We start from the raw sequence: 72,089 nt of genomic DNA on the forward strand, positions 1-72,089 counted from the left end.
GTAGTGACTTGGTAGAATAAATTAGAAAATAATTATAATAGTTAAATTTTTAATTATTATTGGAAATAAGATAAGAAAAATTGGTGAAATAGGAGTTTTGGGACATTAATGTGAATTGAGGAAAATACAGGCAAGAGGAGAGAAAGTAGTAATAAGTTGGGCAAAAACTGTAATTTTAGGAAATACGAAGAGCCATGTAAATTCTAAAATTTGGGGGAAAACCAGGTTTTAGAGAATTTGACAATACGTAAAAACAAGAGACAAGAAGAACAAGGCTTTTAGGAATGGGATATAGGTTTGAGAAGAGGAATCCATAGAAGTTGTTCAATTCATCATTGTTGCAAGAAACCTAAGATAAAAGGGGAGAAAAGACTTTCAATATGGGTGTTTAGTATGAAAGAATAGAGGATATATACTCTTACTCTTATTAGGGATTGTGTAAATTTTGTTTTGTTGTATTGTTGTTGTATGACTTTTTTGTGCTATATTGAGTGATATGTGTGCATTCTTGTATTTTGATTCAATACATATGTTAATGTCTTTAATAAAGCAAGGTTAGTGTGATAACCTTGTTGATACCGTGATTTTGAATACCTTGTGTAAGGTTAGGAATAACTATTTATTTTTGGATTTTTACCTTACTTTGTAATTGTGTGATGATTCGTGTTTGTGTCGTTTGGGAAAGTGTTGAAATGTGTTCAATAGGGAGGAAACGCATAAAATCGCAGGTAGACATAGGAGTGAATTAATCGCCTTATTTCAGGCATAACTTTAGTTTCAAGACTCAGATTTAGGTACAGTTTGAAGTGTTTGAATGCTAACATGATAATCTTTCTTTTGAAGTAGATAAATCTGGTATAAGGACTCTACAACACCAATCGTTTTCTTGTTTTTATACCAGAGGCATAAATAATTCCAGTATTGTGTTGGTCATCATATTTCATATATAACTTGAGTTTTATAAGTTCTTTTGGGATTTCACTAGACGTGTTAGAAATAGGGTTTAATGACCTTTCAAATTTGATAGTTTCATAATTTTATCATTAGTATATAATTTTTCGTGCTATTTTGAAGTCTGACATCTTATTTTAGAGTTTATGCAAAAATTATTATGATATGACTGAACTGAAACAAATAGAACTGCATTTTTGCAACTCTGTTGGAGGTACGATTAAGTGCATTTAAAATATGGTTTAAATATATTTTATATTGGATATTTTCATAATTTTATCTTAAGTCTTTAACTTTTTGTGCTATTTTGAAGTTAGACAATTTTAGAGTTAAGTCCAACATTTTGAGCAATTTTGAGTGTGGTGATTTGTCATTACCTTTTTAAAGAGTTTAAGAGTCCTATTTTATTTGGTTAAATTGTTATAGAATTGTCAGGGTTGCTTTTGAGTTATTTAGAGTTGGAGATCAAAATATAGGATACTATTGACATTATAAGGTTACCTTTTGAGTAATATTTTTATGTGTTTAAGGCTGTTAAAGAAAAAAAGTTAAAAATATATTTGTTACGTAATTAATAATAATAATTTGATATTATAAATTATAATATTTTAGAGTTTAGTTTGAGATATTTACTATTTAGAGTTATCAATAGAGTTGTTAGAATAAACAATTAAGTTCATAAGAGTTATCTTTATAGATAAGAGTTGACGGTAGAATATTTTTGAGCACCTTAGAGTTATTTGAGAGTTACATAAATTGTTGTAGAGTATTTTAGAGTTCTATGGGAACTATGTTGAGTAATAATACAACTTTACTCACTTATTGATAATTTTTTAGTTATAATATAATTATTGAATTTAATTATATGACGATGTTGTGTTAATTTATGTGAATTGTGATGATGATATGCTACTTTGTGAGTATGGTTTATGTTGTTGAACTATGAGTATGTTATTATGAGATGATAGTTTGGGATGGGAACCATTATCATTGAGTCAATGCATGTTTTGTTTATTGTCGGGAGATGACTTTAAACATTATATTATTGTTGCATTGACATGTTGTGACATGCATTCATTGTGTTGTTGTTGTTAATGAAAAAGACAAGTTGCAATCCGAGCAGGGTGGATTGATGACTTGTCCCGAATTCGAGCAGGATGGATTCAGGGTTCGAGTAGGGTGAACCTGGTTCCTAAGTGAACCAATTGATGATGATACGGTACCACATACACATGAGTCTAGTTGAGATTATGAGTCTCATTGCATAATGTAAATGACGAATATGTGATTGTTGTGCATGTTGATGAATTGTGTGTAAGAATGTCATTGGTTGGTTGTGAATATGTACATGTTGTTATGAATGGGTGTGAGACCATGTTGTTGTTTGTGTAATGAATATGTGCTTGTTGTATTTTCTCTACCTTATCATTATTTACATTGTTTATATTGAACGTTGTTTCTCACCTTATTTACTTCATGTTGACCACCATGGACATCTTGCAGATAGCCAGGTGTGAACATTGTTGTTGTGTATGAAATGTGGCTTGTTGGAGCTATTCTTTATTTCCTTTATTTATCCCTTTATTATACATTAGTGGTTTTTAGTGCTCTTATAGTGTAACATCGAGGACAAGAGTTTGTTATGTTTTGTTGATTTTGTTATTCTAGAGTTTAATACTTTAATCATGAAGTTGCTATGAAATGTTTTTTCGTTGCGTAGTTTCAAATGATTTGATATTTTCGAAGGTTCGTCATTGGTGACACCATAAATTATCGAGTAATGTTTTTTATATGAGTTTCAGGGTTTAGGATGTTACATATTTGTATCAAGACAGGTCGGTCGGTCAGACCGGGTTATTGTAATGTTGTTTACTCCCTAGTACACGACATGTGTGTGAAACACTATCAATGCTCGTTTATTTTTCTTACCGCTTGTAAGTGAGGGAAACACTTCTGCTTCTCTGAGATATTTCAGGTGTGGAGAGTTGGTTCATCGTCCCGCTCTTTGCAAGAACGCATATTGTTGGATACATCAGTATTGTTTCCTGAGTTTGATGAGAATGCAGATTTGAAGTTCATATCAAGTGTTTCGGCAAGTCAATGTCATTTCTAGAGTTTAATGCAAGTGATTAGTTGTTTGTGTATGCTAAGCAAGTATATGAGTGCATGGAAAATGATGTTGAAGTGTTTATGGTATTAACTTCTATGAAGATTGGGAGCAAATTTATGATCAATGAGTTACCAATGGTGTGTTGAAGTGTTTCCACATGATATAAGTGATTTGTCACTGAAGCGCGGGGTTGAGTTTGTCATAGACTTAGTACATGGTACTAGTGTTGCATCGATGGTGCCATATAAAATGTCTGCTTCATAGTTAAGTGGACTGAAGAAACAATTGGAAGAGCTGCTTGAGAAGAAGGTTGCTTGGTCGAGTGTTTCACTGTGTGGTACGCCAGTGTTGCTAATCAAGAAGAATGATGGTAGTACGAGATTGTGTGTTGACTATGTAAAACTGGATAATGTGAGTATCAAGAACAAGTATCCATTTTCGGGGATTGATGATTTGATGGACCAGAGAGCCAGTTGAGAGAGTCGTATCCCACTCTATTTCCTTCAGGTAATTTTTGAGGGTGAAAATATTTTAAGTAGGGGAGAGTTGTAACACCCTAAATTCGATTAAATTGTTTAATTGAATTATTTTACTTTTTATTTAATTATTTGGTGTTTGATGTGTCTTTAAATAAAATTATATAATTATATGTTGTTAGGGTATAATGGAAATGGTAGAGTGTGAAGATAATAGAGTAACTTGGTATAATAAATTAGAAAATAATTATAATAGTTAGAGTTTTAATTATTATTGGAAATAAAATAAGAACAATTGGTGAAATAGTATTTTTTTGACCATTTATGAGAATTGGGGGAAATATATGACAAGAGAAGAGAAACTAGTAATAAGTTGGGCGGAAATCATAATTTTAGGAAATATAGAGAACCATATAAATTCTAAAAGTTGTGGGAAAACTATGTTTTAGAGAATCTGACGATACCTAAAAATAAGAGGCAAGAAGAACAAGGCTTTTAGGAATGAGAGTTAGGTTTGAGAAGAGGAATCCATATAAGTTGTTCAATTCATCATTGTTGCATGAACCCTAATGTAAGAGGGGGGAAAAGACTTATAATATGTGTGTTACGCATGAAAGGGTAGATAAGAGTAACCCTTACTCTCATTAGGGACTGTGTAAATTCTGTTTTCTTGTGTTGTTGTTGTATGATTTTTTTATGCTTTATTGAGTGAGATGTGTGAATTCTTGTATTTTGATTCAATATATTTGTTGATGTCTTTGATAAAGTAAGGTTAATGTGATAACCCCGTTGGTGCCATGTTTTTGAATATCTTGTATAAGATTATGAATAACTATTTATTTTTGGATTCCTGCCCTGCCTTGTAATTGTGTGATGATTCGTGTTTGTGCCATTTTGGACGATTTTTCCTAATAATAATTGAATCATGGTATATACATGTTTGGAGTATAGAAGGTGTGTGTTTTAGGGCGTTTATACCTCAAATAGGCGAAATAAGTGAGTTTTAAAATATGTCCAATAGGGAGGAAATTGCATAAAATCGTAGGTAGATATATGAGGGATTTGACCATCTTATTTCATGTATAACTTGAGTTTCGGGACTCAAATTTAGATACAAATTGAAGTTTTAGAAAGATAATGCAATATTATTTATTTTTAAGTAGATAAATCAGGTACAGGGGTTCTACAACAGTAGCAGTTTACTGGTTTTTATACTAGAAGCGTAGACAATTTCATTCATGTGTTGATCATCATGTTTCATGCATAACTTGAGTTTCGTAAGTTCTTTGGGGATACCGTCAGTTGATTTTAGAAATATGGTTTAATTATATTTTAAATTGAATAATTTCATAATTTTATCATGAGTATATGAATTTTCGTGCTATTTTGAAGTCAAATGTCCTGTTTTAGAGGTTATATAGAAATTATTGCGATATGACCAAACTGAAACAAATAGAACTGGAGTTTCGTAACTCTGTTAGATGTACGGTCAAGTGAGTTTGAAAGAGAGCTTAAATACCTTTTAGACCACATATTTTCACAATTTCATCATAAATCTTTTATTCTTTTATACTATTTTAAAGTTAGACAATTTCAGAGTTAATTACAGAGTTTTGAGCAATTTTGAGTATGGTGACCTTTCGTTACCTTTTTAAAGAGTTTAAGAGTCCTATTTTATTTGGTTAGAGTTGTTATAAAGTTATGAGAGTTGATTTTGAGTTGTTTAGAGTTGGAGATAAGAATATAGTATACACTTGTGTAAAAATCTGAGCATTGTTGACATTATATGTGAGATATTGAATTAAACTCTAGTATGGTCGAAAGATAGTTTCTTGGTTCGACAATTCAACAGGACCTTAGTATGTCGTAAAAGTATGTTCACATGCTATAATCGAAGTATGCTAAGATTGTTTGCATGTCGAATTAGGCCTGTTTGTTTTGCTCAATTGTTTAAATTATCTTGTTCTCTAAGTTAGCTTGTGTAATGAGTCTGTGTGTAAAACTCATTAGTTTAGTATATTAGTTTTCCTTATAAATAACATACCAATCTCTCATCATTACATAATGCAAATCTTAATTAGGGCGAGAGAAGTTATTTGATATTCTATGACACTTGTAATCTTGTTTCAAAGAAAAAGTAAAGAATAGAAGTTTATAGCCAATTTCATTGTGTTCTTATTGTTTTCTTCTTTTTTACCCTCGTGGGTTTCTTACAGATCAAGAAACCAATTATACTTTGTAATTTCGACATCGTTTTCACAATAATAAGGTTATCTTTTGAGTAATATTTTTATGTGTTTAAGGTTGTTAATGCAAAAGAGTTAAAATAGAATTGTTGAGTAATTAATAATGATAATTTAATATAAATTATAATGTTTTAGAGTTAAGTTTGAGTTTTTTATTATTTAGAGTTGTCAATAGAGTTGTCAGAACAACCAATTGAGTCTATAAGAGTTATCTTTACAGACAATAGTTGGCAATAGAGCATTTTGAGCACCTTATAGTTATTTTAGAGTTGCATGAATTATTGTAAAGTTGTTTAGAGTTCATTGGGAACTATGTTGAGTAATAATACAACTTCACTCAGTTATTGATAATTTTTGAGTTATAATATAATTATTAAATTTTATTATATAATGATTTTGTGTTAATTCCCGTGAACTGTGATGATGATATGATGTTGTGTGAGCATGAATTATGTTGTTGAACTATGAGTATGTTGTTGCGGGATGATAGTTCGGGAGGAGAACTATTATCATTGGGTCAATGCATGTTTTGTTTTTTTTATCGGGAGGAGACTTTAAACATTGTGTTATTATTGAATTGATGTGTGGTGACATTATTCACTATGTCGTTGTTGTTAATGAAAGAGACAAGTTACAATCCAAGTATGATGGATTGATAACTTGTCGTGAATCTGAGCAAAGTGGATTCAAGGTTCGAGTAGGGTTAACCATGTTCCTGAGTGAATAAATTCATGATGATACAGTACCATATGCATACGAGTCTAGTTGAGATTATGAGTCTCATTGCATAATGTAAATGAAGAATATGTAATTGTTGTGTCTGTTGATGAATTGGGTGTAAGAATGTTGTTGATTAGTTGTGAATATGTACATGTTGTTATGAATGAGTGTTAGACTATATTGTTGTTGATTGTGTAATGAATGCATGTTTGTTGTATATTCTCTATGTTAGCATTCTTTACACTATTTATATTGAACATTGTTTCTCACCCCTTTATTTCATGCTGTCCATCATGGACACCTCAAAGATAGCAAAGAGTGAGCATTGTTGTTGTGTATGGAATGTGGCTTGTTGGAGCTACTATTCGTTTCCTTTATTTATCACTTTATTATACATTAGTGGTTTTTAGTGCCCTTATAGTGTAACATCGGAGACAAGAGTTTGTTATGTTTTATGTTATGTTGATTTTGTTGTTATAGAGTTTTATACTTTAATCATGAAGTTGTTATGGAATGTTTTTCTGCTGTGAAGTTTCAAATGATTTGATATGTTTTCGAGCATTCGTCATTGGTGACACCTTAAATTGGTGAATAATGATTTTTATATAAGTTTCAGGATTTATGGTGTTGTAAATGAAGCAATAACATGATGTATAACTAACAACAAACAAGGACTAACCCTAAAGCACAATTTTAACACACAAGCTCAATCGTCTTCAAGGCGTGAAATAAACACTATATATAGCAATCCATAACTGAGCTTTTCTCCTTGGATTTTGACAATTATCTCCTATAAATGTTGTAGAGATTCAGTTAGAATTTATTTCTCCAAATCAACTCCATAAAAGATTTGAATTCAAATTTAAATCTCCATAACTTAAAATTAAATAATCAAACAAATCATGATTTTTTGGACCAAAATGCCCTTATATAAACAAGTTATAATTATGAAATTTCCATTTTTACTTCACTCTCGCTTCAAGTCTTCCGGAAACACACATTTCATCGCTGCAAACCGGAACTCATTTTTGCAAGACTTTCGATTCACATTTCAATATACCAAAACACATTTAGTAAGTGTTCCGGTTTTCTCTAGTTCACCAAAAATCATTGCAAAAGTCTTTCGGTTTTCAAATTGCACACCATAACTCTTTACAAAAGTCTTTCAATTTTCATTATTTTCAACCGGAAGTCTTTTAAAAAATGTTTCGGATGTTTGAATTTTTTCCACACCAAAACTCTTTTAAAAAGTGTTATGTTTTTTAAAACTTTTTAATAGTGGCTCGAACACGAGGCAAGGACGGTAAGATTTCAGGTAATGGTTTAGGATGGAGCGCTCTATTGTTGTTGGCTGGTGAGGAATGACATATTGGTGCATCTGCATCCGTAACACAGTCAGTTAGCTTTCAAGGAGGATCGTACGATACGTCTATTTTGGTAAAGTACGAGCATCATGTTGCTCGACATTTATGATTCTGTGAGGTAAGTAAACGACATATATTTGATATTGAATAATATTTGAATTTTTTATGTTGTATTTTATAATATGTGTTTTAATTATTTTCAGGAGATAGGTCCGAAGAAAGAGTTGAAGGTTATTGGACATGGGCTGAAGTTAACATTGAGGGTTCCATAAGCTCTTCCACAACAAATGGAAAGTTAGGTTTTTAGATCTGAATTATCTTCACTTTAGAGAACCAGTTTGACGAAGATAGACATAAACCTGAAATCCGCATTTATAGAGAGATGACATCTAGAGACATCTTCGTTTAACATGTCATTTGGTAAGATGAACATTATAGGAAAGAAAGTCATGCACGAATTGCCTAAACAGACAAGTACAATATTATAACGATTCGCTATAAAGTAACCCATGTTTGGTAGAGTCAACCATTTATGTGGTGGTTGTGGATCAAAGGATTATATCATCAAAGATTCTCTCACTTCTGCTAACCGATTGCAAAATAACCTGTCATACAAACTTGATATTTTCTTGTCTATTATTTCCAACTCCAAGTCTCGGCGAACCATTAACCAACCAACCTCACCATATCCATGCAATGATGCAATGACCATAAATCCACAATTACCATTTGATACAACATTAACTACATCTTCAATATATGATCTAATATGATTAGGAAATTGAAGAGTGAAATATTTCTTTGATTGTGACTGCTTCTTTGATAATTTCAACTTCTTCGAAGTTTGTGATGGTTGGGATTGATTCTGTGAAGATTGAGATGCTTGATCAACATACTCATGATACAAAGGTCTCTATAAACATCATACCCTACTGATTTTTTTTCCTTTTCTTTTTCACTCCTCATTTGGTTTTTAATTTCTCAGGTGATGGACATAATGAAGCATTATGGGGTAGGCAAGTTCACAAACCCTACTTTTTAATGGAATTTTCTCAATAACATCTAATGACCTAAACCTTTTCCATAATTCATCTACTGCACAACTCATATCCACCTCTGATCCATCATTTACATCTACCTCCAACTCAACTTCCATACTTAGTTTCCTCCATTGAATACGAACAACATCTATTGGTATCAGTATACCACATAATATGTATCTTCATAACTCACGAGCACAAAGTAACCCATAAGATGTTCTAAGAGTACAACAACACTTTTGCATGTTAGTTCCAACATAATCAACTTTCAATAAGTCTTCAGCAATACGTCTCAAAGCAGCTCGAGACACTGAACCACGCAGATTACCATAAAATGGACTTATGTGCGTGTGCTCAATTTCATAAAAACTTTTTTGAAAAGAAGCTCTAATGTTGCCCAGTTGTAACCTCAAGTTGTTATACATAGCTTCCCAACATTTGACCATGTCACCTATACTGTTCCCCAACATCTGCTTTAACTTCCAATGAGCAGATTCAACCCTAAAAATAATGCATATTAAAAATATTAAAAATAATACATATTAAAAAAATACATAGTAAGAAATATTTAAAAAAAACATACTGATTAGTCATCGTGTTACCCAAATGTAGCACGCGATTAATCCATGTTCGAACAAATCTTTATCTATTTGGAGTCAACCATGTGTCTTTCACATAATCAATAAATCCACTAAAATTAACACATGTCTGCTCAAGTTGTTGCAACAATTGATCATACACAACCTCGTCACTAGCCCAACCAACTTCCATCCATATATTACTTGCATTTTGCACCAACATTTTTGTTAGCGTGAAATCTACATAGCAAATTAATCGATCTAGAAAACATAATTTCAATTGCTTTCATCAAAGCAAGATCTCTATCTGTCAAAATCACTTATGGATACAAATCTTTCTTCACAAACAATTATTTAAGCTTATCCAACACCCAACAAAAATTCTCTGTCTGTTTAGACTCCATGTACGCAAATGCGACAATAAAAGTCAACTCGGTTGATGTCATGCCAACAATTTCAAACAGATGTTGTCTAAATTTGTTTATCTTATATGTGTTGTCCATAACTAACACAATAGGAAACATATTCAACAACTTAACTGAATCTGGATGGACCCAAAATATATCGCTCACAACTCCCGAGTAATATCTTTTTCTACTCCAATAAACATAACTTGCGTCCTCAATAAGCTTAAACAAATATTGTATCTCACTTATAGTACCTCGTATCTCTTTTTCTATCACATTCTTATGCTTGTATATTTGCGTGAACCAAGTGACATTCTCTGGATCTCGGTCTTGTAAGGAAAGCAATATGTGTTTAGGTAGAATATGTCTCTTTGTCAAATCAACAACATGCAACTTTTCATCCGTGGTCAACCGACCAACAAAAGGAATGACCTTTTAATCTCTCAGGTAAACCATCGTTATGAACTCCACATTTTACATCAACCTTCCAGCCAGAGCCAACTTTCGTCGGAGTCGACCTGATTTTAAATGGACATCCACATTTTTTGTCGCACTTTGGATTCCACTATCAGTATACTTATATTTTCTACCTTTATCACAATAAAATATTAATTTGCTACTTCTCCCTCTCTTGCCTGTTTCAGTATCTGAACGAGTGATAATAATAGTGACTTGATTTCAGATTCCAACCTCTTTAATCCACCTTATCACCTCTTCTTGTGTACCAAATTTTTGAGTAGTTGAAGAAACATCAGAAGTATCTCCACATATTTGAGGAAGAATTTCCATACATGCATCAATAAAAAATTATCAAAAATAAATAAAAATAACAACACAAATCGGAAGTATTTATAAAAGAGTTTTGGTACACAAAATTAACAAACCGAAGATCTTTACGAAAGAGTTCCAGTACATATGAATGTGTTAACCAAAACATATTTATTAAGTGTTCTGGAACGGTACACTTTTTACACTAAATCAGAACTCTTCTAGACAGTGTTCCGAAACACATTTTACAATAAATCAGATGTTTTTAACAAAGTGTTCCGGTAAAGAAAAAAATACATATCGAAAATCTTCTTCAAAATATTTCACGCGAGTCTGAAGGGATGCAATTTTGAAAAATCTCAAATAAATGATTAAAAATAAAATGATAAATTGGTTAAAAATAAAAAATTGTAAAATTAACATTTTAAACAAAATGTAAGGATTAAAATTTTCTATTTGCAGTGGGGTGGCAGGTCCAAATATAAATTTGAGCCAAATTATTTTTTAGCGCTAGATGATAAATATTTTGAACCAAATTATAAAAATATCTTTGGTTGAAATTGAAACCAGAATACGAATATTATTCAAACATATTTGATGACATCAAAATTTAACCTTGTATGTATTGTTTACTCTATCTATATGATATGGTTTGGTCAAGACAATATTTTCTTCTATTTTAATGAAAAAAATGTAAAAGATAATAGAGAATATTTCCTAATGCGAATATTTATTTATGTAATTGATTATTTCAAGCAATGCTATTTAGAGGAAATCAAATTTCTAAGGTCTAAGAGGAGTATCACAAGTATAAAACTCCAAAAAGTGTTTGTAATGTTTTATCCATTTATTTTAAAAATTGAAATAAATTATTTATTTTGAGAGGGGAAACGGAAAAAGGAAGATGCATTTATGGCTGTTTTTCTGTTAGGCCACGTAGACCGCAACATGTAAAGTGTTGTAACGTTTTGGATTTTCATTCATGTGGTTGTCCTTTCCCTCCCACCCTCACCCTCACACTTTTCTTACATTCTAATTTCCGTATTTAAATCAAAAGCGAATTCTCCAAAGTGATTAATTACGAAGTTTTCAACTTATTTGCTCTCACAAACTTCAACTTCAGCTTCAAAATGCTCCAAATCCATTCTTCAATCTAGGGTTCCACACCCAATCCAATCTCAATTCTCCTATCGTTCACTCCATGGAGTCCTTCTGTGTCAACTCTTTGTACGCTGTTTCTCCTCAATTGACTCTTTCACCGCGAACCAAACAGAAGAAGGCATGGCGAGTGCGAATTTCGAGTATGGCTGCCACAACTGGAAATTCTGTAAAAAACGCCGCCGTTTCGAAGCCGCTGCAGAGTAATTCCAAGTCCAATAACAGTGCTCTGGAGCAACTTGATATCGAGCGTGGCGTCTGCATCCCTTTCCGCAAGTACTCTCCTGAGATTGTATGGTTTTTAGCATTTCTCGCAGCGTTTAATTCTATCTCTTTTGTGTTTTACCTTTCTAATTTGCCTATATTAAAATAAACGCCCACAGTAGTTTATTGTTAAATTTAGCAATTTCCATTTTTTTTAATGATTACCATAACTCAACTAGTTTGTTACTATTTCTAGTTGTTTTTAAATTTTTATTTTTTATTCTTTTTAAATATTTGGTGCTAATAGTCACAGTTAACTTATTTGGTACTTGGGTTGGGTTGGGCAACTAGTTTACTGAGTTGGTTTGTTAAGAGACGCCAGTCTCATGTAGGTAGCTTCATTGGTGAAAGGAGGGAGTTGAAGGAGTTCTAACAACTAGGATCAATTCAAATTCAAACTTAAGAATTTTTAAAATTTTGGTATATATTTGAGATTTTAAATGAATAACATTATAAATGAATAACACCTATAGTTGAAAAGATGGTGGAAAATAGACTTATATGGTTTGGACATGTAGAGAGAAGACATGTAGATTTTGTGGTAGGGAGAGTAGATTAGATGGAGAGAAGACAAATAACTAGCGGTAGAGGAAGATCTAGAAAGAAGAGAAGTAATTAAGAACGATATTGAGATTAACGATTTGGATAGAAGCATGGTTCTAGATAGAACATTATGGCGAATGTTGATCCATGTAGTCGACCCTACTTAGTGGAATAAGACTTGGTTGTTGTTGATATAACATTTCAACCTAATCCCTCCCCTTTAAATTCCTCTATCCAAACACACCCCTTAGTTAACATGTTGGGAGGGGTTCGGGCCCCTTAACAATGTGATCCTCACTTGATGTGTATGGGAAAAGCCTTGTTGAGAGTGGGTCTGTTTGGATGTTGTGTTGGTTCGTTATTTTCATTTTCTATTTTTGCTTTTCATGACAAAATTAACACCTTATTATCATTTTAGTAAATATGATTAGACTATACTTTATTTATCTCTAACTCACAAAGCTTCACATTATTCTGTATTATAAATATTTCAAACATTCTAGTATAAGAGGGATATATTGTCATTGTACATATTCATTATACCTGTTTTTTTGATATTTGTTTTTATTCTGAAAATGACAATTTTAGTAACATTAGTATTGTTAGTATTATGCTGGAAGTGTGGTTTGAACCCTCAACCTCCTTATACTCTTCTCCTCAACTCTTCCACTCCAGCCACCAAACCATCTTTATATCCTCATCGTTCATTATACTTGTTAGTAGAAAGGAAATTTGATTGATCCCATCATGGAAGGGTGGTGATCTAAACAAATTTATTTCAATATACTGAATGTTTGCTTATTAATTGAAGGCAGTTTTGTTTGATTATTTTTTTCCATGTTGGCTGTTAGGTGAGGAATAAGGTATTAGAATCAAGAGGAGCTATTTTGTCTCTAATTTCGCGGGGAGTGGAGATAGTCTTAAGTCTGGGCTTGTATTGGTCTGCGTTGGTGTATGATTTCCTAGTTGGAAGGGATGAAGAAGTTGTTCCATTTCGTGCTCGACAGCTTAGGAACCTCTTGTGTGACCTGGGCCCTTCCTTTATTAAAGCTGGTCAGGTGTGTTGCTGTTCAATTCTGTCAAGCATTTGTTTCGTGTTTACCAATTGATGATAAAATTTTCTTTCATTTGACAGGTCCTTGCAAACAGGCCAGATATCATTAGAGAAGACTATATGAATGAACTTTGCATTCTTCAAGATGATGTCCCTTCATTTCCAAATCAAGTAATCTAACTACCAAGCCTCCACATATTTTTTTTAATCTATTAATGCTAAGTGGTTGACATACAATCTTTCATCTGATGTATGGCATAAAAATGTCTTAGACTGCCTTCAATATCATAGAGGAAGAACTGGGTCAGCCCCTTGAAGCTGTTTTCAGCAGAATCTCATCAGAGACAATAGCAGCTGCAAGTTTAGGTCAAGTTTACCGGGCTACTTTACGTGCCACTGGCGAGGATGTTGCTATAAAGGTTTCATTGACCTCACCTTGTATTATAATCCTGTTATTATTTTCTAATGTAGCCCTTATTACATGGTTTTTAGAAGTTCTAACATGACATCACATTATATTGCAGTCTTTGTAGCTTGATCAACTAATAGTTTTTAAAATCATCTGCTTAGCTTTTCACTTTAGTAATTGTAGCACTTGAGCCATCAGCTTTAGACATTCATAAAGATTTTATTTCTTGCTGTTGCCTGAATTACATGCACTTTATTATGTTTTTGCATCACTTTTATTGGATGATTCATTAGAAGTTTAGTTGCTTTCTTGCTTTCTTTGGTTGTTTATCTTTGTGGGTATACAAATTTTGAGAATTTCCTGCTTTCTAGATATATTCGTTTTGCTGTCTCCTAATTATGATTGGAAAATATGACTTGGTTTAAGTATGTGATTAAAGTGATTCATATGTCTTGCTAAAATATAAACAAAGGGGAGAATCCATTTCTAAAGACACAATTGGATGGCGCAGGTTCAAAGGCCCGGGATAGAGCCCATAATTTATCGAGATCTCTTCCTGTTTCGCACTTTAGCTTCATTCTTAAATGGCTTCAGTATACAGAAGCTGGGGTGTAATGCTGAGCTGATTGTTGATGAATTTGGTGAAAAGCTTTTGGAAGAGCTTGACTATACACTGGTAACTTGTAGAACTTTTTGTGTTTGTTATAGTAGTTTATTGTCCGCTTTGAACTTCTTTAAACATCAAATATGAGGGTTGCTTTACATATTCAGTGTGTTCTTTTCAGTATATATATTTCCAAGCAATTGTACTAATTCCCCTATCTTTATTTCAGGAAGCCCGCAATATTGAAGATTTTCTAGAAAATTTTAAAAATGACCCCACTGTCAAAATTCCTCTGGTTTACAAACAACTTTCTGGGCCACGTGTATTAGTGATGGAATGGATTGATGGTATTAGATGCACCAATCCACAGGTTTGTTAATTTGGAATGTATTGTATCTGTTGTCAGTAAAAATGGTTTGTTATATTTCATAGATTAATAGGTTTTCATCTTGTGACTCAGGCCATTAAAGAAGGTGGAATTGATCTAGATGGATTTCTAACAATTGGTGTGAGTGCTGCCCTTAGACAACTGTTGGAATTTGGATTATTTCATGGAGACCCTCACCCTGGAAATATTTTCGCCATGCGCGACGGACGGATTGCATATGTGGACTTTGGCAATGTTGCTGTTCTTAGTGAGGTAATTATTCATATACTAAGCATGGAGGGAAACAATTTTGTTTCTCCTTCTCTGGCTATCAGTAATTGTGTTTCTTTGCTGTGAAGGTGATGTAGTGAAATGTTTAGTTGTGTTTATCCAGCAGACAACTGTGGAGTTAAGTTTAATATAGATAGATGGAGCACATCCAATAATATTCAGTTTTGTGTAGGTTATAGTGAATCTGCTCTAATTAAAGAATTACACGAGAATAGTATCTAACGAAGGACAGGAAACTACAGAAAGATATCTATACAATAATAGAGTTAAATCCTTATAATTGTTGTAATTGTACGCATAGCACCCTTTAGGTTTAGAGTTGAATTATATTTATATCTGTTATTCCTAAATTGCAAATAAGTTCGTGAAGTTTCTCTTTGCAAAGTCCTTTGGTGAATACTTTTACCAATTGAAACCTTGTAGCAATGTATGCTATAGCTATGAGACCACCTTCAAATTTCTCCTTTATGAAGTGCCTGTTTACTTTAGATTAAGATTAATAAAGTTGTTGGATCAGGTTGGGTTTTTGCCATATCTGATACTGGTACAGATTTACTTTCGAATCTGGTTTTGTTCAATATTGATACTAATATTGAAACTAATACTGCTTGAGGGTCTTGGATTATGAGTAATATTGTCCTCGGAAGTAGGGGTGTTCAAATCTAAATCGATCCAAATTAAAATCATAAACCGATTCAAAAAAATCAAAAACCACATAAAACTGAATATTATTGGACGTGCTTGAATGTTATTTTGTGAAAACCGCTTGGATTGGATTTTCGATTGAATTTTCAAAACCAAACCAAACTGAATACATATATTTAATACTTTATAGGTGAACGCTTTGGTACCCCTAGAGTTTAGTTGGGTACCTATCCATCACTCATTCATGGAATGACATGTTATTTTTTAGTAATAATTTATTTTAAAATAAATAAAAATTTTAAATACATTTTACTTAAAGGTATACTCAACTAAAATTCATGGGTACCTAAGAATTTAACTACTTTTTATTTTTATATTAGTATGGTGTATTATATTAAAAGATAATAGGAGATGCACTTAAATAATTTTAGACTGACCTCCAATATGAACAAAATTGTGTTCTGCCAAATTATTGAGATATATTAAGGTGAGTTGGATGACATGGAAGATTGGTGTTGGACGACATTGTAAAACTATTTTACATGCAACTAACATCCTTAGTGCATGTCATTAAACTTTGACATTAATCTATTATTAGTTGGTTTTTATTTATTAATGCAACTTACCATTTTTATTTAATCTTTTATTACTATTTTATATGCTTCAAAACGGATGAATTCAATCCGCCATATTAAATTTTAGGATTAATATTCTTTTTAGTCCCGTATCTTAACATCAAGGTTTATTTTGGTCTCTTAACTTAAAAAAGGTTCGTATTGGTCCATTAGCTCTTCAAAAAGTATCATTTTAGTGCTTTTTGTCCAATTAGTGACGGAAAAATTCAAAATCGATCGCTATATTCATCGCTAATTTGATGAAAATGACTAACATGGTAGGTTAAGGGGGGACTAATATGAACTTTTTTTAAGTTAAGGGACCAAAATAATCCTCGAGATTAAAATACGGAACTAAAAAGGACCTAAATTTTAATATACTATTTGTTATATTTTATATCAAACTTAATATTTTATCGCGTCTATACAATATTATTACTTTTTAAAAATTATAATATTTAAATTTGGATATTCAAAACATACCACATTAAATTGAATTGATCAGATTTTTTTAAGTTGTCATCCAAAATCAAACCAAACCACATTTTTATCTTTGGATAAGATGAGTTTTTGTCACAAAATCGATCCAAACCACATTGCAAACTCCCCTACTCGGAAGTAGTGCCAAGAAGATGGAAGTTATACACAAGGGAAAAAGGTTATGACTCGAGAGTCAACTTCTAGACTGTTCTCCTCCTAAAGTTGAGAACTAGTGTAAAGTGTAAAAATCTTTTCTTGAGAATGGCATCAATGGAGATAAGACATAGTGGTTTGCTGATGGTAGCTCGATAGTTGTCAATTTAACTGTCCGAGGACCCATTTCCTATGATATGAACCCTGCAATATGAAGAGGTCATTGTGGTTCAATAGTACAGGGGATGATTTCTTGTTAGATGGGGTGCGGCCTTCCAACAAACAAGTCTAACATAAAAGGAATAATCTAGGGATTTTAAATAGTAGTTAAATGATTTAGAGATGTAACCAATCGATCCTGAAACAGAATCAAAGGATGCTGACAACCTGCCTTATGCTAGGGGTGTCACAAATGAGGAAAAAGAAGGTTGCGCTTTTAGCACGCCAATGACGAAAGGCACAACTGGAGGTGCATGAAATGTTTTCCCAAGCAACTTCTGGCAGTTGTCAGTGATGACCGAGCATGGTGAAGTTGTAAAGAAAGCGGAGCTGCAATGACGGCACCTAAAGGCTGGCCGAAATGGAGGCTTCTAGGGTTCTAGTGTGGAAGCAAAATCTCCCAAATCAAGAGATTAGATAGTAACTTGAAAAGAGAGGAAAAGGGTCTAAATGTAATTTTCTGGTTACAAAATTTACTGGGTGTTAACAATGCATATATGGATTATATCTAATTTAACCTAACTAAGGAATTACAAGGAAATAATGTCTTATGAAATCTGTACAAATCAAATTTATCCTCCTAATTATGTGAAGCTGCGGAAAAAAGTTTGTGCAATGATAGAGTCAAATGGTAAGCAATAAGCATGCCACACAGTATCATATGGCTCCGAATACATCGCTAGTATGAAAATCATGTTCATATTTTTTCTCATGCTACCCTGCCCTGTAAATGACCACCAAACACGAACATATAATAATAATGATAATAATAATAATTTGTCTTACATGCTATATATTATCTGGCCTTGCAGAGTGAAATTTTTTTATTGACATGTTTGTCTGCTTCCATTTCTTCAGCAAAATAAACAGATTCTAACTGATGCTGTTGTACACGCCGTGAATGAGGACTATGCTGAGATGGCTAATGATTTCACCAGATTAGGCTTCCTGGCAGCAGGGACTGATGTCTCTCCAATAGTTCCTGCTTTAGAAGCAATTTGGCAGGACTCTTCTGGAAAAGGATTGGCAGATTTTAATTTTCGTAGTGTCACTGGTAGGCATTTCCACTTCATCACTTAATAAAAACAGCTATTGCAATGTGATCATCTAAGTTATAGGGTTTTAGATGAATGTGGTTTGATATGATTGGTTGATTATTATTATTATTATTATTATTATTATTATTGTTATTACTATTATTATTATTATTATTACTATTATTATTATTATTAGATACAAGAGACTAAACATGAACTCTTATTATATTAATATTAGACTCCGAATCTTAATGAAATAAGGAAACAAATCATAATAAATTGATAATAACAAAGAAATATGAAAACTTATCTTCAGAAATATTGTATGATACTCTAAGATAAAAAAAAAAAACTAGTTCTAGATAATCTAAATACTCATTGATTCTAACAGTGACCATTTTATCCAAACTCCAATGTTTTTTGTGATAAATTTTCTCAATTTGGATTGAATTCTTGTCTATATTGTCAAATGGGTTATTTAAAATAACAAGACATTACGTATACTGCCTGAATCTTAAAGGAAGGGATCCAATTAAGTTAAGGACCCTAGTTACATTACAGGTAATGTGACTCTGCTGATGCACTTGCATATTACCTCTTAGCTTTCTAAAATGATAACGTGCCGAGGCCCGGAGATTGCAAAGGGACAAATCTGTTGCCTTATGCAGGAATAAATATGTAATTTACCTTATGTTTTTGAACCGAAGATAGTATATCTGTACTGTAGTTCAGTTTAATTTGGTGTTAAGAATTCATCTTAATCTAGGATTTAGTAGTTAACTGTTGTAATTAGATGTTGTTTTTGCACCATAACCAATGTGTCAATGAAGCATCATTCACGGAGTCATGGTTTTTCAAATTATTTCCGTCTAATGATCCAATGTTTGTTTTCTGGACTTTTATTGGGAATACAGGAAGGAGAAGCTTTTTATCATGTACAATTTCATAAGTTCTTAACTGATATATTAATGAATGTACTGCAGGAAAGTTTAACCAGTTGGTTTACAATTATCCCATTCGAATCCCTGAAAGGTTTTCACTCGTAATTCGTTCTTTATTGACTCAAGAGGGCATCTGTTTTACTCTGAAGCCTGACTTCAAATTTCTTGAGGTAAAATTTCCCATTTCTGACCTGTCCAGATTTCAAGTTGATTTAAAGGCTGTTTGCTGTTTATTTTAAGAATTGCAATTGTTTTCTTTTATAAATAATGTTGCATTGAAGACTGAAGTCCGTTTCATAATTCATATTTGTTTATGCCTGTTTGTTTTAGCTTTAAAAAAATAGATCTTTTTTTATATTTTAAAAAATGGACTCTATAAAACCGTTTTTCAAAATATTATAAGTTTTTTTATATTCTATTTTTCTAAATTGAATGACTAATTTTGACGTTCTATAACATAAACATACATTATTGAAAATCAAAACATAGTCGAAATCACAATTTTTTCAAAAAGTTGTATTTCAAAAATGATTTTTATGAAAAGTTATTTGAAATAGCTTCAAAATTAAGTGATTTTTTGAAAATTTGATATCCAAAAAAAGTTTCAAATAAAATGATGAAATATCTAAAATAACATTTTAAGAATAATTATTCAAATTAAATTTTCATTTGAAGCTTTTATGAAAAGTTTCTTTGTAAATTTTTTTTACACAATTATATTATTACACTATAAAAATTATTCTAAAAAATGCAAAACAAACGGGCATTTGTAATTGTCAATAAAAAACTATGTGCCAACTGTCATAACTGTCGCTTTTCTATCATGCCTTATTTGTCAATACAACATTAACCTCAGTGTGCCAAATAGGTTGCCTATCCATATGTGGCTAAGCGATTACTAACAGATCCAAATCCAGCTCTACGCGAACGACTCATACAGGTCAGTAATGCTGTTCAAAGTGCATAGACTTACTTTTATGCATAAAATATATAACTACTATCTGTCTAATCTACAATCATCAACTAAAAGATGCTCATTCTTGGTAGTCTATATTTAATTTTTGAATCTATATCAACAATCATCTGTTTTGTTTGGAAGGGGGTGGGGAAGGTTGGGACAAAAGGTCGACCTAGGCATTCCATGGTTTTGTACTGGCATGAATTGATGCGAGTTTATCCATTATATTCAAATTCATTTGCCAAGGGTACTTTGTCATCATGTTCATTCTTGACACATTCTAGATAAAGTTAGTTAGAAGTCATGGGTTTAATTTTGAAGCATGTGTACTATGCCATTTATGTCTTTTGGTGTGGCTAAATCTACTTGGTATCTTACTTCACTTGTATTATAGACTTATAGTAGTGGCAGATTATTTTGTTGAATTATGCTAGCAATACACTCTTTTCAACAGACACTTTTATTGGTTAAAGTTCATGTGTATCCACTAAATTTATGTAGAGCCAACATGAATTATTAACGGTATCCATTTGAATTTCAACAAATAGAAGAGTTTGTGTTGGGAAGAGTGTCTTGCTAGCACATCTCTTATTATGTTATACTGAGATTTGGGAACAATAAAGACATTTTTCAAGCTCCTTTCTTAAACATGTAAAATATGTGGGCACACAATTCAGTTAAATGAGCCAGGAACTTGATTTGCTAGTATGTCCTTTTTTTTCTCTTCCTTGCCACCTGTCGAAGTACAAGTGGTCCATTGATCCTTTACCTATGTGGAATTTTCATTACACTTCCTGTGAAATTTCTTAATGATCAATATCTCTCACTGTTTTCCTTTAAGAATTGAAATCCCAACTTAGTCACATTATATAAACAAATATATATTGCTTGTCTTTTGATATCCTTAACTTCATGTTTCAGGTTCTATTCAAAGATGGTCTTTTCCAATGGAAGCGACTTGAAAACCTTATTGTTCTTGCAAAGGAAAACGTGGCCAAAATGAGCAGCAATCCAGCATTGCAAGTGAGAAACACGTATGTATTTTATTATAGCATAATTGCAGAACAAAATCTGCATTTCGTGTTTAGCTACTTCCTTGCATCATCCAATGATACTCACTAGACCACATCCGTCCAGGCAAACCCAGAGAAACTGGAAAGTTGCAAAAAAACTGGACCTTACAGACACAATCAAAGACGGAGCTCGCCTTTTCTTTGTTGACGAAGGAATCCGCCGGCAGCTTCTACTTGCTTTGACTGAGGACTCAAAGCTTCATATAGAAGAGGTTTGTCCCAATGACATCTGACATTTTCCTAAATCCCATAATCATAATATTTGATTCACTGTAGTCATGCAATTAGAGTCATTGGATGAAATATCGGACAACTCATATTCAATATCACCAAAATGATTTATTTTGCTAAACCGTTGTAATTAGGGCATTTGGTGACCTAATAGGTGCCTCGGGGTATCACCACAAGCTTAGGTCCTTTGGACCTGCTATGGTACTAATATCTGAACTGGCAGTGCGACATCCAGTTTATACACAGAGTTAGGTTGCCATGTTACCAAGTACACTTGCCAACACCGTGTTGGGTAAATCAAATTTAATAGAGTCAAAATGTGAGCATCCAATGGTCCTAATCACATGACTGAAGTGGTTGGGTCTTAATATGATTGCGTCGAATCCAAATCATATCGTAGAGAATCTGACTTGTGTTCTATACAGCTTGTCGATGTGTATAGGTTGGTTGAAGATCAAATAGATATACCCTCAGTGGCTGTAGAAGTAGCTCGAGGTAAAGTTCTTATGCATCCTGTAATTGTCACAGTTCAGTTGTTATATGCAATGCATGAAGCAAGCTTAATATAAATATCTTTCTGGTGTAGACTTCCCAACTGTTGTCAGGGATATCCTACTTTCATGGAGCGCGTCCGTCTTATCGGATAGATAGTTGAATTTTTGGATGGCCCATAACAAATACAAATATTGTTTCAGTCAGATGAGTATACTTCATACATGTCTTATATTTTTTTTTCTTTTTGTTGTAAAAGGTTTATTATATGAAGTCATAAATGAATGCCAACATTTGTTGGTAAAGGAAATAACTAGTAGATTTGTATAGGAAACGATATATTGCTTGGTAAATATCAAGTTGAAATTTCAAAGAAAGAAATAAAAAATCCATGTAAATAATTCTCCAGCTTCCTTCAACATATGTTTCTCTTTCAGTTCTTCCTATCACCCCTTGTATAATTTTGTTGTATATTAGACAGTTATTGTTGTCAATATTTTTTCCAATTTTATTCAAGTTGAGAACTTGAGCTTGTTTATCATTTGTGTCCTGCGGTTTCAGCATATAGCTTATTTATTTCAAGGTTGAAGAAGCTTCACAAAATTCAGTGTCAAACACCGTTGGAACCCGAAAGAGAATGTAGAACGCAAAACCAAACTAGCACAGTGTGAAAAAGCAAAGTCAAGTTAGACTCATTGAGTTTTAAGCATTATCATGCAATTATATGTGATGTCAATTTAGTTGACTATCTGATTATAATAATTTTCATAAAAACAGTATATGGTATTGGCAACTTTAATTAAGACAATAAAAGGTTATGACTGTTGTAACCTCGTATGATGGAGTGTTACTTTATTTGGTTTGCGGTTGTTGTTTAATCGTGTGATAACCTACAGTATTTTTATTTTTTAGATGAGTCTAGCTTTACTCTCTATTTATCTTTCAGTGTTTTTTTTAATAGAGAGAATCTTCTCCTAGGATCTCAATGTTTTAAATTTCAGATCCTAGATTAATTCGGTCAAAGTACTATACTATTGGCAAGGTATTTTGATTATTGAAGAGACTGCATGACTGTTAATCAAATTTATACATTAAAAAAAAATATTTAAGACATAAAATTTCTAATATAAATATTATAATTATAAAATTTTATAAAAAACTTCTAAAAATATCTAAATAAATGTTAAATATACACCATCAAAAAATCGAAGAGCACAAAGCTCAATGATCAAATTTATACAATGTGGGAAGAAATTCATTTTTTAAATAGGTGTCAATATGAAATTGTTATAGTTACCGAAAAGATTCTATATATGGGGTGGCGTTCGACCCATCTGTTAGAAAATAAGGCCGTGTTGGACAACAATGTTGAGGATATGTGTTTAAAATTTTGATTTATCTTGAAAAAAGAGGAAGGAAGGATGGAGTGGATGACATTGCACTTTTTTAATTTAAAAATTATAAATATGTTAGAAAGTTGCTTCTCCCACCCTAAGCAATGAATAAATATCTTAAGAAAATTAAAAAATGTCAATATGAATTTGAAAGTGCATTTTTGAATACACATTTCACAAACATGCCTTGAATCACACTTCTCTTTTTGTTTGAAAATAGACCATGCACTTTCGTATTCACCCTATACGTACCCCATGTATTTCTAATTGAGATACCCTCATTTTGACATCAATGGATCAGAGATGCATCTTCGTAGCAGGTTAGGGATATACACTTCTGTATTCATACTAAATAATGGATTTTGATTTTTTTTAAAAATACACTAATGTAGTAGACATGTATTATAACTATACTATCATAATATTTTTTTATAAATTAAATCATACACTTATCAAATAAGATGATAATGTCATATATAAATGAATCTAATTAAGTTAATATAAACTACAAACGATAATAATATCCTTAATATAAATGCTATATTATCGCGTAAACTGGACCCCTTTATTCCTATGTTGTCTCCTGTATTACAATGTCGTCAGGCTTCAATAAGAATGACATCTATAATGTCCCTTCCAGGAGAGCCTTCCAGAAAGACTCCTTTGTCTATATCCCGCTTACGCAAGATCCATAGTAGGACGACATGTAGGCAACACATCAACAATATGATTTGTCCTAACTTGCTCTTCCTTTAATATCTCCCGATGAGCTGACCTAGGTGGATAACCGGAGCACCCAACATCTTATAAATATGTAACACTCTGAGATACCACCGGACATAGCCGAATGCACAACTCCAGTCTCTAGGAGTTATGGTACCTTGTGCTTCAGTCGGTACCTAATGATTAAGGAAATTATAATACACGAAAGGATCCAAAAACATGGGCTTCAGTGGCCAAAGCCCAATGCTGAACAAGTTCTTTTCAGCCGGGGGTGCAGTAAATTAATTGGAGTGAGATAGTATTGCACCTTGGGCTTGGATGAATCAAGCCCACACAGAATTAAGCCCAAAGATTGGGACCTGACTTGGAACAATCAGCAAAAAACTTGAACATGCTCACGTGCCTTCTTCATGGCACCACCGGCACTGGAGCTCCACCGCGCCGGAAATCGCTTCCGGCGGCGGTGGCTACCGGAAATGAACAGCAAAAACACCTCCATCTTCGTCTCCATCTCCTGAACAAGGATCCAATCTCCAAATTCTCTAATTTTTGTCCTAAACCCATAACTGAAACCAAACCCTCAAGAACCCCTAAAAACCAGATCTAAAATGCACCTCCATGAACAAAGTTTAAGGTTCCTCATGATGGGGTTTTACAACAGCATGGTGTAATGTTCAGCATAGCAACCAAAATGCAATGAAATGATGAAAAATGGACCTACCTCCGAAGCTGAGACTTGCTTCGGCGAGTGTTGATCCGAGAAGATGAAGACGAAAAATCACTTGTACAAACAGGTAAGGTATTGCCTTTATCTTCTTCTGACTTGCTTGTTTTCCAATTCTTCTTCTTTAAAATTTTGTAGTGTGATGAGGTTGAGCTCACTCTTCTTGAAGCTTCGATGTGAAGCTTCAATGGAGTTTTAGAAATTGAGCTTTGAGTGTGTGTGAGAGAGAGAGGATTCAGAGAGAATGATTGCAATGAATTAAAGGTGATGATTGCAAAAAGGTGAGGTCACTAAAATGATGATGAAGATGTAGATTCATAGTGATTAGGCTTGAGATTAATGTGGCTTGGAACTCAGGTTTGGAGTTAGTTGGTTTGAACTCAGTGAGTTACTCACTGAGTCAGTTTGTTATGGCCTTGAAAGTTGTTATGACAGTTGGTTGGTTAACTTAGTGGAATGTGTTCAAGTGATTGCTTATGACTGGCTATTGCAGGTTAAAACTTGAATGATGACTTGTGGTTTAATTGGTTTAGGTGCAAGATATAACCAGTGGACTTAATCATGACTTGCAACTGTAGGTTAACAATTGTGTGGTTATGTTGTGCAAACTGTGATTTTGGTTTAAGTGTGACTTACAGTTGTGAATCATTGTGATTGTTTTGGCATGACAGGAATTTGTATTTTGTAGTTCTGCACTAGGTGGGTTGTGGTATGCATTCTGTAGGTATAGGGTCGTGTGTTTCACCGACGAGATTTGACGACATTGTCTCATGGCTGTAATGCTCATGGTTTTTTCGGTGTTCATGCAGGTGTGCATTTGTCTTGAATTGCAAGCCTTGGTTATCTTCGATGATGGGAGTTCATGTTTCAATCCAGAGGTTCAATTCTCACAGCAGTGCAAAAATTCCTGTAAAACAAGCTATGAGTCAACTCAAACATGGAATGAGTCGACTCAAACAAAGTTCATTCCAGGGTTGAGTCGATCTGGGAGTCGACCTGTTCGGACCCGCGGCGAAATGGTTCAAAGAAAATGGGACTTGAGTCGACGAAAGAGAGCGAATGAGTCAACTCAAACGAAATTTCCCATAATTGAGTCGACCTGGGAGTCAACCTGTTCGGACCCGAAGGAACATGGTTCAAAGAAAAAAGGGGAATGAGTCGACGCAAGGAGTGAATGAGTCGACTCAACCAGATTTTTCAAAAGGCAAGAAGGAAATCAATGTAAATTGGGTATACAAGATGAAGTTAAATCCCAAAGGAGAAGTAACTCAACACAAGACAAGACTTGTGGCAAAAGGATTTCTTCAGAAAGAAGGAATCGACTTCAATAAAGTTTTTGCGCATGTTGTTAGGATCGAAACAATCAGGTTGATTGTTGGTCTACCAAACATGAACAACTGACACATATGTCATATGTATGTGAAATGTGCATTCCTGAATGGTCCCTTAGATGAAGAAGTTTATGTTTCACAACCAGTTGGGTTTGTGAAACAAGGCCAAGAAAGAAAAGTATACAGGCTACATAAAGCCCTATATAGACTCAAACAAGCTCCAAGAGCTTGGAATAAGAAGATATATAGGCCTAAGGGAGAATGAATTTGTGAAGTGCACAACTGAGCACAGGGTACATGTAAGAAGAAGCAAGAGCGAATTGCATATATTGTGTCTCTATGTCGATGAGTTATTAATAATAGGTGGTTGCAAGAAAAAGATCAAAGACTTTAAAGGCAATCTTAGCAAGGAGTTCGAAATGTATGATCTGGAAAACATTTCATACTTCACTGGTATTGAATTCTACAAAAGTATTAGAGGCATGATGATGCATCAAAGAAGATATGCAAATAAAATACTCAAAGTATTTGAGATGGAAGTCTGCAATGCGACTTCAAAACCTGTTGAACCAAGACTGCAATTGTCAAAAAACTCAGATGAAAATGATGCCGACCCAACACAGTACAAAAGACTTATTGGCTCATTAAGGTACCTTTGTCACATAAGGCATGATCTAGCATACAATGTAGGTATGGTGAGTAGATTCATGCAGAAGTCAAATGTATCACATCTAGTAGCGACGAATAGGATACTAAGGTATCTCAAAGGAACTCTCAACTATGGCATTCTGTTTCATGCATCTGATGAAGGAAAAGAATACAAGCTAGTGGATTACACCGACTCAAGTGGGTGTAGTGATGTCGAGGATAGAAAATTCACAGTTTGTTATGTATTTATGCTAGGTGGTGCACTAGTTGCTTGGAGCTCAAGAAAAGAACCAGTAGTAGCAATGCCGTCGTGTGAAGTAGAGTTCATAGTTGTTTCTCTCTATGCATGTCAAGCAACATGGATGGTGAATTTGGTCGAAGAAATTACAAGGAAGGATCATGGAGCAAACCACGAATATCGACAACATGTCTGCTATCAATCTGGCGAAGAATTTGATAGCACACGGAAGAAACAAACACGTCGAAATGAGGTTCCATTAACTTCGAGAGCAAGTAGCAAATGAGAAGTTGAACTTGGAACACTGTAGAACTGAGAATCAGATTGCAGATATCATGACGAAAGATGTGCAGGTCGAAGTGTTCAAAAAACTAAGAACAATGAATGCAGATAATTTAGACACAATGAATTAGGTGGTGTGTTGAGAATATAATTATGTGTCAAATCACCATTTTTGACAGAGTCTGTTGTTGTCGAAATGTTATGCGTGCAGAAATTTGTAAAGGTATCGAAATGTAGACGAAGGGCATCTTTGGCAGATTTAATACTTAGCTTTATTTTGTGTTTTAGACGAGTTGGTTAGTTAGTTAGAGTTTGCTTGGTTAACAAGCAAACTCAACTATAAATAGGGAGGTACCATCTTAAGTTTGAAGACACTGAGAAACTCTGTAAAAAATTTCCCTTTTTTCTTTTTCTTTAAAACCTTAATTTTTCTTTTCTTCTCAAATTCATCTTTTCTCTTTCTTCTTTAATATTCGTTGTATAATGAAATTATCTTACAATTAATGTGTGGTTGATCCACTCAAGTGAAAAACATGATACATAATCAATTAAAAGAATTGATTATTGTTCATCAAGACTTATTCGGAATTCTCAAAGATCTAGATGAAATTCCAATAAGGAAATGAGCATTCCCTTTTTATGAATGGTTATTTTGTTAAGATTTTTTTTTATATTGTGAACAATTTTCACTTTTAAGCACGTTCCGTGTTTGATTAATCATTATTCATTCGGTTGGTTTATTAAAATAAATAAATTTATAATGCAATTTTGTCTGTTTTTTTTTTTGGTCAAGTTTGCAATTTTGTCCTTAACCATTAAAAGATGCTCCATGGTCCTATTTCTCAGTATTTCATGTAAAACATACAGTTTTTATTAAATTTTTTGTTTGGTTACATGAAAAAAGCGGAAAAAAGAAAAGAAAGAAGAACTGAAAAAAAAAACTCTATAATATAAATAAAACTTTAATTTGCATTAAAAAATATGAGACTTAATTTGTAAAATGAAAATACAAGACTTTAATTTGTACCAAAAAAATATAAGGCTTTATTCTAAGCAAAATATAATACTTTATTAGCTAAATAACAAAAATTAAATAATTTTTATAAAAAAAGTTAATAAATTTTATAATTTTAAGTTTTACATTTTTTTCTTTAAATAAAGTCTTTAGTACAGATACTAATTATATTTTGTTTAAAATAAAGTCATAGTCGTATATTTTGCTTAAAATAAATTCAATAGTATTATATTTTACTTAAAATAAAGTCGTACTATTAGTTGTTTAAAAAAAATAATCAGAAAAGTTGAAACAATTAATGTAAAAGATATTAATTATATAATATATACTTTTATTTGATTACATGAGAAAAGAAAAGAAAAGAAAAACTCTATAATTTGATTAAAACATGGAACTTTAATTTGCATTAAAAAATATAAGACTTTAGTTTGTACCAAAAAAATTACAAGGCTTTATTCTAAGCAAAATAAAAGACTTTATTAACTAAATAACAAAAATTAAATTATTTTTATAAAAAAAGTTAATAAACTTTATAATATTAAAGTCTTATATTTTTCTTAAAATACAGTCTTTAATACAGATAATAACTATATTTTGCTTAAAATAAAGTCATAGTCTTATAGTTTGCTTAAAATTTAGTCATGGTATCATATTTTACCTAAAATAAAGTCATACTATTAATTGTTTTAAAATGAAATAATCAGAAAATTTAAAATAATTAATGTATTCGTAAAAAAAATCATATAACTTTAATTTTTATAAAAATAGAATAATATTTTAATGGAAAACTATATTTTAGGTATACAAATAACACTTTATTTCTATTATTTTAAAAAATGTCTTAAGTAGTTTTAAGTAGTTTAACCCGTTTTAAAATGATTATTGGTCGAATTGTGTAACTATATTCAATTAAACTAGATAATTAGGTTGAGTAGTCTTTATAAGATATTATATAGTTATTAAACCAATTGAATCAACCGATTCAATCTTTAAAGAAATCACAATACCTATAAAATTTTAAAATCTTAAAATATCATAGTTTTTTCCGTATATTTTTTAAATTTTAATTCTAAATAGAGTCATCACACATAATAAAATACAAATTCAAATAAATTTTAAATAAAACCTAATATCTAATAAATTTAATTACAATCATAAAAAGTTGTTCTAAATAAATTTTTAATAAAATTTATTTATATTTTAATTTTAGTTTTCTAAAATATTATAAAAATCGACATTGTTTTGTCTAAAAAAACAAGTATTTAATTTATTGACTTTTTAAAATCGCCGATTTTGATTGATTTGGATTGATTTCCATTGTTTCAATAATTTACCTGTTTCAATAATAAGATTCTTTATAAATTCATTAATAATTTGGTTCAATTCGTTAGATATATCTCACTAGTTTCACAAATTTTAAAATATTTTTATATATTTAAAATTATAAATTAATATATACTTTTTAATATTGAAATAAAATAAATGATATCAACTTTACTATGGAAATGGATAAAATCAGTTAAAATTTAAAATAAATCTTTAGACTTACTCTGAAAAATAATATATAATTGAATTGATTAATGAACTTTAGAAGATAAACGATGTATAATTCAAATTTAATTTATTTAATTAATAAATCTAATTCAACTATTTATTTGTCGAATTCAATTTCAAAATATTTTCAATTTAATTGGATTCATGGTCAACCAAATATTAATATTAATATAATTCATTTAAAAAAATATTAAAATTATATGAAAAATGAAAAATAACTATAAAGTGCATATCTCATTTTCTCCTTTATTCTAATTTTTTAATTATATATTAGAGAAGTTTAATTTGAATTTGAATAGAATTAAAGAAAAACTGAAAATGAGTATCACGGAATTGACCACAACTATCCTGTGACTATGAAAGAGTAACGTATATAGATTGAATAGAGCTTTTACTAAGAGAAAGTCATACAAAAGGGTATTAATGTCTTCATCACTCTTTTTTTTTTATTAATATTTTTAATTTAAAAATAAATAAAAATAAAAATAATAATAGAACAATTGCACTCTGCAAAAGGGAAAGAAGAAAAAAGAGAGAACCACCCACTTTCACTGATCCTCACAAACCGGCATAATCCATTTCCACCCAAATCGCCACTAGCAGCAATTCATCATCGGTACGAGGTTTATGTTTTTCTCTTCTCTCATCAACTCTTCTCATCTTTGCTTTCACTTGTAACTGTTTTTCATTTTCAATGTTGTTTGTTTTTTTCTCTCTTTTATGTTTTTTTTTCTTGGTTAGGTTCAATTCATACCTAGGGTAACTGTTTTTGCTATTAAATTGTCATCTCGTTATTTGCTTTTCTGTGTCTGGAGAATAATCTTTATTTTGGATTGGTCAACTTGATCATTTTTACTCAATACTCAATTTTAGGTTGTTTTATTTATTTTTTAAAGAATAAAATTGGATGTTGGAGGAAGGATTCTTAAGGTTTGTTAAGTTGTTCTTTGTGTTGTAAACTCAATTTTTTGATTCATGATTGTTTAATTTGAATTTCTCCTAGTCTAGAGAGTGTTTGAACTATGAAGCACGGACACCAGAAACACTAGAGTGATACGAGGTAATGATTTGAAAAATAAATAAATTGAACGTGATCACAAGTATTGATGTCGGTTTGGTGTTGAAAAGTGGGGAATTGCGGTTTCATATCCGTGCCCTAGCATATCCAATGCCTTGCAGCTACCATATGAATTGTAATTACGAGACAAACTACTTATATTGTTGTTAGTGAACATTTTGTTTTAGTATTAACATGTGATTATTATTATTATGGTGTGTTTTGTGCTATACTAGATGTAGATAAGTGCTCTCGGCGTTTTGCTAAAATTTCATATTTGGGCGATATGTTTCACGGTAGAATTGATCTGATTAGATATGTTAGATGCTGTTATATGGCCTAGTTGTGGTTATGTATCCGTTTATTAGTTAATCGATTCGAATTGGGGATGTTGTTGACCTCTGATAACTTTGAACTCTTAATATATACTCCCTTTGGTCCTAGTGCTATTTATACGAGAAAATTTACTTTAGATTCAGTAGTTAGTTTATTTGGTATATATAATAGACCAAATACATTGATTATTCAATGAATCTAAAAGTAAAATTTCTCGTATAAATATGACCATAGGGGGTATTATGGTATAGGAATCTCGTATACATATACTAGTGTCTATCTTTTCAGATATAATAGTTTCATGTTTTTGACACTAACATCTTTTCTTGGTAATTTATATTCCTCACAGTCCATAAGAACAGTTGAATGATTTTCTGATTATGTATGAGAATAACATTGTAAATGGATTTTATTTGTTGCTTGTACTTGCTTAAATGTTCTAAAGTTATTTGAATTCTCAAGTACTAATTTATCTTTTTATTTCTCATTCTTTCAGGTTTGTTCCAAAACATAGTAAAGGGTTTGATTCATACATTTCCAAGTTTTCATTGACGTTCTGATATTTGAATAATAAAGGATCATGCTGTCGACATAGTTCAACTACGAGTTTTGCTATAAGGGGCGTCTTAACGGTTTCATGTCTTGTAATAGTAATATTCTGGTAAATGTAAACAAGATGGAGGATATTCAATTGAATATCGATTGGGATGATGTTGTTTGTCCGATATGCTTGGATATTCCTCATAATAGTGTGCTCCTTCAGTGTTCATCGTATGATAAAGGGTGCCGTGCTTTAGTATGTGACACAAATCAGTTGCATTCTAATTGTTTGGATCGTTTTAAAACTGCATGTGGTGCGCCGTCATCTTCGGTGTCTGATGTGAGTTTGGTTGAAAATAGCGAGCCTGTGGTACCGGATGGTCAATGCAATCTAACTTGCCCTTTGTGTAGAGGTCAGGTATCTGGGTGGATTGTCGTCGATAAAGCTCGCATGCATCTTGACGAGAAGAAGCGTTGTTGCGATGAGGTGAAATGTAAATTCATGGGAAGTTACTTGGAGATACAAAAGCATGCTCAACTTGAACACCCTCACGCGTGCCCATCAAAAATCGATCCCGCTCGTTTGCTCGACTGGGAGAATTTTCAGCAGTCCTCTGAGATCATCGATGTTTTGAGCACTATCCATTCGGAAACCCCACGGGGGATGGTTTTGGGAGATTACGTGATTGAATACGGAGATGATGATGGTAGAGATGAGTACGACGACTTCCCTGGAGATGACGGAAACTGGTGGACCTCTTGTATTTTATATCAGGTCTTCGACAACTTCAGAAGTTCTAGAAATAGAAGAAGAACAAGAAACAGTGATGCACAAAGGGCTAATCGTCGTTTAAGTTACGACACTTCAAATTCTGATGAAGGTTCTATAGCATCCGGGGATTACGGTGATGTTATCGTAGACGAGATTCAGTTCGAAGTTGTCGACACAAGTGGCTCCTCTAGGCGTAACAGTAATTATCGCAGGTGCATAGATTTTTTCTTCTCTATTCACTTTTCCTGTATCGCAAAATTACGCATTTTTACATCTCACAGACTTTACTTTTTGAGTTAAGGTCCGACAATTTAAGAATTCTTATGCAGAACATTTTCATTGTTTATCTATTCATACTGTGAAAAAAAGTCTAAAAACTAAAGTTGATTCATTTTTTTGATATTTTATTTGCAGATCACGGAGACGTCAGTCCCGCTTTCAAGACATTTAGGTATGCGTCTGCCCAATAATTGCCTTCGTTGTTATTGTTCAAAGAAAAATGATATCTTGACACAAAATTTTGACATCAATTTGGATGGTTAGCACAGTTCAAGTTTCAACCCATTAACTATCAACCGATTACAATTAATCTCAAATTTGAATTTCGTTAACCACGACTTCTAAGTTACATATGAATTATCTAGGTTTGGTGGCAACATGAATGAATGCAAGAGCAGAATGAGAGGACAAGCTTTGACAACCTCATCCATGCAAAATTTACATGTTGATCAACAACTATTGCACTTCTAATGAGATGTGTTGATTAGAAGATTTTATGAACTAGACATTTCCATTTGGTCACATACTCTTTTTTTTCTTTTATTTATGGATTAGTTTCTAAATCGCATTCACTTGTCAAAACCAAGTGAAGAAAGTATGCTAGCATTTAGTCTGCCCTTTTATTTACTCGTGGGCAACCGATTTCGCCGCAAGCATTGCTCTGCATACTTATGCAATAATGGTTACTTTAAATCTTATTTGTTAATTGATTGTGGTATGAATAGGTCTAAATCTAATGCATGTTTTTAGTTCATGAGTTCGTATGTGAGAATTTACATGATTCTTTGTATAGCTTGAAGAGTTAAGCATTTTTGCTCCTTATTGCTGTGGAATAAGGCTGAACAAAATTTGAGGATGACTATTATTATGCGAAGTATTGCAATTGATAAGGCAAATTCGGTTAATCTAATACGTTAGTTATTCAGTTAATCTAAAAAGTAAAAAAAAGTAAAGGGTGTTTTATTAAAAGAATCGGCATCATTCTTGGGGGAGGTTTCTCTAAATTTAACAATTCATTTTAACAAGTCATGCTCACAATGTTAACCATTAACAAATAAATTGTTTTTGTTGGTTGTTACAGGATCACTTTGTTTTGTTTTCCTACGTGTTTTCAACACACTGATTTTTTTCATGACTAAATCTTTTCAACGCTCCCTCTAATTTAATTGAGTTACTCTTTTTAATACTATTTTAGTATTTGAGCTCTTTGTTATTACAAGTTATTTGCATCGTGAATTTTTACATAATTGGAGCCGGAAATATGAAATGACAGAACGGTTAAGAATCGAATAAAATAAATGTAGTATAGATGAATATCTCTCGTTTGATGTGGTCAAATTAGCATACGAAGAGAAGACTGTAAATTATGTGGTAAGGAGAATGAATCGAACGAAGAATAGTTAAACAACTAAGAGTATCGTAAGTTCTATACAAATTATAAGAGAATTTATTAAAAAAAATATCAGGATTAATGATTTAAATATAATAGAATATTATGACAAAATTTGATTGGTGTAGTTGTTATTATACTATATTGAAATTTTAGTAGACTCTTATGATTGAGTTTAAAGAAGTGTGATTATACTGTTGCAAAAGGTCAATACATTTTGTTACACAATTTGAGAGATTAGTTATTGTACATTCTAGATATTGCATCCTTAGATATTATTGGGATTAGGACGACATTATTATTAAACACTTTGCCCTTTCATGCCTCATATTTGGAATTCTGAAAATTGATGATTAGGGCAACATTATTGTTAAGCACTCCGCACCTTCGGGCCTTATGTTTGGGAAACTGCATACATCCTGAATATTGACGGTAATGAACATCCTGTTAAGCATTTATCCCCCTTAGACCTCATGTTTGGGACCGTATACATCTCAAATATTATATCTCAGATATTGGCAGCTATGACAATATTACTGTTAAGTATTTCATCCTTTCTTACCTCATGTCTGGGAGGACAGTGTACATCTCATATATTGCATTCGAATATTGACAAGAAATACAATAATATCGGTCTGAATCTAAGCGTAAAACAAATTCATATTCTTGTATTGGCGCATTTTAGGTCTGGGTCCGATACGCCATGAGAAGTTTTATAAGTCGACTAGGGTCGAGATATCTCAGACATGTCTTTATAGACATTTATCATCGTGATGTTACCATGTTCAAACATGTCTCTTAAATCTCATAATGAATGAATATCCATCGTTATGACTATTAAATAATATTCAAAACGTCTTTGCCTCCTTTGTCCTACATAAAGGAATCACTATAAAAGGGGAACCATTTCAAATTATTAAATTATAAGAATATACTAAATTTTAAACGGACAAGTCATTCACTATAACACTCTTATGATCTCTTTAAAAGAATTATCCTCTTAGTGTTTTTAGTTACACTTTAGTAGTATAAAATAGTGATCTTAATGAATTATGTCTATTATCTTAGAACGTACTATTATGATTAGATAGAACAATTAACTTATCTCTTTCAATAAGTTTTGTTTTGGGGTAGATTGACATTTTTTTCTTTCTTCGTTATCTTTTTCATCGAATGAATATTTTTCATTGTGATGGTATTTTTTTTTCAACGGATACAATTTTTATTAACATTTCTATTCCCATTTGATATGATAATGTTGGGATGTGAGAAGTTGATGATAAATATGTAACAAATGTACAAAATTTATAGATAGTTCACCATAGATTATTGCCAAAAAGATATTTAAAATTTTAATGAAGGTCATTGTCTTTTGAAAATTAACCATAGTTATCAATGTCATCAATGTTTATGACTAGAAATACACATCAAAACTAAACAAAACTTAGGAGAAATCAATTGTGAAGGAGGAGAAAGATGAAAAAATAGATGAATAGGGGAAGAACGGTCATAATTTTGGAAGAACGATGGATAACTTCCTGAAATGCAAAGATGAATGTCAGAAATTGTGCAAGGAAGTTTAGCAAAGAAGACTTTCTAAAATGCAAACATGCGAGTGAGGGAAACGACACAAGATCATATGAAATGACCTAAAACAAACACATGTACTTTTATATCAGGTCAAATAAAAGGGTCGAAATACCAATTTGCCTTTAGAAAATTCGAATTTACAAATTAATTTTATTTTCACAATATCGGTCTGCAAACGGTTAAAGAAACGTGATTGCACCGCAAAAGCCTCACCATGACTCCACAAATAACAACATAGCATTTTGCAGCCCAAAAGCGCCGCAGTGAGGTCTGGTTCCACTACCTAGTTGTGTATTACATTGAATCAATTTCAATCAGATCAACACTTTGCATAAAGAAAATGATACGCCATGCCACTACCTAGTTATTTTTTAAGAATATCATCGATTTTTATTAGAATTTCTAATAATTATAAGTATTGGCAATGTGTAATTAATATAACAGTCGATTAGGCAACCTCATACAAAAATGTGTATGGTAAGTAGATACCAATGAATCCCTTAGTCTAGAATCAAATTTTTCAAGAGTGTTTTCTTTTACTCTTAAGACTAACCATAGCAGGATCACTTCGTAAAGAAATTTTTTCTTACAATTAGTTCTCAAGGGGTTAACAAACAGATATTTAAAAGTAAAAGTGTACACCCTTCCTTGTTCAACAAGTTTTCATAGACAAAAGAGAGGCCCTTTTCTTTTCTAACACTGAGTGATGAAAAAGCAGTCCAATTCAATAATTTCCCTGAAGAATATTGAAAAGAGAAGTAGAATTAAGTGAAACTAGAGGGAAAGGATTGATTGTCACAATGATTTCATACAATACATGCATCTAACTCTTACAACTAGTTTTGCCTCATGATAGCTCGACAATAGCGGGTCGTTTTTTGGAACGACGGTTTCCATTCTGTTTATCAGGAATATCATCTTTAACAGAAACAGGTTTTTGATCCAGGGATGATGAAGACTTTTTACCATCGTTTCCACAATCAAAGCCATCAAGATTTCTATCAGTTTTACCATCATCGTCATCATCACTGCTTTCTTCTTCTGAATCTATTTCGCTACCATCACCAGGCAAAGAAATCACGGGCTGACAACTCGAAATAGCTGACTCTGCAGCAGCCACAGCCTCAGGCGTATGAAGATCAGCAACACCAAGCATCAAATCCTACCATAAATCGAAACAACAAAAATCAATAGTCAACTTTATATGACTACAGATACACATGTAGAAGGGCTATTGATATACAAAGGGAGATAAAACATCGACCAACCATTTCAATAACTTCAGATTCATTTCCAGCTAGTTCTTCGATATCATATTTCTCCGGATGGTCCTACATTTTTATTAGGAATTCGATACGTAAGAAAATAGGGGGAAATGCACAAAAACAAAAAATGGTTACAAATCAGTAAAAACTATATCTTCAATTACACTGCTGTCAATAACAAATCGCAGAAAATAGCATTTGTTCAAATCTTCTATGCTACAATGCTATAGTGCCACTATATCCCCGATTCGACAACACTTTATACAACATAACATAACGCGGAGCAATAGCAATCTGCTCAAATACCGCAACACTATAGCCACTATTCGACAAGACTGATTAGAAAGAAATCAAGCTCTAACCTTAGCATCATTTTCCAGTTTCTTATTTGCTTCTGACATCACTCCTAGGAAATCTTTAACCTTTCCTAAAACTGCAAAATAAACAAACTATTCTCAGTCAGGTTTTACAAAACAGTCCGTTACCACGAAAACGTTCATGACAAAAAGATATCGGAAGGCGCCGATACTGGTACCGTTATTATAATAAAAAAGAAATTGTGGTTAATTCACACCGAGATGACGCAATTGTGGTTAATTCACAGTGTGACAAACACAAAATCATTACTTATCACAACAATCAAATTCAACAATCTTAGGGGGAAAAGTAACGTACGTTGGCTGGGAGGAAGTGGAGCTGTTAGGGGTGTTCCATGAGTGGGGATTCTGGTGTTTGATTCTTTTTTGTTACTGTTATTATCACAAACAAGAAGAGCGGTTTCTGCAAAAGATAAAAGAAACTTGATCAAATCATTACAGAGTTTAACAGAAAAGAAGGCATTGGAGAAAGATAGAGAGAGATACCTAGAGAAGAAAGAGAGGATTTCTTGTGTTCGAATTGAAGAAGATCTTTGCTCCTATCTGCCATATCAACTTTCTTACTCTTTCTTTGCTCCAACTTCGTCTTTCTGATGTGAAGGGCGCAAAGCGGCTGCTGTTGAGTTTTGTAGTTTTGGCCAATGCTTTTAAACCGGGTTAGGCCGGATGATTGAACCGGATTCTGGACCGATCAATTGGAACCGGTTTCAAATAACCGGATTCGAATAGGTAATGTATGTACAAAGAAATAGAGAAAATATGTTGGCTTTGTGAAAATTAGGGTTCTTGTTTTTTTAGTTAAAAATGTTAACATTAGGGAAGCATATAGAAAGAGATCAAATAATGTGACTAGGATTTTATTCCGAATAAATTAAGTATCACAATACAAATCTCTCTCTCTCTCTATATATATATATATATATATATATATATATATATATATATATATATATATATATATATATATATATATATATATATATATATATATATATATATATATGTATACTATGCACAAAATAGTTGTAAACATTTCTTTTATAATCCATGTCATACTCTTGAGAGAATCCTTTAGTAACAAGATAAGATTTGTATCACTTAACTGGCCCATAAGACTAAGTTTTAATCATGTATGTTCAATGAGACCCAATAACATGTTTTCCTAGTAGAAGATGTAGTAAGACCCAAGTATATGTCTTATGCAAATCATCATTTTTCTATGCCATAGCTTGCTGCCAAAAAGGATTATGAATAGTTTCTTTATAGGAAGAAGGCTCACAAAAATTATGAATGGAAGTTAGAAAAGAGGCAAAAGAATGGGAATAAGTGAAATAAACAAAATCAAGCAACTGAGTAGACTTACGATCACAAGAAGGATAACGAGAATGAGGGTGTGGATGAAGTATGATCAACAATTTCAAAAGGTTGTTGGATATTTTTGGGGACAAAGGGAACATTTGTATCTAGAGTAGCAATAATATCAATCCTGCAATTCTCAATATTATAATCACTAAAAATATCATCATTAAAAGCAAACGGATCAATATGATCAAGTTAAGACCTGGTAGGAGTATGAGAATTAGAAGAAAGAGAGTAAAATGTAATTAGTTTGAGAAGCATAACATGACAAGAAACATGCATTTTTTATTAATAGAATTATAAAAGAGATAACCCTTATAAACATCTTCATAACCAAGAAAAACAAATATTATAGAAAAAAGACGCAATTTACTACATTCAACTTATGGAAGAAGAACAAAAAAGTAGAATCAAAGACTTTTAAATAGGAATAATCAGGATCATAACCATACAAAGCTTCAAAGGGAAACAAACCTGAAGTGACAAATGGCATAATTCTATTAATAACATGGACAATTTTACGATTTGCTTCATCTAAAAACTCACTTGGAAATGAAGTAGACAACAAAAGAGAATGAGCGGTTTCAATAATATGACAGTGATTTCCTTCAACAATGCCATTTTGTGGGAACATATCAGTACATGAAGCCTGGTGAATCGTACTATCATAAGCAAGCAATATAGATAACTTATTATAAGTATATTCACCACCTAGATCACGACGAAAACACTTTATGACATCATGGTTGCCTTTCTATGAATGCTTATTATAACATCACGACGAAAACACTTTATTAGTATATTCACCGCCTAGATCACGACGATTCATTCGGCTCCATAAAAGATGGGGATGTTCAACTCTTTTGATAACTGCATGGTCATATTCTATGAATGCTTATTTATAATAGTATGGATTCGGATGCCTTTCTCTAAATTTAAGGTGGTTGTCCTGAAAAGTTTAAAGATTGCTCATTCACAACTTCATCTGGGGTTGTGGACATATATAAGGGCCTTTCAACTATGTGTTACATATAAATCTCTGGAGCCTTTTATCAGCCTTTCTTTTATCTTTTTCTCCTGAGGCGTACGTCTATGAATAACTCCCGAGATGAGGGGCTTCTTCAGCTTCACCCGGTCATTCCTTGGTTTAACTCCTTTATTCTAGATGGGGACGACTTCTTAAGGTGCTTTTTATTGGTGAAGCCCATCACCTTTACAACTCACTTTACTTTCTATTACATCCTCCCTGTCTCTCCTTAATATTTTCGGGTTTCGTACCCAAAGTACTCGTCTAAGATCCACTTTAATCGGGGTGTTGGCTCCTATTGCATCCAGTCGAGCTCTCTTTCTCTAGATAAGGTGACAATAAAGGATGAGATGCACTCTTGGTTTCAGGGACTTGGCTACGAGGAAGGGTTCAGTCTTGGTGAAGTCCCCTCTACCAAAGTAAGGAAAAGGCATATTCATATTTATGTTATCTTGAGTGTAGTTAATCTTAGGGAGAGAATGATGATTTTTAGTGAGATCGGGGTCTTCACGTTTTTTTGACATGCTTGTTTGCATTTTTTATATAGGATGGATAAAGTGAGCAAGTTGAAGATGTCCCACAACTCTGTTGATGTCCAAGATATTAGGGTCATAGTGAAGATTGAGGCTTCTTCTTCTACCTTTATTCCTACTTCGGTGCATTCTCCCATATCAGTCGTGGAAACTCTAGCTCATGTACCTGAGGTAGACCTTGTTAACACTGTGGCTATTTTGATAGTGGAGGAACCAACTTCGCCTCCCATTTAAACCAAGAGGGTTTGGGGCGAGGAACAACAATCTCCCTGAGATGAGGCTTCTCTAAAAAGGACATGTGTCGCTGAGGACAATGCTTCTCCATTTATAAAGATGTCAGATATTTTTTCTTCCCGACTTCCATGCTCTCCTCGGGAGGTCGCTGCTATTTTTTAGATGTTGGATTCATCATTCATACAAAATCTTCATGAGGCGGATAATATGGAAATGCCTTCGGAGCTTGCTCATAGAATTTTTGAAGTTATTTCTATCTTCTCCCTTGTTTGTACTAGACGGGGTGATGTATTATCCCCAGGTAGTCCCTTCAAGGAGAGGGACACTTGGAAAGAGAAGGATGGATCCCTAGAACTGAAATGAACCAATCTTTCAAGAAGAGCTATTTGTGTTGTAGAAAGAAGCTAACACCACTGACTCTTTGCGGTAGGTAGTGAAAGTACATGGATTTTATTCTACCTTTGAGGCTCGTGTAACCGACATCGAGGGTTCCCTCAGAGATATGGAGAAGAGATTCAAGGAAGTTCCTGATCTCATTAAGGAAAAGGCTCTCCAAGTGGAAAAGTACCGGAAATATGTGAGGGCTTTGAAAGTACTTCAGGACGAGGTAGCCGACATGAGGCATGCACTTCATGATGTTCTTCACCATACTATGTGGGATGTGCTCGGAGTCCGAGAGCAAGTTGTCGAGCAGGAGAGGAGGTTTTATGCCGATGTTATGATTTCTGTTGAGGGGTTTGACCCATTTAAGCCTGCTTCCGGGGTGAATCAAAGAGGAAGTCTTTGTATATCTGTTTCCCATGATCCGACGTGATTTTCTTTTTGCTTTGTACTATTTATTTTTTACAATGATTCCAAGACCTTTATTCCTTGGGCGTAATTATTTTAATATTTAACAAACATTTTACCTTGATGATTCAAGTATTGCTAACCTCGGAGCCTTGTGATGACCTTTGCCTTATCGTTATCGTTCTTAACGATTCGTTATAGCTCAAAGCTCGCTCTTTTTAATTGCAAGATCTTCATTTACCTTTAGAATTTAGTCAGACCACTTGCGTTCGTTGGTGACAAATGAATATTTTTCGTGCGCATGAGAGCTCTTATCTCTTTGCTTTGTGAAAGAATCATCGCATTTAATTGTACTAAGATGGAATATATGCCTATGGAATTTTCTTTGTTCTTTAGCACCTCAATATACTGAATGATATCGGTTACCCCTTATTCGTTGTCACACTCGCTTGCGGATTTTAGCGTTTACTGTAATAACATACTCATTCGTATGTTGTGTTTGTAGAATTGTTTACATTACTTGGGGCGAGGCCTGTGATCGGCGAGTTCAAAATTTTGTACCTGTATTTTTAACTGTGCTCTGCGGCATAAAGGATTGTTCCCTTACCAAGGGTAGGATTCATGTTCTTTCGCTAAGGCTTGGCTCTAATCGAGGTGGACATCTTTGGGCTCCGCCAATTATGCCCTGGGATTGGCTAGATCCGAGGGGGTGCGCCAGCTACACAGAAGTGCGTTTAATAGACCTCAAATAAGAGATGTGTGTTTAAGTCATATTAGAATCGCAAAATTGCGTTAAGTCTGTATCGGGTATATAGTTGGACTTGTAATATGCTTAAGTTGTATCAAACTCACATAGAAGCATTAAGTTTGTATCTGATACAAATTGGGGCACGAGATGTGAAATTATTGAGTGCAATATAAGAGGGGGTTAATTAGATTTTCTGGTATTTTAGACTTTTTAAGCAATGGTTCTTATGTTCTTGTTTTTCCTGAAATAAATGTATGACCTTTGACTGAAAGTACATAATTTAAATGCATAAAAGTAAAGAAAAGAATGATGTATACTAGTTCCCATTACAAATAAAGGGTACATCTAGTCCCCTCACCCCTGTGAGAGATTTTCACTATTGTTAGATCTTTATACAAGCTTCGCACTAAGACTCCTCCTATAATCTTCTAACAATAACAAAGAAGCAAATCACTTCCTTGATTTCACAAATATCAAACTATGGTAGACTTTGAATCACCCTAATTCAAAGGACATTTTACAACAATCACCAAAACACTTTGATGATCATAAAAACTAGAAATCACACTACTCTCTATTTACAAAAACAAGTCACCACACATTTGGTGATTAAATACAACTTTTGAACAAATATGAATGTATGAAAAGAGTTGTTGCATTTGAATCAATTTATGTATAGAGATTGATTTTCTCTTCCAATGAAAAATTGAAATGTAATACATTTAGATTTCTCATAAACTTTTCTTACTGATATGAAAGTTATGTCGAAAAAGTTTCATGTAAGACAAATTTGAATTGATGTAAAATTTTAAGTGGGATAAGTGATTTGAAATCTGGATTTTCTTCCTTTAAATACAATGCATGATGCCTCTAGAATGAGTAACAAGGATTAGAAAGTATTCATGATTCATTTGGTAATGATTTGGAAAAGGTATGATGAATCATTGCATTGAAGAGGTATTATAAAAGTTTTAAATTTTTTATAAAGTATCAGGTGTAACTGGTTGCATAAAAGGCTCAAGTGGTTGCACTTTTGAAAAATGCACTGAAAATATGAACGTTGAAGACTATGTAATTGATTGGACATTTTTGTCAACCGGCTGCACTTTTGAAAAATGCCTTGAAAAGACTTGGAGAGACCCAAAATGAAATCGATTGTAGCTTTTATGCAATAGGTTGAATTGGTATTTAAAAGTTTGGACAGGGGTAAAATGCAATTGCTTTCACTATTTATTCAACCAGTTGCATCCATAAAAAACCAGATTTTCTCACTTTGAAAATTCATGAAATGAAAGTGTATACAAAAGGAATGTTTTGAAAACTTTAGTGCATAATAAAATGAATTTTCTTGAGCGCCTAAAGATTATATAAACATTTGAATTTCCATTAAAGTACCTTGACCAATCATCTAATCTTTTGAATTCCAAAGCTTATGAATTCTTGATACTTAATTCTAATGTTTTTCTTCTTTGATCTTTCTTCTAAGATAAGCTTTTGTCTTCATCAAAACCAAGTTAAGAAGGATGAATACATCTTCTTTATAGGATGTGTTTAAGTCTTATCGAAATCACAAAAAATATGTGTTAAGTCCATATCGGATACACAATTGGGCTTAAGTGTGCTTTAAGCCGTATCAGAATCGTAGAAATGCATTAAGCATGTATCGGGTGCACAATGAGATCGAAATACGCGTAATCCTTATCGAAGTCGTAAAAGTGAGTTAAGTATGTATAGGAAACATATTCATATATTTATATTCGTTCTCGAGTTTCATGCTTTATTGCAAAAAGAGGGATATATAAACACACAACAAAGGAAGAAAGGGATACATGATATATATACATTTTCATATTAATAATGAATTGAATTTGCTACAAATAAATAAAGATCTGGAGAGGTAGATAACCTTTCCTGGTGACCTCAGAATAGTCAAATAGAGTTTTGGATCTTCGATTGGTGCCTTTCTCCTGGAAAGTCAGGTTGATTTTTCCACGCGCTCCTAAGTGTCCCTCCGATTTTGACACATTTTGCACTTCAAAGTATCTCCTTTAATCAGACGGTGTCCATGGTACTTTACTTGCTGATATGTCTTGGATGTTCGACCACTCTATGGAATGTAACTAGGGAGAGACCTTTGATCTTTAATCTTGTTGGGGTGCTTTTCTATCACCGAGGTAATGGTCGTCTGTCTTCCTTCCTATTTCGGAGTGAGTATTTGTAAGTTAAGTGTTCACCTAAGAGGGGGGGGGGGGAATTAGGTACTATGTGTCGCTTTACGCGAAAAACCGGCGGGAAAACAAGAACAACAGAGCCGCCACCGCGCGTTATTTATCCCAAAAGAGGGAAAGGAAACGCTCAGAGTAAACCTGGAAAAGACATGGTCTCGCGACCAAAGAGAAAGGGTAAGGGAGTCGGTTATGCGAAGGGAAGGTATTAGCACCCCTACGCATCCGTCGTACTCGACGGGATCCACGCTCTAAGAAAGAAAAGGTTGCTAAAACAAACACCACACACACACACACTGGCTGAAAGAGACACAAGAAAACAAACAAGACTGAAACTGACTCGGCAGGATATCGCATCCTGGGCCTACTTAGTCTATCAGGCATAGACATCAGAGTCGAAGTAGTTCGGACTGGGGAAATGACACATGCTCGCTAGGATATCGCATCCTATGCATACGTATCTTCTTGGACGAAGAAGAATCAGAGCATTCGTAGCTCGGCTGACACGCACACAAAAACAGGCAAAGGCAAACGTGGAGCCCGAATGCCAATCACTGGACTTACATCAGCATCCAAACCAACACACGCACACTGGAACCCAGATGCCACTCGATGGACTTATACCGGCTTCCAAGCACACAACAAGAACAAACAGACAACACATTGCTAAGGAGTCGGGAACTCGAGCCTAGCAATCGTCAAACAACACACACAAAAAGAAAAAAAAGGTGCCCGGAGAGACCTCGCACAGTCTCCTGCCTACATACCTCGTCTGGAACGAGGATCAGGGTGATGTAGTTCCCCTACAGAGGGGAGAAAGACTAGCCTAACCAGATAACAGAGGGAGACACAACTAGGGAGACTACGACTCGAGCCTAGATGTTATCATGCAAATCATCCCTAAGTTAAGGTTTCTAGCTAACTTGCACAGGAAGCAAGCCTATCCTAACCCTGACTTGCACAGGAAGCAAGCCAAACTAAACCTAACTTGCACAGGAAGCAAGCTAAACTAAACCTAACTTGCACAGGAAGCAAGTCAAACAAACACACAAGCACAAGTAGCACACACTATATGCAAACAATGGGCTCAATCAAGGTTAGGTTTTAGTCGAGGGGTCATATCAACCTCAACAAACAAACCTCTGTAACTGGGTTAATGGTGCTCTTAACCTTGACATTGAGAGCCAAGGTGAAGCAGATGAAAGGATATGAGGGGTGTGCCTCATTGCTCTTATCCCTGGTCAGGGAGAGCATTTGAATATCAGAAGGTGTGGGAGTTCAGAAAGTAGGAACTCTCTCCACAGATTATTGACTCGATAGATCTTGGGTTAGGATCTCAATGCTACAACCATGTCATGGGAGCAAGAAGAAGACTCACAGAATAGTGGGAGATAGACTACATATCTCTTATATCCACCAATTGCCTTATTTAAAGGACTTTTCCTGCTTGGGACAAATGTAAACACACACAAGCATTGCCTCTTAAGGAGGACTTCAGACAGTTGCCTGGCCAAGTAACAGGCCAGGTCTTCCAGACTACATGGAGTAAGGAATTATACCTCAATGCAAATTGCTTATCAAGCAAAGCAAAGCAAAGTTCACAAGGAACTAAAAGCAACTAAAGTACCTGAAATCAGTCAAGCACAGTTAGTATATCAGACACAAAGTTAGAACAAACAACATAAACCAAACAGATAATACAGTCAATCAGTTGTGCAAAGCACAAGCTCAAAGCAAGTGAGCTAAACAACCTACAAAACACACAATTTAGTCCATGATAAAACATCAAACTCAAGCAACTGGTATTAATCTCTTTGAAGCATTTGTTGCTTAACCTGAAACAACAAGCTTAAACATGAGCAACAAGACCACTAGGACAAGCCTAGGGTCAAAAAGAGATAAGAAAGTCAAAACAGCAAGTGGCAAGTGTCCAAAATCAAGTTCAAACAATCAAGAAACAAACTCAATTGGTTTCACAATCATATCATTCATCATCATCATTTTATAAGCAAAAGAAGTCAAAGCATGGCATATGGAAGCTCATAGAAGTCAACAGCAAGACTCAACTCAAAACCAATCTCAAACATTTCAAAAAATCATCAAATAAATCATGACCAATCACAACCCACATCATGGTAAGCATGTCAAATTTCATCTCATTTGGACAAGTAGAAGGTAGTCAATGAAAATCAGAAAGACAAGGCAATTTTGAACATGCTCAAAGAAGTCAACCAAACATGCATCAACTTGAAAAAATCATAAATCAGGGATGGCATATGAGAAATGAATGGGACTAAAAGCATGGCAAAGCTTAAGATGTCTAGTAATCACATATCAAATTTCATGTCCATCTAATAAAGTATGAGAATTTCACAAATGAAATGGGAACATGTATCACAAAAGGTCAACATAAGACCAAACAGGGGAGAAAAATCTCAAACAAATAGGAAATGCCACAAACAATTCCAAGAAAAATCACATGTAAACTAGACATAGAAGAGTACATTCATGCAAAAAATCAAAGCATTTTGAGGTCAAGAGGCATGGTAATGAAAATCATCAAGTTGCACATCAATGGTGTGACACAAATTGTCACACCCTACTTCAAAAAATCATAACTCAATGACCAGAAATGATAAATTCATGAACTCCATACCGAAATCACCATGGGTGTGTCTAGTTTATGCACAAAAAATTTGGGAGCCATTGGTCAAAGTGTCATCATTTCACAAAGGATTTGGTAAAAGGTACAAAAAATGAATACATGTCACAATCCCTAATACCCATTGAAAACCAACCATCCAAAAATTCTGGAAAAAATATGACAAATAAGTAGAGATCATGATGAATCAAATGCAAAAAATACCATTCAAATTGGATTAAAAATGATGATGTTATGAATTTTGCAAAATGATGTATCAAATTGAAATAAACATTGAAAAATAACATGAACTAATAGGTCACATGGCACGGATGGTGGCATTTTTGTAATAACCAGGACAACTAAATCAAACGCCGCGTTTTGGACATGAGCAGGAAATAATTTGATTGTCCAATATGAATATACAGTAGCATGCATACGTGAAATTCTGGGAATGGCATGAACAATTAGGGTTTTGCACACACAGTAACAACTTCATCATCTCAAATTCGACTCAAAAATTTTCATGCCCAGAAACACAAATTGAACATACCATTATGACCAGCAAACATTGTACATGCATAATCCACCATTCATTTGCATAGAAACACACTAAATAACATGAATCGAGCAAAAATATCATTTAACATCAAACTTGAAACTTAGATTTCTCTCAGAATAGTTAACCATTTTTAGTGATTCAAGTTCCAACATGACCAGCACAACAAGACCTAACTAAAGCATGGCATAGTTTCAAGAAATTGGAGATTCGAGTTCTTACTTGATTTTGAAGAAGATGTTGAAGCAGTGAGGATTTGGATGTTTTAGCTCGCAACAGTTGCTCCAATGACTTCCAAAAGATGACTGGTGATGGAAGTTTAGCTCAAGGATGCTTGGTTTCACTCCAATCCAGATCTACCATTAGTGAAGCTTGATGTAGCAGTCGTGCAAACAGGCATTACAGTTGGGAAAAGATGCTTGAAAATGCTTCCAAATGTCTGATGAATGATGGAACAAGCAAGCAATAATCGTGCCTTTTGAAAGTTTGAGCAGAATTTCCAAAAATCAAAAATGGTGTGTTTGAGAGAAATGGATTTTTCTGTCTTGGAATTGTGGCTGCTAGGGTTCTGTTTGGCAGAAAATGAACATATATACTGTTGTTTAAGGTTGGCTAATGGAATGCTAAACACAATTAACTTAAATGAAGTAATTTTGGTCATTTTCTAAAATTCAACCAAGTTCACATGGGGTGTAAGTGCTGCACGAAAATGGGCCTCAAACATGTTTCAAATATCATTTCAGAACTTATCCAATTGGCAAAATGTGTTAGAAGTGGTTAATTTGAAGATTCACTTTTTCACCTTACTTGAAATTAATTTATGCAAGTTCAAAAATACCATTTTGATTGGTGAAGTTTTGATGAATGATGATGACATTTTTGGAAAGAGGGCATCAAATGTGACTTGTTGCAAAAAACCCCACCCAATTTGGCCAAATGGTTTGAGAGATATGGCCTTTTGAAGTTCAAAAATTTTGGAGAATGATTTGATCATAACTTGCCAACCATACATGGGAATTGAGTGTTCTTGGACTTTTTGGAAATGGGAGAACAAGATCTTCAACTTTCATGTTGGGCAAAAATTCATTTGAAGCTTGTATCATGATGTAAGTTTGAGGATCAAGACTTTTCATTTTTGGCAAATTCCAATTACAGGTCAACTTTCTATTTTTGGAAATTTCTTGTCTGGCTTCAAATTCTTCCATGATGGTGTTTGACATGTTATATGAGGCCTATATGGACATGAATGAGACCTCTCAAACCAATTCCCACCTTCAAATCCCTGATCAAATGCACAGTTGACCAACAGTTGACTTTTTAGGGTTTCTGGTGAACTGAGCCATGACTGATGACTTCTGAGCAATCAAACCTTGACCAAAACACTTCAAAAGGACCCCTAGGTCATGTGAACATGTTGGACCAACCCTAGGGCCTTGGCTCAATGAAAATTGCCCTTGCTTGCTTGATTGACGGATCTCCTGACCAGTTTGACCTAACTTGTCAGCTGAACTTGCACTTGGGCAAATGGACAATGCAATGTTATGCAGTGGACTATATTATGTTAATGAACTAATGATGAAAATGTATGTACAAAATGTAGGTGCAAATTTGAGGTGCTACAGCTGCCCCTATTCAATCAGCTGGGAACCCGAATGGATGAGAGCAACGGCTGTCAGACTTTCAGGGTACACAGGGATTGAATACCAAAGAACCGTAGAAATTTGCACTCTGCTGGAAAAATAATTAACAACGCCTGTCATAATCGGCAAAGGAACAGTCTTGAAACAAGAATCCGTCTGGAACGAAAAAAGTCGGCCTGATCACCGAAATAGTAACGTCGACCTGGATACCAAAATAAACGGTAACGCAGGGATAACCATGGCCTGAACACCACACGTCCGCTGGGGATTATTATCTCTCCTTTTCATGCTTTTCTTGAACCCCGAGATTTTTCTTTTGCGCAAATGATCCCCGATCGCTGCAGTTGAACCCCAACATCTTGTTTTGTCAAAATAATATACCCCATTCTCCAATTTGAACCCCAGTCGCCTGACGATAAATCGCGATCGCCATTGTGAACTCCATTCTCCAGAAAATGCCGCAACATCTCCCTTTCTCCATTTGAACCCCGTTCCCAGAAAATGCCTCAACATTTCCTTTTCTCCGTTTGAACCCCGCTCTCCAATTTCTCGTGATAATTCCGCTGGCAACGTCGGAAATAACACCAACACCACTCTGAGGGCGACATATCAGAGGGTATACCTTCACAAAAGGAAGGTAACATGTGCGTCTCTTCCCCGGAAGACACCTATAACGACCTCCATTGGCCTCAGCCAAAGTCTAAGGTGACACATGAACAGAAGATAATCCTGAGGACCTCATCCCGGATATAATCTTCAACTCCAATCTCCATTTGAACCCCAGAAAATGCCGCAACATCTCCTTTTCTCCAGTTGAACCTCGATCTCCAAAAAAATGTCTCAACATTTCCTTTTCTCCAGTTAAACCCCGATCTCCAAAAAAATGTCTCAACATTTCCTTTTCTCCAGTTAAACCCCGTAATCGCGCTGATCGCGTAACGTCCTTTGATTCCATTTCCTTCTCCGCTTGACAGAAAAATTTCCTCCAATATCGCACTATTGGGGAACATTGCTGATCTGACGTCATGATGCTAGACTCCTCAGAGTAACATCTTCCAATCGCTGTCTCGCACGACAGAAAACTCCTCCAGTATCGCACTACTGAGGAACACCTCTGATTCAAAATCAAGATACTAAACTCCGCGGAGCAACACCTTTACTTCTGATAAAACCACCTCCCAAACGGTAACCACGACTTCAGCCTAGCTTATGCGTGCAATATGATGCATGATTGACTTTTCTGCGTAATGCTCCATAATTATGGAAATGCTACGCGATTTATTATGCAATATGCTATGCTTATTCTTCATGATGAATGCATAAAAAATATCCCCCTCAAGGGACTCTCCTGGGGAACTCGAGACACTCTGCTGAGGAACTCGTCAATACTCCGATTCCACCCTACTGGGGAATGACGCTGCTCTTGGGAAAAGGTAACCCTTGCTGGGGAAAGCCTCCTTTGCACCCAATCCGCTTGGGGAATTGCTGGGGGATAGGAACCACCAACACTCAGTGGGGATACCTCGATTTTTGACTTGCGGGGGATATCAATCCCGACTCTGCTTGGAGAACCCTCACAGATACCTGACGACTTCACTGGGGAAATGCTCACAGATACTCCGCTAGGAAACATCAACCTCCAGGCCTGGCAACTGGGGAAGCATCGATCTAAAACCTGCTGGGGATAACCATCCTGACCCTGCTAGGGGAAACGAATGCTACTCCGCTGGGGACAACCCATGCAATCCACCGGTAGAATCAACTCAGCTGGGGATGCAGATATCAGTCTGCTACGGAAACTCGTCCAATCCACTGGTAGGATGAGCACTACTGGAGATATATTTCATTGCAACCCGCTCCACTCGGGGATAGCAACCTTCGGGCCTGCTGCTGAGGAAACATCGTTTTAAACCTGCCTGGGATAACCATCCTGACTCGACTAGGGGACCCACAGACCTTGGATCCGCTGGGGAGTTAGTTCTCACGACTCTGTTTGGAGACTACGCTGGGGAAATGAGAAAAGTTGGTACAGAACACCCGTCGATTTGTCGAACCATAGTATCCGCCTCCTAATCTCGTATCAGCTTTCCACTTTTGAGAATTCCCAGACTCGTCTGGACCTTTTCTGCTCCATCATCTCGTATTCCCAATCGCTCCGCACTCGACAAAGATCGAACTCCTGGGACTTATACAGAAATTTCAATTTTCCGACTTTGAAGAGTCTTCTTGATTAATTTCAAAGGCCCTCGGACGTCCTTCGCCGTCTCTTCATCGTTCCTCCAACTCGCCTGTCCCTGATTGGACTCTGCGGGGAATTTCCACAGACTTTCCAATCTTCCGACTTTGAAGAGTCTTCTTGATTATCATTCAAGGATCGTCGCACGTCTCAACGTCTCTTCGTCATCCCTTCATATTCATTTGTCCCTGACCGGACTCCACGGGGATTTGTCTTGTCAAAAGCTTCCACATCACAACCTGCAAGTGAGCGAAAATATCTAACAGCACCTGCAAAAGGAGATCGTCAGATAAAACCGTGCCCCAGGCGTGTCAAGATTTCAACACTTGGGTCCCTCAACCTTCCGAATAAGATTTCAAGCTCTCAATCTTATAAACATGCATTGGAAGGGACCTGTATGTCTCAAAATGCAAGATTCTTTATCAAAAATAATTGGATGTTTTTGCAATCAAAGCGGTAATGAAAAACAAAAACAAAATTATTTGACTGAATATGCATTTTATTGATTGAAAAAAGTGTGGCTCAAATGAGCAATACAAAGGAAACAATTCCTGAAAAGAGGTAATTGCGCACAAAAGGAAAAATCTATCCTAATGGCAATGTGAAACCCGTGATCTCATCGAGTTCCAACTCAGTTACACCCCATATATCCTCAGACTCTCCATGCTTTCTGCCTTCTGAACAAGACGTTTCTGATTGATCCCCACCGGGTATTATCCATGATGCCTTAACCAAAACGCAAACGATCATGCTGGACGCAGTTGTTCGTTTCAATCCCTCTTTTGCCTGGACCGCCCTTTCGGGTTTTTCAGTCCACCGGGATACCCTTTTTTGCCCAAGCCGCCTTTCCAGGTTTTCGACTTGCCGGGTGTACAATTTTTCATTTTATCCCTAATTTTTGCCCGAACCTTTCTTTCTGTTTTTGGTTCGCCGGGATGCCCATTTTTGCCTGAACTGTTTTATTCTTTTCGTCCAGCGGGTCTCTTTACACGAAGTATTTTTTAACTGCGTCCGCATTCACAGGGGATGGAAAATCCTTGCCATCCATGGTCGTTAGCAACAAGGCTCCGCCAGAGAAGACCTTCTTGACCACGAATGGACTTTCATAATTCGGTGTCCATTTGCCCCTTCGATCGTTTTGAGGAGGAAGGATCCTTTTCAGCACCATATCACCTACGTGATATACCCGAGGTCGCACCTTTTTGTCAAAAGCACGCTTCATCCTCTGCTGGTATAACTGCCCATGACAGATGGCCGCCAGCCTCTTTTCCTCAATTAGGCTCAACTCCTCGTATCGGGTTCTTACCCATTCAGCCTCTTGCAATTTCACGTCCATCAGGACTCTCAAAGAGGGAATCTGAACCTCAACAGGTAATACAGCCTCCATCCCATACACCAATGAGAAAGGAGTTGCCCCAGTAGATGTACGCACCGACGTTCGATACCCGTGCAATGCAAACGGCAACATCTCATGCCAGTCTTTATAGGTTACCACCATTTTCTGCACAATCTTCTTGATATTCTTGTTGGTTGCCTCAACCGCCCCATTCATCTTCGGACGATAAGGAGAAGAATTATGATGCTCGATCTTGAATTCCCGACACAGTTCTGCCATCATCTTATTGTTCAAATTAGAACCATTATCAGTAATGATTCTCTCGGGAACCCCATATCTGCAAATGATGTCTCTCTTGAGAAACCTGGCCACAACCTGTTTCATCACGTTCGTATAAGAGGCTGCTTCAACCCACTTGGTGAAGTAATCAATAGCCACTAATATGAACCGATGCCCATTCGAAGCTGTAGGCTCAATCTTTCCGATCATATCAATGCCCCACATAGCAAACGGCCATGGAGACGACATTAAGCTCAAAGGATTTGGAGGCACGTGCACCTTATCCGCATAAATCTGGCATTTATGACACTTCCGCACGAAATTAAAACATTGGGCCTCCATTGTCATCCAATAATAACCTGCCCTCAGCAGCTTCCTTACCATTGCATTCCCACTGGCATGGGTACTGAACGATCCTTCATGAACCTCTTTCATTAATTGGCTTGCTTCTTTATCATCAACACATCTTAGCAAGACCCAATCAAAGTTCCTCTTATACAAAACCCCATCCTTATTCAGGTAGAACACCATGGCCAACCTCCGCAGAGTCTTTCGGTCCTTTTTAGATGCTCCCTCGGGATACTCTTGAGTCTCCAGATAGCGCTTGATATCGTAATACAGTCAATCAGTTGTGCAAAGCACAAGCTCAAAGCAAGTGAGCTAAACAACCTACAAAACACACAAGTTAGTCCATGATAAAACATCAAACTCAAGCAACTGGTATTAATCTCTTTGAAGCATTTGTTGCTTAACCTGAAACAACAAGCTTAAACATGAGCAACAAGACCACTAGGACAAGCCTAGGGTCAAAAAGAGATAAGAAAGTCAAAACAGCAAGTGGCAAGTGTCCAAAATCAAGTTCAAACAATCAAGAAACAAACTCAATTGGTTTCACAATCATATCATTCATCATCATCATTTTATAAGCAAAAGAAGTCAAAGCATGGCATATGGAAGCTCATAGAAGTCAACAGCAAGACTCAACTCAAAACCAATCTCAAACATTTCAAAAAATCATCAAATAAATCATGACCAATCACAACCCACAGCATGGTAAGCATGTCAAATTTCATCTCATTTGGACAAGTAGAAGGTAGTCAATGAAAATCAGAAAGGCAAGGCAATTTTGAACATGCTCAAAGAAGTCAACCAAACATGCATCAACTTGAAAAAATCATAAATCAGGGATGGCATATGAGAAATGAATGGGACTAAAACCATGGCAAAGCTTAAGATGTCTAGTGTCATACCCCAAAATTTGCCCATTAATATTTCAAGACGTTTTTCAGGGCACTCCGACCCATTTTTACGGCACTGATCTTAAAGGAACGAAGGCTCAGCTCACGAATGACCCAAACTGGCCTGTTCGCTACACACTCGCCTAGTGATAACATGAACTTATATTATAAGACTTAATTCAATTAAATTTTATCATCATTTATTTCTGTTCACTTTATGTTGTTAGATATTACGCGGTATGTTCTTCCTATTGGTCTCAGGTGGCTTATTTTGAAGCACAAGTAAAATGGAAGAAAAGGAGGTGCAAAGAGAAAAAGAATCAAATAGCAAAGTCCAGCCCAAAGCGCAAGACACAAATGCTGTGCCTGTGACGGACGTCATAGAGGGCGTGACGAGCGTCACGCAAAACAACCTTGTGACGGACGTCACACATGGTGTGACGAACGTCACACCATTCCCCTACTTTGTGGGCGCAGGTAATGCTTCGGAGACTTGAAGATACGTTGAGGGATGTTGGGCCTTATATCCACGCGCGTTGAAGACTTTTTTTTTGGGCAGCAGGCATGACCTAACGACACCAATATAAATAGCCACCTTGAAAACCTAAAAGGGGGGCTTTTCCACATTTTTTTTCCTTTTGCCGTTTTTGCTTTTGCATGGTTTCTTTTCCAGTAGCTTAGTCATTGTTTATTACGAGTTCTACACTGCTCCCCTTGCAATTTCCCATTTCCTTTTTAGCATTTAGTTAATTCTTTTCGCACAATAGTTTCTGCAACGGAAACTATTGTGCACATTTTTACCGAATCTAACCTTACGTTAGGATCTAGTTTATTTCCTTCGTTTTAATTTGTTGTTTAAAGGAAACCCTGAAGGAAAAGCCGGCGGCACCGCTCAACTCAATCCGGCATCAACCCTAAGAGTGCCAATTCAAGGTTACAATTCAATTGCAAACAGGTTTGCGTTACTATCGCCGCTTTACGTTCCGAATTCCCATGTGATATTATAATTGAATTCATAAATATATTTGAGGTTCTGTATGTAGACTTAAGTATGCCTGGATACCTTGAATTGTTGTAATGGATGCCGCTGTTTTTCGTTCTGTTTTGATCTTTGCCCTTCTGACCTGTTTTATTATAACCATGCTTTGTTTACCTGATACTATTACTGCTTTGGTGCAACTCCTCGATTACACCCTGCTTTGGTATGCTAACCCGTTTGTTGAATTTTGCAAAGGTTCATATGGCCCAGGAAAAGATTGCCGTTAGGTCTTCCACTTTATTTGTGGGATACCATTGTGGAGGCTCACCCTAAATTGCCTAATTAATTTTAATGTGTTAATTTTAATAATTAATTTTAATGTGTTAATTTTAATAATTAATTTTAATGTAATTTTAATGTATTGATTTTAATGTGGAGGCTCATCCTAATTACCTACTTAACTTTAAAATATGGCCTTTAAATATGTGATCTTGGACCTCTCTTTTGCCTTACGACATTACGGTATAACGGTCATGTCCCGCGAATGTAGGGATACACTTAGCAAAGACCCTTCGGTTAAATCATCATAAAATAAATCATGGTCCCTCGGATGTTGCCTTCGAAAATACGATTTTGTCCCTCGATGACCCTTCGGTGTAGCCTACGGTTAAATGATGATTGTCCCTTCGAATGCTAAGGTATCCTTACAACTGTGGCCTTCAATGACCTATCGATGACCCTTTTACATCCAAAGGATAAAACTACTTACTTCTCAATAGTAAGGACAATTTTACCCTCATAAGGATAGGAAACGTTCATAACGACCTTAGGAAGGTATAACTCTCAATTACTGGATCATAACCTAAAATATTTTCAACACCTCACACCTTTCAAAATCTCTTTTGAAAAATCACCACTTGGTATACATTCATACTAGAATCATTACCGAGTTATATTTTTCTAAACCATTTTCAAAACTAAACGAGATAACCACTTTGTATACATTCATACGAGAATCATTACAAAGTTAAATTCTCTTTTTCAAAACATTTTCTAAACAATTCACCAACACTTTTCAGACAAAAATATAAGTGATCCAGCAATTAAGAGCCCATGGATAACCATGGATACAAAGGGTGCTAATACCTTCCCTTTGTATAATGTACCTCCCGAACCCAAAATCTATTAAGGTCTTTCCTGTTCTTTTCCACCTTTCCTTATTGGATAAAAGAAAAGTCGGTGGCGACTCTTGCTATCCGCGACATTGCGATAAAAAGCAAAACACCCCAAGTCAGTTCACCGTATGACAGAACTGGCGACTCTGCTGGGGATGATATAAAAAAGAGAGGTTACCTTAAAAACAAGATCACTTATTCAAATTGTTTGATTTACTTTTAAGGGATTGCTTGGGTATTCTTGAGTGAAAGATCCTACACCCGGATCTAGTGTACCTTAGGTAAGTAGCAATAGATCATCGCGACTATCCGGCGTATACTGGAATGGTCAAAATGATGGCTACGGTTAATGTGACGCTTTGGATGTCCTGATGTTCCTCATGTTAGTTGAGGAAAAATTTGGCATTCGCGTGGTGTCATCAAAGCATTAACCAGACCTTTAGAACCCTAATTGACTCATCCTGGCCATTAGAAAGTAGTGAGATAACTGACTTGGGTTCCGACTGGGGTTGGTTGAGACTCGATACTACACTCTTTGAGATTGGACTTTAGGGAAGCTTCGGTCAACCACTTGGTGTTGCACTGAAGTGGACTTAAAGGAAAGTCAATGATTTGAGATCCTTCTAGAACCCAGTTACTATACTAGGACAGGTTGAACCAACTAAGCTTCAGTGGGGAGGGTACTTACCTATGGAACTCATGCAAGCCTTAAAACCTAGGAATGATGGTTGTGTGACTTGCTTGTGCTTGTTATTTATTTAACCTCATAACATCATAACATCTCAACATCATAACATCATGACATCATAACATTGTACTAACCATTTCAAGGATTTAGGGATTTAACTTTGCTCTGTTTTGTATAAAAAAAAAAAAAAAAAAAAACAAAAAAAAAAAAAAGTTTCCTTTTTTGGTAGTTTATGCAAAGTTAAATTCCAAAAGTCCTTGAAAACATTTCATACATTGCATAGCATAACATTGCATAACAGGTGTTCTAAAGGGATCAATGTTCTCACGGTTTTCATGCAAACAGAAAATGGACCTTGAACAAACTGTCAAAGATCTCCAGACTCAGAATGCTCAATTCAAGGAGATGATGCTAAGCTTATCCAAGGGGCAGGAGGAACTGAAGGCTCTTTTGCTCGAAAAGAAGAAAGACAAGAAAGCTGTGAGTTTCATTAACCCGGGAAGAAGGCGTAAAGGACAGGCCGCAGGAGTCAAGTTTGGAATCCCGAATGGTCCAGAAGAGGGGGCGGAGAATGATTCAGAGGAAGAGAATGCTGATTTCTCCAACCCTGAGGATGACGATGAAGATTATGAAAATGAACAGTACTCTCCAAGAGATGATAAGTACAAGTTGCTGGAAGAACGTATGCTAGCTATGGAGGGTCAGAAGGAGCCCGGTCTGGATTTCGAAAGTTTGGGTCTGGTCTCCGATGTGACCATTCCTCGCAAATTCAAAATCCCCACTTTCACTAAGTACGATGGTGCGTCTTGTCCTCAGATGCATCTGAGAGCTTATGTGAGAAAGATTCAGCCGCATACCACTGATAGGAAGCTATGGATCCATTTCTTCCAAGAGAGTCTGTCTGGCACCCAGTTAGAGTGGTATTATCAGCTTGAGAGCTCTAACATCCGCACCTGGACTGATTTAGCGACGGCCTTCTACGAGCACTACCAGTATAATTCTGAATTGGCACCTACTCGGCTACAGCTACAAAATATGACCATGGGCTCTAAAGAAAGTTTCAAAGAATATGCTCAAAAATGGAGAGATTTGGCTGGCAGAGTCAAACCTCCTATGACTGATCGAGAGTTAGTGGACATGTTCATGAGCACACTGATTGGCCCATTCTACAGCCACCTACTGGGGAGTTCTTCATCAGGTTTCACTGAACTTATACTGACAGGTGAACGGGTGGAGAGCGGCCTTCGAAGTGGAAAGATACAGGTAGCTACCTCTACGAGCAGCAAGAAGTCCTACCATGGGAAGAATGAATCGAATGCTGTGTATGGTCAAAAGAATCATAACAAGAAAAATGGTGACCATGCCGTTGGAGCAGTGACAATCGCCGCCCCGCCAGCTCAAAACTTCCAGCAAAGACCAGACAGACCAAGAAGGCAGTTTACCAAGCTCAATATGACTTTAGCACAAGCACTGCAAAGTATGCTAAAGGTAAACTTAATCACTCTCAGAGGTCCTCCTGCAAATGTCAACACTGCTTCGCCTCGTTATAATCCCAATGCCAGGTGTGCATATCACTCCGATAGCCCCGGGCACGATACAAACGATTGTTGGCTGTTAAAGAATAAAATTCAGGACATGATCGACGCTGGGGAAATTGAGTTCGAGCCTCCGGAGACTCCTAATGTCATCACTGCCCCTCTGCCTAATCATGACAAGACTGTCAATGCTGTGGAAGATACTGATAACGATTATGACTTGGATAGCTGGATTTTCCCAACAATTGGTGACGGACTCAATAATCGGAAGGCTGAAGACATTATCCCGATTTCCTTTAGTCAGGAGTAATTGTTATTGCTATTTTTGTGGTTCAAAGCATTGTGTCTATACCCGGGGCATAATAGCTAATTTTAAGGGTTTGTCATTTTCATAAGCATATTCATATTCAATAAATCAATGGACTTTTTGCATTCAAATATTGCGCTCTTTATCTTTCCTGTCATTTTTTCAAACAAGCTATGTTTTCTTGCACACACTCACGTAACAAATCGCGTATCCATATTCACTCTGGATCCTGTTGATAATAGTTCTGCTACTGTTCATTATGACTTTGAAAATCCGATCTACCAAGCCGAGGATGGAAGTGAGGAAGATTGTGAAGTCCCTGGAGAACTTGCCAGACTGGTACTACAAGAAGAAAAGACCACACAGCCGCATGAGGAATCAATTGAAATTGTAAATCTGGGTATTGAAATAGACAAGAAAGAAGTCAGAGGTTTCTTGGGGCACTCGAATTACATTGCCCGATTCATCCCGCACTTGACTGCTACTTGCAAACCCCTCTTCAAATTGCTAAAAAAAATCAAGAGATGGTATGAAGTGATGAATGGCAAAATCAAGAAATATCTCCAAGAACCTCCAATTCTAATGCTACCAGGTGAAGGAAGACCTCTAATAATGTATTTGGCCGTGTTAGAAAATTCAATGAGGTGGGCTGGGGCAACATGACGAGTCTGGTCGAAAAGAGCATGTCATACACTGCCTTAGCAAAAGGTACCGACTGTGAAACAAGATACTCACGGCTCGAGAAAGCTTGCTACGCTTTGGCCTAGGCTGCTCGCCGACTAAGACAGTCTATGTTGAATCATACCACTTTATTGATTTCTAAGATGGATTCTATCAAATATCTACTTGAGAAACCTGCTGTCTCCTGAGAGAGTTATCACTGATAATGGTACTAAACTGAACTCTACACGCAGTTCAAAATAAAGCACCATGACTCTTCTCCGTACCGGCCAAAGACGAACGACGCCGTGGAGACTGCTAATAAGAATATCAAGAAGATCATACAAAAAATGACATAACGTACAAAGACTGGCATGAGATGTTACCTCTTGCTCTTCATGGTTGCGCACTTCGACAGGGGGCAACTCCGTTCTCTTTAGTCTATGGAATGGAAGCCGTTTTACCAGTGGAAGTTCAGATCCCCTCTCTAAGAATTGTGAAAGATGCAGGCTTAGATGAGGATGAATGGATTCAAACTCGACTCGATCAGATAAATTTGATTGATGAAAAGAGACTTGCGGCTGTTTGTCATGGACAGATATATCAGAAGCGCATGACCCAGGCATTCAACAAAAAGGTCAAGAGACGAGTGTACCAAATCGGCGACTTAGTTATCAAGCGTATCATTCTACCACAAGGTGATCCCAGGGGTAAATGGACTCCCACATACGAAGGGCCGTGTGTAGTTAAGAAGATATTCTCTGGTGGAGCCATGATACTTGCTACAATGGATGGCGAAGAGTTCCCGCATCCTGTGAACGCTGACATAGTTAAAAAAAAATACTACGCATAAAAGAGACCCGCTAGGTCGACGTACCTTGGCAAAAGTAAGGGCATCCCGGCGAACCAAAAGGGTTCGGGCAAAAAATTAGGGATAAACATATAAAGACGTACACCCGGCAAGTCGAAAACCTGAAAAGGCGGCTTGAGCAAAAAAGGGTATCCCGGTGGACTGAAAACCTGAAAAGGCGGTCCAGGCAAAAATTAGGGATTAAAGCGTATGACTATGTCCTGTTCTCTGTCAGCTTCAACCAAGTTCAAGGAACGGAACAAGCCAATCACTTCTATCCGCCAGCAGGAGATGAGATGCTTGAAGACATGATGACAGTAGTGGAATTAAAATCAATGGGACCTTTCCTGCATAGCTTTCTCTTTCCTTGACGGTTTCCTCTTACTGGGATTTCTGTCTCCTTGTACACAAATTGCCTGTTTATAGGCCCTCTTTCAAAATCAATACAATTTTATCTCCAAAAAAGATGCTTTTGTTTTCACTTTCTCTGTTTTGATTGCATAAACGTCCATTGATTTAATTTGAATTGATATATGCATTTGAATATGATCAATGTTTATCAAGATACATGCATAGAATAGCAATAGCAATCACTACCCGAATTCAGGATCGAGGAGAGGGTCTAACCATACTTCCAATGAATCCGCTACCAATTTTATTCTCCCCAGCAAGCTTGTTTCTCCTCAGGAGAAATTGGCATTATTCCCCGGGCAAAGCCAGCTATTTCCCAGAAGAAGTCGATATCATCAGACAGATTGATCATCTCTTCCATCCCCAGCCAGGCTCTGTTGAATGTTTCCACCATCAGACCGAAATCAACAACCCCCTGCCGAGAAAGGGTCATCATTACAAGTATCTCCAATCAGTAGATGGGGATTTATTTTCCCCAGTAGAGTCTCCAAGCAGAACTTCTCACACGCATAACTCACTCATTACATCATTTCACAGCATACGCATGCATACAACATTCGCATTTATTTCTTGGCATAACACGAAACATCTCATGCATCATGACATAGCATGAAGCTAACGTTTCTGTGCAGGTTAATTATCCTCCTGATATAGTCAAAGTAAAAGGTTCATTCAGACATCGGATACGTATTTCAGATACCATTCATGGGAACATTCAACGTTCATTCTAACAACACTCCGATATCCTCCTAACGATGGCATCTTTAAGCTCATCCCGGACATTTATTGCAAGTACAACATATACAGATATCATCAGATACAGCCTAACATACGGTTCATTCTGATTCAGCCCAACATATGATTCCTTCAACTATTTCAAGACGGTCTAATGTACGACCCAATTTGACCTTCGTCTCCTCAGATGCTACCTAGTGTACGGTACATTTCTGAAGTGTAGTCTAGTGTACGACTACCCCCTTTTTATCATCAGATTCAGCCTAATGGACGGCTCAGTCTGCTCAGATACGGTCTAATGTACGACCCAATTTGACCTTCGTCTCCTCAGATGCTACCTAGTGTACGGTACATTTCTGAAGTGTAGTCTAGTGTACGACTACCCCCTTTTTATCATCAGATTCAGCCTAATGGACGGCTCAGTCTGCTCAGATACGGTCTAATGTACGACCCAATTTGACCTTCGTCTCCTCAGATGCTACCTAGTGTACGGTACATTTCTGAAGTGTAGTCTAGTGTACGACTACCCCCTTTTTTATCATCAGATTCAGCCTAATGGACGGCTCAGTCTGTTCAGATACGGTCTAATGTACGACCCAATTTGACCTTCGTCTCCTTAGATGCTACCTAGTGTACGGTACATTTCTGAAGTGTAGTCTAGTGTACGACTACCCCCTTTTTATCATCAGATTCAGCCTAATGGACGGCTCAGTCTGTTCAGATACGGTCTAATGTACGACCCAATTTGACCTTCGTCTCCTCAGATGCTACCTAGTGTACGGTACATTTCTGAAGTGTAGTCTAGTGTACGACTACCCCCTTTTTATCATCAGATTCAGCCTAATGGACGGCTCATCCTGCAACTCCAATACAGTCTATCATAAGACCCATTTGGAGCTTCAACTCAGAGACGATCTAGCATACGATCCATTCTGATCTTTTCATCCTCGGCAAAGTCATCTGCCTAACGAACAGCTCACTCTGGTATTCAGATACGGTCCAGTGTATGATCCATTCTGATCCCTTATCCCCAGCAGTATATAGCATACTCCGACTCCCCGGCGAAGTCGACAGCATAATGGATGGCTCACTATACGGTCTGATGTACGACCCGGTGTGACACCCATGTCTCCAGATATCGTCTAACGTACGACAAAATCTGGAAATCTCCTCATTAAACTTCCTGGATGGCATCTTTAAGCCCATCTCCATCAAGACTGATGGACAAGCGCAAATTGTTGGGGCATTCTAGTGATCAATAATCTTTCACCTCCAGACCACGAATGGCTTACATACCATTCTACTCTCTCGGTTCAAGAATATTGAACAGGGGCAGCTGTCATACCCCAAAATTTGCCCATTAATATTTCAAGACGTTTTTCAGGGCACTCCGACCCATTTTTACGGCACTGATCTTAAAGGAACGAAGGCTCAGCTCACGAATGACCCAAACTGGCCTGTTCGCTACACACTCGCCTAGTGATAACATGAACTTATATTATAAGACTTAATTCAATTAAATTTTATCATCATTTATTTCTGTTCACTTTATGTTGTTAGATATTACGCGGTATGTTCTTCCTATTGGTCTCAGGTGGCTTATTTTGAAGCACAAGTAAAATGGAAGAAAAGGAGGTGCAAAGAGAAAAAGAATCAAATAGCAAAGTCCAGCCCAAAGCGCAAGACACAAATGCTGTGCCTGTGACGGACGTCATAGAGGGCGTGACGAGCGTCACGCAAAACAACCTTGTGACGGACGTCACACATGGTGTGACGAACGTCACACCATTCCCCTACTTTGTGGGCGCAGGTAATGCTTCGGAGACTTGAAGATACGTTGAGGGATGTTGGGCCTTATATCCACGCGCGTTGAAGACTTTTTTTTGGGCAGCAGGCATGACCTAACGACACCAATATAAATAGCCACCTTGAAAACCTAAAAGGGGGGCTTTTCCACATTTTTTTCCTTTTGCCGTTTTTGCTTTTGCATGGTTTCTTTTCCAGTAGCTTAGTCATTGTTTATTACGAGTTCTACACTGCTCCCCTTGCAATTTCCCATTTCCTTTTTAGCATTTAGTTAATTCTTTTCGCACAATAGTTTCTGCAACGGAAACTATTGTGCACCTTTTTACCGAATCTAACCTTACGTTAGGATCTAGTTTATTTCCTTCGTTTTAATTTGTTGTTTAAAGGAAACCCTGAAGGAAAAGCCGGCGGCACCGCTCAACTCAATCCGGTATCAACCCTAAGAGTGCCAATTCAAGGTTACAATTCAATTGCAAACAGGTTTGCGTTACTATCGCCGCTTTACGTTCCGAATTCCCATGTGATATTATAATTGAATTCATAAATATATTTGAGGTTCTGTATGTAGACTTAAGTATGCCTGGATACCTTGAATTGTTGTAATGGATGCCGCTGTTTTTCGTTCTGTTTTGATCTTTGCCCTTCTGACCTGTTTTATTATAACCATGCTTTGTTTACCTGATACTATTACTGCTTTGGTGCAACTCCTCGATTACACCCTGCTTTGGTATGCTAACCCGTTTGTTGAATTTTGCAAAGGTTCATATGGCCCAGGAAAAGATTGCCGTTAGGTCTTCCACTTTATTTGTGGGATACCATTGTGGAGGCTCACCCTAAATTGCCTAATTAATTTTAATGTGTTAATTTTAATAATTAATTTTAATGTGTTAATTTTAATAATTAATTTTAATGTAATTTTAATGTATTGATTTTAATGTGGAGGCTCATCCTAATTACCTACTTAACTTTAAAATATGGCCTTTAAATATGTGATCTTGGACCTCTCTTTTGCCTTACGACATTACGGTATAACGGTCATGTCCCGCGAATGTAGGGATACACTTAGCAAAGACCCTTCGGTTAAATCATCATAAAATAAATCATGGTCCCTCGGATGTTGCCTTCGAAAATACGATTTTGTCCCTCGATGACCCTTCGGTGTAGCCTACGGTTAAATGATGATTGTCCCTTCGAATGCTAAGGTATCCTTACAACTGTGGCCTTCAATGACCTATCGATGACCCTACGATGACCCTTTTACATCCAAAGGATAAAACTACTTACTTCTCAATAGTAAGGACAGTTTTACCCTCATAAGGATAGGAAACGTTCATAACGACCTTAGGAAGGTATAACTCTCAATTACTGGATCATAACCTAAAATATTTTCAACACCTCACACCTTTCAAAATCTCTTTTGAAAAATCACCACTTGGTATACATTCATACTAGAATCATTACCGAGTTATATTTTTCTAAACCATTTTCAAAACTAAACGAGATAACCACTTTGTATACATTCATACGAGAATCATTACAAAGTTAAATTCTCTTTTTCAAAACATTTTCTAAACAATTCACCAACACTTTTCAGACAAAAATATAAGTGATCCAGCAATTAAGAGCCCATGGATAACCATGGATACAAAGGGTGCTAATACCTTCCCTTTGTATAATGTACCTCCCGAACCCAAAATCTATTAAGGTCTTTCCTGTTCTTTTCCACCTTTCCTTATTGGATAAAAGAAAAGTCGGTGGCGACTCTTGCTATCCGCGACATTGCGATAAAAAGCAAAACACCCCAAGTCAGTTCACCGTATGACATCTAGTAATCACATATCAAATTTCATGTCCATCTAATAAAGTATGAGAATTTCACAAATGAAATGGGAACATGTGTCACAAAAGGTCAACATAAGACCAAACAGGGGAGAAAAATCTCAAACAAATAGGAAATGCCACAAAAAATTCCAATAAAAATCACATGTAAACTAGACATAGAAGAGTACATTCATGCAAAAAATCAAAGCATTTTGAGGTCAAGAGGCATGGTAATGAAAATCATCAAGTTGCACATCAATGGTGTGACACAAATTGTCACACCCTACTTCAAAAAATCATAACTCAATGACCAGAAATGATAAATTCATGAACTCCATACCGAAATCACCATGGGTGTGTCTAGTTTATGCACAAAAAATTTGGGAGCCATTGGTCAAAGTGTCATCATTTCACAAAGGATTTGGTAAAAGGTACAAAAAATGAATACATGTCACAATCCCTAATACCCATTGAAAACCAACCATCCAAAAATTCTGGAAAAAATATGACAAATAAGTAGAGATCATGATGAATCAAATGCAAAAAATACCATTCAAATTGGATTAAAAATGATGATGTTATGAATTTTGCAAAATGATGTATCAAATTGAAATAAACATTGAAAAATAACATGAACTAATAGGTCACATGGCACGGATGGTGGCATTTTTGTAATAACCAGGACAACTAAATCAAACGCCGCGTTTTGGACATGAGCAGGAAATAATTTGATTGGCCAATATGAATATACAGTAGCATGTATACGTGAAATTCTGGGAATGGCATGAACAATTAGGGTTTTGCACACACAGTAACAACTTCATCATCTCAAATTCGACTCAAAAATTTTCATGCCCAGAAACACAAATTGAACATACCATTATGACCAGCAAACATTGTACATGCATAATCCACCATTCATTTGCATAGAAACACACTAAATAACATGAATCGAGCAAAAATATCATTTAACATCAAACTTGAAACTTAGATTTCTCTCAGAATAGTTAACCATTTTTAGTGATTCAAGTTCCAACATGACCAGCACAACAAGACCTAACTAAAGCATGGCATAGTTTCAAGAAATTGGAGATTCGAGTTCTTACTTGATTTTGAAGAAGATGTTGAAGCAGTGAGGATTTGGATGTTTTAGCTCGCAACAGTTGCTCCAATGACTTCCAAAAGATGACTGGTGATGGAAGTTTAGCTCAAGGATGCTTGGTTTCACTCCAATCCAGATCTACCATTAGTGAAGCTTGATGTAGCAGTCATGCAAACAGGCATTACAGTTGGGAAAAGATGCTTGAAAATGCTTCCAAATGTCTGATGAATGATGGAACAAGCAAGCAATAATCGTGCCTTTTGAAAGTTTGAGCAGAATTTCCAAAAATCAAAAATGGTGTGTTTGAGAGAAATGGATTTTTCTGTCTTGGAATTGTGGCTGCTAGGGTTCTGTTTGGCAGAAAATGGACATATATACTGCTGTTTAAGGTTGGCTAATGGAATGCTAAACACAATTAACTTAAATGAAGTAATTTTGGTCATTTTCTAAAATTCAACCAAGTTCACATGGGGTGTAAGTGCTGCACGAAAATGGGACTCAAACATGTTTCAAATATCATTTCAGAACTTATCCAATTGGCAAAATGTGTTAGAAGTGGTTAATTTGAAGATTCACTTTTTCACCTTACTTGAAATTAATTTATGCAAGTTCAAAAATGCCATTTTGATTGGTGAAGTTTTGATGAATGATGATGAAATTTTTGGAAAGAGGGCATCAAATGTGACTTGTTGCAAAAAACCCCACCCAATTTGGCCAAATGGTTTGAGAGATATGGCCTTTTGAAGTTCAAAAATTTTGGAGAATGATTTGATCATAACTTGCCAACCATACATGGGAATTGAGTGTTCTTGGACTTTTTGGAAATGGGAGAACAAGATCTTCAACTTTCATGTTGGACAAAAATTCATTTGAAGCTTGTATCATGATGTAAGTTTGAGGATCAAGACTTTCCATTTTTGGCAAATTCCAATTACAGGTCAACTTTCTATTTTTGGAAATTTCTTGTCTGGCTTCAAATTCTTCCATGATGGTGTTTGACATGTTATATGAGGCCTATATGGACATGAATGAGACCTCTCAAACCAATTCCCACCTTCAAATCCCTGATCAAATGCACAGTTGACCAACAGTTGACTTTTTAGGGTTTCTGGTGAACTGAGCCATGACTGATGACTTCTGAGCAATCAAACCTTGACCAAAACACTTCAAAAGGACCCCTAGGTCATGTGAACATGGACCAACCCTAGGGCCTTGGCTCAATGAAAATTGCCCTCGCTTGCTTGATTGACTGATCTCCTGACTAGTTTGACCTAACTTGTCAGCTGAACTTGCACTTGGGCAAATGGACAATGCAATGTTATGCAGTGGACTATATTATGTTAATGAACTAATGATGAAAATGTATGTACAAAATGTAGGTGCAAATTTGAGGTGCTACACTATGAAAACTTTTCCGGTTTTTTAACTTGTTTTAAGAATCTTTCCTAAGTGATTACTATGTGATGAAAGCGGTGAATGCAGAAAGATAAAGAACACCGAGAGATATCCTGGTTCCCCTCACAGTCGAAGAGTACTCCATTCCCTTTTCAATATGAAAGAGATTTTACTATTGTTAGGAATTATACAAGACTCTTCCTAGTCTTCCTATACAGACACTAACAATCACACCAAGAACAATCTTCTTGGATTTTTCACTAAGTTCAAAAAGAGAACAATTCTCCCTTTAATTAACCTCTTGCTTCAAATAATCCTGGACAACAAGGATACAAAAAGTAATCTGAATTTTTTATAAGCATGTGAAATGGAATTGTATAAGTATCAATCTATGGATTGATCTTCTCCTTATAACAAACAAATCTCTTAATGATATACAAGTGTTCACTATGAATGAAATGAAACTTAGAATGATTTTCTATGAAGGTTAAGTGCAAAAAGTTTCACTCTTAAAATTATGATTTTGAACACTTAGAGAATTTTTGAAAGATGAAGAGAATATTTGAATGTTTGAAAATTTGCAAAAGGAGGTACTTGATCTGCCACCTCAATTAATGATGGAGATCACAGCGCGCTCTCTACCATGGTCTTGAGTCAGCGCACCACACAAGTGGTAATCCAAACCAACGCGTGAGATTAAAACATTTGAAATGGATCATATGGTTCTGATGACTGCCAACTCACCACCGGAGCCAAAGCTCCGGTCTCCTTCTCCGGTGAGCCTCACCGGACTACTTCAGTCACAACCATCACCAAAATTAAAAAGAAGGACACGATTTTAAAGTAAAAATGGCACTGAGCTCGAATCTGGCCTTAATTTATCCTAACTCCAAGTATATTGAGAGATACAAGGAGTTGAAATTTGAGGTGCACGATCTGAGTTGCTTCGATTTGACCTCAAAGCAACTCAATCTTGTTGCCTACATTGGTAGGACTTCAGACAACCAAAGATCCAAGAGAATTATGGAGAATTGAGTGAGAATCGAAGAGATGAAAGTTTATGGAAAATACCTTCAATGTAGGTCTGAATTCGATGGTTCTTGCTCTTGCTTGTGCTTGATCTTGCTCAGGATGCTTGAAGGAGTAGAATAGAATGATCAAAAGGCTTTGGATCCTTGGAAATTTGAATCTCAAAACAGTGAGATTTAAACTCAATTTCCAAATGGAAATTATCAAGATTATCCTTTGGAATGCTTGGAATCAAAGCCGGCGTGCAGGGTTCTTATTTCTGAGCATAGAAGGCTCTATTTATAGCCAATTGGTTTGATATTTGCACACTTGAAAGGGAATTCCAAAAATAGCAATGAGTGATGCATGGGTGCATGGGCGTGTACAGGCCCATGAAATCATGTCATCTGGTCCATAATTGAATACAAGCAAGGCTGAGATCATGTTGGAATGTCATGCATTGGTGTGTGGGAGTTTGAAGTTCAATCTTGCCAAATGATGATGCAATGTTCAATCCATGCGCAACCAATTCAAATCTTGTCCAAAATGGATGAAATTGGACTTTTTGGAAAGGTTAGATCAAGAGGAACAACTTTCATGTTGGATACTTTTTCATTTGAAGCTTGGATCATGATGAATTTTATGGTGGAAGTTGGGAAAATCAAACATGTTAAAAAATTTCCCCAGCAGAGTCGCCACTTAATTTTTGTAGCGATAAATTCATGACCATCAAGCTATGAATAAGTTAGACGTCAATAAAACCAGAGTCACCACCACACTTTTATTCTTTTCAAGGGAAAAGGGAAAAGTACGAACAAAACCCAAAAATAAGAAGTTTTCAAATCAAAACTAATAAAATGCCAGAGATTAAAGGCAAGGGAGTTGGTTACACAAAGGGAAGATGTTAGCATCCAAAGTGTTCTAGGTACTCCTAGGGAGCCCTTTCTTGTGTGCATATGTGATTTTGTACAAAATGATATTTGCAATAAATAGAGTGGAGGGATGAGAAAAAAATTCATTAATTATATTTTTGGTGTTTGACAAGACCTTCAGACTTGTGCCTACGTACCAACATAAAATGAGGGATCAAAACCTCGTAGTTCGTGGTATAACTTTCAAAGTGAATGCATTGCTTTTAACAAAAATTTCAAGTTTTACAAAGGCACCAAAGGCCTAAAGAGGTTTGAGTGAGTGTTAGTTCTTTTTGTCTTTTGAAAATTTAAGTCAAGTATAGTTAAGTTCATTTACAAGTTTGATTAAGAAAGTAGTTTAAAAATGCAATGGCATAAGGCCAAAGTTTCTAATTTGAAATAAGTCTAAGTTTAGAAAATACAAGCAAAGAAGATTTTAAAAGGAGGGAGAGATTTTGAAATTAAAGAAGTGGGGAGGAGATTAAGAGACTAATCCTAAGCAAAAATTTAAAAGTTAAGAGTTGAAAAGATCTGACCAATGAGCTGCAATCCAACAGACAAGAATGTCATATAGAAACCCGATTTTCCCTTGGACTTTAGAATCAAGCAATATCAATACACAAATAGCAAGATGAAGAGCAAGGCATCAAATAAATATATCCACATCCAAGCTTAGCAACTCCATGATCTTCTTCATAATTCCCCATGTATCAGATGACTTCAAAGATAGGCATTAGACACAGGTTCAAAATAACAACTTCAATATGATCATGTTGCAGATGAACTCAAATGGATCTTCAATATTGTATCAGATGAAAGTTCAATTCACAAGCACTTGGTTTCATGAAAATTGGCATTGGCCAAGTCCTTTTGCATAGGGAGTGTTGCTTAATTCTAAGTCCAATGTCTCAGATCAAATCCAATCAGTCCACACAAACATATTTTAGGGGTTTTTGTTCTTATTATGTACATTAAGGTCAAAAGACCACAACACAAACAAGTATAAACAAACACAATATATTCACAAGATATGGCTCAAATGAGCAAAGTGAAAATGGAATTAAAGTAAACAAATTGAATGGTATGAGTAATGGCAAATGAAATAAGACTTAAAATTAAAGTGCATAAAAGTAAATGGCTTGAAATTAAATGTTAGTTGTTAGCTGATTAGAAGTTAGTATTGTTTTTGAAATTCTAGTTATCAGACTTTGAATGTCACACGGGTTGTTATGACATCCAATTCTGCACAGACAGGAATTATGCAGAACTTAACAGTAAGTGCAGTAAATAACACAAGTAATTGTTTACCCAGTTCAGTCCAACATGACCTACATCTGGGGGCTACCAAGCCAGGGAGGAAATCCACTATTAGTAGTATCAATTCAAAGCTAAACTCACCCGTTTACAACTTATCACTTAATCACTATCCAATGCAATTTCAATCTTAACCTAAGATCAGAGTTCCTACTCACTCCCCCTCAATCACCTCAGTGATTACTATCTTTAAACAATATTAAAGACAAGTTGAAGTCACACTTCAAACAACTCTTGATTGTGCTTCACAGCTTTAATCAAGATACACAGCACTCACGCTTAAAAGCTTTGAGTGACACAACACTTACAACTCAATGAACACCCTATGCCAAAGCTATCATCTACTTGATAATGGCTTGGCTTACAAGATACGTCTAATACAAGACTCACAAAAATACAGCAGTGAAGTATGATGGACACACAAAATCTTCACGCCTCAAAATCCATGAAACTGAATGAAGGAACGCCTTCCTTTTATATTGCAGTATCCTGGGCTTTTGCACCTGTATTCTCCTGAATTTAAGGTCACGCGAGTTCCGATAAATTCAACATTTAGGTTACTAACAAATAGGCTATTTGTTAGGTTCATTGAATGTAGCTTGGTTGTTGATTTCCTGGATTTTCTCTCAGTTGTTGAATCCCTGAAGAATAGCCTGAGAAAAAGCTGAAACAGAAAACTGAACAACCTACAATATAACATATGTTGTCAGGCATGAATGTCACGACATTCAGCTTGACATCAAGGTCCATATGCTGAGTCTGTTTTTCCAGAAAATAGACTGTACAATCTGCTGACCTGTACATGATCAAAATGACCATACTACAGTAACAACTTACATT

General features: G+C 35.6%; 4 protein-coding genes across 7 annotated transcripts; 3 read left to right on the plus strand and 1 right to left on the minus strand.

The window, feature by feature from the left end:
- The first annotated feature begins 11,603 nt into the window (after nucleotides 1-11,603).
- Nucleotides 11,604-23,104, plus strand: LOC127091816 (protein ACTIVITY OF BC1 COMPLEX KINASE 1, chloroplastic). Of its 2 annotated transcripts, XR_007792013.1 has the most exons (15): nucleotides 11,604-12,110; nucleotides 13,477-13,683; nucleotides 13,761-13,850; nucleotides 13,952-14,098; nucleotides 14,600-14,764; nucleotides 14,922-15,062; nucleotides 15,153-15,332; nucleotides 18,320-18,515; nucleotides 19,482-19,609; nucleotides 20,308-20,379; nucleotides 21,319-21,431; nucleotides 21,535-21,682; nucleotides 22,127-22,196; nucleotides 22,288-22,404; nucleotides 22,755-23,104. XR_007792013.1 is itself a non-coding variant. In XM_051030525.1 (14 exons), exons 1-14 carry the CDS (start codon nucleotides 11,862-11,864, stop codon nucleotides 22,350-22,352), a joined length of 1,971 nt encoding a protein of 656 aa, XP_050886482.1. In that variant the 5' UTR covers nucleotides 11,604-11,861; the 3' UTR covers nucleotides 22,353-22,612. The 2 variants fall into 2 exon arrangements, 1 of the variants encoding a protein (XP_050886482.1); XM_051030525.1 differs by lacking the exon at nucleotides 22,755-23,104 and having other exon boundaries at nucleotides 22,288-22,612.
- Nucleotides 23,105-26,784: 3,680 nt separating this feature from the next.
- Nucleotides 26,785-27,537, plus strand: LOC127093843 (secreted RxLR effector protein 161-like). The gene has a single exon (XM_051032745.1). The coding sequence runs from the start codon at nucleotides 26,785-26,787 to the stop codon at nucleotides 27,535-27,537; it is 753 nt and encodes a 250-aa protein (XP_050888702.1).
- Nucleotides 27,538-30,558: 3,021 nt separating this feature from the next.
- On the plus strand, nucleotides 30,559-33,840 carry LOC127092904 (uncharacterized). 2 transcript variants are annotated; one of them, XM_051031795.1, is made up of 4 exons: nucleotides 30,559-30,718; nucleotides 31,992-33,019; nucleotides 33,222-33,258; nucleotides 33,452-33,840. In XM_051031795.1, exons 2-3 carry the CDS (start codon nucleotides 32,133-32,135, stop codon nucleotides 33,256-33,258), a joined length of 924 nt encoding a protein of 307 aa, XP_050887752.1. In that variant the 5' UTR covers nucleotides 30,559-30,718; nucleotides 31,992-32,132; the 3' UTR covers nucleotides 33,452-33,840. The 2 variants fall into 2 exon arrangements, with proteins under 2 accessions (XP_050887752.1, XP_050887753.1); XM_051031796.1 differs by having other exon boundaries at nucleotides 30,578-30,725.
- A 2,768-nt stretch (nucleotides 33,841-36,608) lies between these two features.
- On the minus strand, nucleotides 36,609-38,465 carry LOC127093392 (uncharacterized). Of its 2 annotated transcripts, XM_051032324.1 has the most exons (6): nucleotides 38,195-38,465; nucleotides 38,007-38,111; nucleotides 37,694-37,764; nucleotides 37,335-37,397; nucleotides 36,901-37,228; nucleotides 36,609-36,802 (listed from the first exon to the last, which is right to left on the minus strand). In XM_051032324.1, the coding sequence occupies exons 1-5, from the start codon at nucleotides 38,256-38,258 to the stop codon at nucleotides 36,914-36,916; spliced, it is 618 nt and encodes a 205-aa protein (XP_050888281.1). In that variant the 5' UTR covers nucleotides 38,259-38,465; the 3' UTR covers nucleotides 36,609-36,802; nucleotides 36,901-36,913. The 2 variants fall into 2 exon arrangements, with proteins under 2 accessions (XP_050888281.1, XP_050888280.1); XM_051032323.1 differs by lacking the exon at nucleotides 36,609-36,802 and having other exon boundaries at nucleotides 36,811-37,228; nucleotides 38,195-38,462.
- Nucleotides 38,466-72,089: the final 33,624 nt, after the last annotated feature.

This window comes from Lathyrus oleraceus, chromosome 6, assembly GCF_024323335.1.
Source record: "Lathyrus oleraceus cultivar Zhongwan6 chromosome 6, CAAS_Psat_ZW6_1.0, whole genome shotgun sequence".
NCBI lineage: Eukaryota > Viridiplantae > Streptophyta > Magnoliopsida > Fabales > Fabaceae > Lathyrus > Lathyrus oleraceus.

What these genes read in the sequence shown, in the direction of transcription:
- LOC127091816 (XM_051030525.1), top strand. Translation starts at nt 11,862, where the DNA reads ATGGAGTCCTTCTGTGTCAACTCTTTGTACGCTGTTTCTCCTCAATTG. An exon ending in CCTTTATTAAAGCTGGTCAG is followed by an intron (nt 13,684 to 13,760) that starts GTGTGTTGCTGT and finishes TTCATTTGACAG; the next exon opens with GTCCTTGCAAACAGGCCAGA. An exon ending in CAAAGCTTCATATAGAAGAG is followed by an intron (nt 21,683 to 22,126) that starts GTTTGTCCCAAT and finishes TGTTCTATACAG; the next exon opens with CTTGTCGATGTGTATAGGTT.
- LOC127093843 (XM_051032745.1), top strand. Translation starts at nt 26,785, where the DNA reads ATGTATGATCTGGAAAACATTTCATACTTCACTGGTATTGAATTCTAC.
- LOC127092904 (XM_051031795.1), top strand. Translation starts at nt 32,133, where the DNA reads ATGTCTTGTAATAGTAATATTCTGGTAAATGTAAACAAGATGGAGGAT. An exon ending in CGTAACAGTAATTATCGCAG is followed by an intron (nt 33,020 to 33,221) that starts GTGCATAGATTT and finishes TTTTATTTGCAG; the next exon opens with ATCACGGAGACGTCAGTCCC.
- LOC127093392 (XM_051032324.1), bottom strand. Translation starts at nt 38,258, where the DNA reads ATGGCAGATAGGAGCAAAGATCTTCTTCAATTCGAACACAAGAAATCC. An exon ending in ATCCTCTCTTTCTTCTCTAG is followed by an intron (nt 38,112 to 38,194) that starts GTATCTCTCTCT and finishes TATCTTTTGCAG; the next exon opens with AAACCGCTCTTCTTGTTTGT. An exon ending in AACTGGAAAATGATGCTAAG is followed by an intron (nt 37,398 to 37,693) that starts GTTAGAGCTTGA and finishes ATAAAAATGTAG; the next exon opens with GACCATCCGGAGAAATATGA.